The sequence below is a fragment of the Oratosquilla oratoria genome, chromosome 23 (genome assembly GCF_046742065.1).
Source record: "Oratosquilla oratoria isolate Oo_2021 chromosome 23, ASM4674206v1, whole genome shotgun sequence".
In the NCBI taxonomy this organism is placed as follows: domain Eukaryota; kingdom Metazoa; phylum Arthropoda; class Malacostraca; order Stomatopoda; family Squillidae; genus Oratosquilla; species Oratosquilla oratoria.
Genome location: NC_134799.1, coordinates 38,932,201 through 39,004,289, shown reverse-complemented (window position 1 = coordinate 39,004,289; position 72,089 = coordinate 38,932,201). Strand labels below are relative to the sequence as shown.

General features: G+C 40.3%; 2 protein-coding genes across 6 annotated transcripts; both read right to left on the bottom strand.

The window, feature by feature from the left end:
• Window positions 1–45,120: 45,120 nt before the first annotated feature.
• On the bottom strand, window positions 45,121–59,040 carry LOC143038077 (guanine nucleotide-binding protein subunit beta-like protein 1). 5 transcript variants are annotated; one of them, XM_076206995.1, is made up of 5 exons: window positions 58,923–59,040; window positions 58,525–58,556; window positions 51,543–51,664; window positions 51,112–51,276; window positions 45,121–46,467 (listed from the first exon to the last, which is right to left on the bottom strand). In XM_076206995.1, the coding sequence occupies exons 3-5, from the start codon at window positions 51,594–51,596 to the stop codon at window positions 45,640–45,642; spliced, it is 1,047 nt and encodes a 348-aa protein (XP_076063110.1). In that variant the 5' UTR covers window positions 51,597–51,664; window positions 58,525–58,556; window positions 58,923–59,040; the 3' UTR covers window positions 45,121–45,639. The 5 variants fall into 5 exon arrangements, with proteins under 5 accessions (XP_076063110.1, XP_076063112.1, XP_076063111.1 ...); XM_076206997.1 differs by lacking the exons at window positions 58,525–58,556; window positions 58,923–59,040 and adding an exon at window positions 58,242–58,310; XM_076206996.1 differs by lacking the exons at window positions 58,525–58,556; window positions 58,923–59,040 and adding an exon at window positions 57,982–58,119.
• LOC143037767 (uncharacterized) lies at window positions 53,055–53,958 on the bottom strand. Its single transcript, XM_076206320.1, has 2 exons — window positions 53,682–53,958; window positions 53,055–53,407 (listed from the first exon to the last, which is right to left on the bottom strand). The coding sequence occupies exons 1-2, from the start codon at window positions 53,956–53,958 to the stop codon at window positions 53,055–53,057; spliced, it is 630 nt and encodes a 209-aa protein (XP_076062435.1).
• Window positions 59,041–72,089: the final 13,049 nt, after the last annotated feature.

The window sequence follows — 72,089 nt, the reverse complement described above, 5'->3', positions numbered from 1 at the left end:
ACGTGGACCACACGGAAGAGATTTCTGAGGATTATCTCTTCTACAACTCGAAATTTAGGATTCCCCTAACCCCGAGGTCCCGGGCGCACCTGCCCTTCCGCCTTTTGGGAGAGAGCCGACCCGGGCCATGCCCCGCACGCCCACAGCATCAGGGACTTTGTGGCATCGCTGGAGTGGGTGCGGGACCTAGGGACTGGACATCGACGACTCCCTTGGGGACACGGTGTCTCTACCACTCGGTCGCCCCTGTCCCATGTGTCGCCATGGAAACGGCTCCACCCCTCTCATCTCAAAAAAGTGGAGGGGGCAAAGGGCGACCGAGGAGTGGGGAGGGGCCAGGAACCGTTGAACAGGATACAAATTTCGTATAATTTACGCATTGTGTGAACAGTGCAATGTTGTGCATGTCACATTCTTCGGCGTGGGTACTTGACGTTTCTTTCTCCCCTCAAGTGTGATAAAATGAATAAGTCTCCCATAGGAAAAACACACGTAATAACGGTTTGATTCAGGCTTCACCTCTCCTCCCACCTGTCCTCGTCTCATGCATAGCTTCGCTGTGCAGGTTTCTTTCAGCCGATAATATTTCTTTGTCGCGGCTCGTGCCGCTTAAATTCTTCTTATCGGCTTAAGAAACCTGCACAGATTTAGGGTCCCTCCCTCCTCCCACAGGCGAAGCCTTCATTTCTCATTGAAGTGACGCGACGCCCGGCTCGAGCTAGCCGGGTAAGAAGGGAGGGGATAGGGAGGGGGAGGTGGGGTCGACAATGCGCATGCCTGCACAGAGCCGGGAATTTTAAATTTCCGATGATTTTGGCGGAAAATTCAAACCACACTCAACCTTCGGGAAATGGCCATATGACCAGGAGTGTGGTATGGGATTATCGCTATAGCTTCGCTGTGCAGGTTTCTTAAGCCGATAAGAAGAATTCAACCGGCACGAGCCGCGACAAAGAAATAGTCTCGACAAGGCGCCGTCCTTTTAAAGGAGACTGGCGGCTAAGAGAGGTCCCGGGAGAGCTTTCCCGAGTTTCTGATTGGCTGCTGGCTGGGGTTGGTCGAGACGTCTTGCTAACTACAGAAAATATATAGGTCTAGCTCGAGTTGTGTGACGGCCAGTCCGGTTTTGACCAGCGCCGAGTCACCACAACAGAAAACAGCCGGTCACCATAAATGGTGTAAAATCCAAATGGGAGTGTTTCTAATGGGGCCCCCTGGGCTTCTTTTTGGGTCCCTCATTTTTCATTATGTATATAAACGACTTGGACAATGGAATTAATAGGTATGTTAGTAAGTTTGCTGAGAACACTAAAATAGGACACCAATTTAGGTCTGGAGACGACGTCAAGAGTCTGCGAGACGATCTTAACAAATTGTTCACATGGTCGGTGAAATGGCAAATGAACTTCAATATCTCAATTACAATGGTGAGTAATCTGGGTTCCACTCATATATTGGTATGACAACCACAAAACTAACCAGGCACTTGACATGTCATCTTAGCAATGGAGCTATTAAATCACACTTCACCTCCACACACAACAGATCATTAACAAGAAAAGACCTTTATCAGAACACCACCATAATAAACAGAGAATAGGACCCCCGCAGGTTGCTATTACTAGAAGCCCTACATATTCATATAAAACAGCCATTAATTAATATTCAAGTGAAGGTTCTTCAAACATTGCCCTCAGTGAAAAGAATGACCCCAAGAAGATCGATGGACCCCAATGCTTTGATCACCAGGAGAGGTAACTAGAGATAAAATATTCCACACGCTCATAGGCCCGCTTCAGCCAATCGGCAACAGCCTCAGCCCCACTACAACCCCTATGATCCATATGTGTCGTATATAAGCAGAATATACAACAAGACACCACACTTCGCCCTTGAAGATGGAACAAGACAGTTCCGAAACGTCGGCCACAAGTCGAGAATTATTGGACAAACTTACTGAACAAGATAAGTCAACTGTACGTCGTATAGAGAGTATACGGAAGAAACTTATCAAAAATAAATCTTCGATAGCCTTCAACCTCGTCTGCCCACGCATACTGGGTGGTCTAGGAGTTTCTTTCAGTAATCCCACTAATTTCTTGCCTCTGTTTTATTTCATACGTACACTCCTAGCTTCTCTCTTGAATTTTTCCCCTTCCCTTGCCGCGGACCCCATGGGTTTCTTAACATATGTTGTAGTGTCATTTAGGAGCTCTAATATTTTATCGTGGTAGTCAACTTTATACATGATAACGACTCCTCCCCTTTTGTCAGCACTCGTAATAACCAGATTATCATTATTTCCTAAATCTTCTAAGGCAGCTCTGTATCTTCTCGGTAGGGCCTAATTGTTAGAGGTCGCTAGAGCCTGAAAACATGTAATAATGACTTGCTTAAAGCCTTTCTCTATGTCACTGTCCTCCCATCTATAGTTTTAATCATATAATCCGTAAAACTACTTTTACTAACACCGATATCAAACTTAAAACCCAGAGAAAGGGTTAGTTTCTCTGTGTGTGTTAGGACGTGGTCAGACAAATTCATTATGAGATCTTCTCTCCCTATCTTATTCCATTCACTCGAATTACAGAGGATAGTCAGCTTTTTCTCTAACCTATCACTTTGCACCGAATGTTCACGTTCTAATTTACGTAGCAGAAAAGGTGGTAAACTTACATTATTCAAGGTGTTTCTGAGTTCATCTACTGTGTTACGTAATTCTTCACAAGCTTCTGATAAATACAACCTTGCGCACTCACTAAATGGAACTCCTTTCTTCCTGAGTTGTTTGGGTGACTCTTTCAGTAGAACTTGCAGTTTTTCAGGAATCTGTAGCGAAGTATACAGCTGTCAATTCTCCTACGTGTACGAAACTCCATCCAAACAGATTCCGGCTACTCACCACCACTCGACATGTTGAGGTGTGAAGACAGAATGAGTGGTAGGGTGGTGAGTTTAAATGCCAAGAATCCGTTGAAGTTTTATTTCTGACGTTTCGTCCAACTAGGACTTCTTCAGAGTATACACAAATAAGACAACGACAACTTATATAATCGCACAGCTCACCCCGTTCCTCCCCGGTCAATGTTGTTGCCATCTCGCTTTCATCTTGCCTCGTGGATTCACAAGCGGACGATGGAACACAAAAATGACATCAAAGTCCACCGGACATCCAACTCATTAGTAGTACAAAATCGACAACTTTGGCCACATACTGGATTGGGAAAAACAGAGGTGCTTCATAATGGATTTAACAAAAAGGAAAGGAGGACAATTGAGGCAGCGTATATTACCTCACTCCCATGTAGCAATCATCGGGACGGTTTTGTCAAGTTGGCGAGGGCAGCAAGCGGCCTAATTATCCACGAGGCAAGACGAAAGCGAGATGGCAACAACATTGACAGGGGAGGAACGGGGTGAGCTGTGCGATTATATAAGTTGTCGTTGTCTTATTTGTGTATACTCTGAAGAAGTCCTAGTTGGACGAAACGTCAGAAATAAAACTTCAACGGATTCTTGGCGTTTAAACTCACCACCCTACCACTCATTCTGTCTTCACACCTCAACACACACACACACACACACACACACACACACACACACACACACACACACACACACACACACACACACACACACACACACACACACACACACACACATACAACTAGGTAAATACACACACACACACACACACACACACACACACACACACACACACACATATATATATATATATATATATATAAATATATGTATGTATATATATATATATATGTATATATATATAGATAGATAGACAGATATGTTTGTGTGTGTGTGTGTGTGTGTGTGTATACATACACATACATACATACATATATATATATATATACAGTATATATATTTATATATTTATATATATATTTGTATATACATTTTTATAAATATACATATATATACATATGTATATATATATATATATATATATATATATATATATATATATATATATTAAAGACAGATTGAACATTTTTGTGTGTGTGTATTTACCTAGTTGTATTTACCTAGTATTCTACGGGAAGGGGAGCTATGCTCGTAGTGTCCCGTCTTCATATCTCATTTTATCTAAACTGTTTTTAAATTTATGTATTGTTTTTGCACACACCACTTTCTCATCTAACTTGTTCCAAATGTCTATTACTCTGTGGGGAAAGCTGTTCTTTTTCAGATATCTTCTATAATTGTCTTTCTTGATTTTCTTTCCATGTCCTCATGTATTTCTATCATCCCATTTTATTAGATCCTCTCTATCAATAGTTTCTATGCCTTTCATGATTCTATAAATAGTTATCAAGTCTCCTCTCTCTCTTCTTTGCTCTAATGTATGTAACTCAAGTTTTGCTAGTCTCTCTTCATATGATAGTTCTGAGAGTGTTTGTGCCAATTTTGTAATTGCTCTTTGTATTCTTTCAAGTTTTGTTATACATTTTTTGTACTTGGTGACCACTTCGTCGTTGCATATTCCAATCTTGGTCTTCTCAAAGTGACTAGTATTTTCTTCACCATTTCTTCGTCCAGGTATGTAAATACAACTTTGATTGTTCTTATTAAATTATAAGTTTCTCCATTTTCTTTTATATGTTTCTCAGGGAACATATTATTCATAATAATGACTCCCAGGTCCTTCTCATTTTCTTTTTTATGTCTTCTTCTCCCAATTTATATGATCCTGTTATTCTGTTTTTGTTTTTTCCAAATTCCATTATAGTACACTTCTTAATATTGAATTCCATCTCCCACTTCCTACTCCATTCCCATACTTTATTGAGATCATTGACTTCGTGCAAAAGAATTTGGTTAATACCATAACTATAAAGAGGATGATTAAGATTGAGAGGGTTGTGGATGTGTAGGGCAGTTTTTGGCAATGGAGGTCGAAGGTGTCCATGTCAAGAGTAGTCGATTTATTCAGTAGGTGTACCATGTCTATTTTACTTGGAAGGATGGTAGCGGGGACCTTAGGTATGGGTGGGTAGGGGTAGATTTCCGAAGGGGAGAATCTCTTGATCGGGTCTATAGGTATGTTGCTAAGAATAAATTTTTGAAAGATAGTTGATGTTTAAGGTGGGTAATTAATGATGTATTTCATTTTGGAGGATGAAGGTTATGTCTCAGTGAATGAGGATATGTTTATCTGACTCTCGCTAAGGTTATATTGGTCGGAAGGAAGTGGAGAAGTTTCATTAGATATGCGGAAGGGAGTTCTTATTGGAAATGGGCCATTTTAACCTCCACTGATAGATACATGACGTCCTGCATCTTCAGGGGCGAGAGCTAGAGTGCATGTTTAGTTGCGTCGACGCAGAGTCATGGGATGAGACTTGCGTTTGGGTGAGTTATGTGTGGTCGTGGTAGGTGGGTTGTTGATGGGAAGTGGGATTGGGTCGAGGTTGAGTTTGACCTTTCTCAGCTTCTCTCCATGTATGGTCACGGTTGTGTGATCGGAAGGATCCGTTAGTAGAAAAACATTGTTAGGGAGTGAGCTTGTGACTGTGAAGGGACCTAAGAACTTGGGTCTCAGTTTGTTATTCCTGGTTGAGTCTTTGACCATGACAGTGTCACCAAGCGCTATGTCAAGTGGGATTGAGCGTTTGTGTTGTTTTGTCTTTGTCTTTTCCTGGGCTTCTTTCAAGTTTGCTCTAACTTGTTTGTAAATGGTTTGCATACCTCTTTTGATGCAGTGTGTGAGGTTGTCTAGGTTGTATAAGGGGGGGTTGGTTGGTTGAAGATTTGGTAGGGTAGGCGCATTGGTTGGCCGAAAATGATCTCATGTGGGGACATCTTTGTTGCGGAATTGACTGTGCTATTGATACTGGCTTGTACCTGTGGTAGCCAATCTTCCCAACTGTCCATGAGATCGTTGACCAAGGGTCTGAGAACCTCTAGGACCTTGCGATTTGTTCGCTCAGTCAGACCATTTCCCTGTGGGTGGTATGCAGTGGCAAATGTTTGGTCAATGTTGTAGAGGTGTGCTATTTCGCGCATCACCTCATTTTTAAATTCTGATCCATTGTCAGATAACATTGTGTGTGGTATGTTGTATCTACAAAAGATATTGTTAACTAGGGCTTTGGCTACAGTCTCTGCTGTTTTGTCTTGGAGTGGTATTAGGATTGTGTATTTAGAGAAATATTCTACTGCTGTGAGTACATAGTTGGAACCTTGATGACTCGTTGGCATTTTCAGTAGGTCAATGCCAAGTGTTTCCCATGGCTCAGCAGGGAGTGGGATGTCTTTGATATGGACTTGTTTCGGGTCAGGGCCTCTGAATTGGTTACAAGTTACACAAGAATCTATGTGTGTGGTTATATCTCTTTTCATGTTAAGCCAGTAATATGTGTGCCTAGCAGTGTTTAGTGTCTTATCTCTGCCTGAGTGGCCTCCCATTGCACTGTCGTGCAATATGTGTAGGACCTTGGGGACTAAGGGCTCTGGGGATAACAGTAACCTCTCTGGTGTTAGTGGTTCTCCTTATGACTCCGTCGACCAGTTTGAGTTCCTCAATAGGGACAGGTGGTCGGGAGTGTAAGGGGGTTTGTGAAAGGAGATGTTGTTTTATTGGAGACCATATAGGGTCTCTTTCAGTTTCATCTCTGAGTTCTTGCATAGGTATGCATGTGGTTTGGGTTATGGGGGTGATGTGAGTTTGTCTGCTCAAGCAATCTGCCACTACGTTAGCTTTCCCAGCTAAGTATACGATCTTGGGATCGTAATCAAGGAGAGTTGCTTTCCATCTAGCAACTCTCCCATGTAAGTCTTTGGAGTTAAAGAGATAGACTAGGGGTTGGTGATCAGTGAATATTGTTATCTTGTAACCTAGGATAAGAAACTTAAAATGTTTCAGACCCCATATGAGGGCTAAGCCTTCTTTGTGTGTAGTTGAATAGTTACTTTCAGGCTTATTGAGTACTCTACTTGCGTAGGCTATGGGGTGCTCTTTGCCATTTTCATCTTTCTGTTGTAGGACTGCGCCTATTCCTTTAGAGGAGGCGTCTGTGTAAAGAAAGAATTCTTTCTTCATGTCAGGGAAGGCTAGTACAGGGGCTGTGGTCAGAGAGTGTTTCAGTGTGTCGAAACTTTGTTGTTCTGTTTCTGACCATTGAAATGGTTCGCCTTTCCTTGTGAATTTGGTTAGGGGGGAAGCTATGTGTGCAAAATTGTAGATGAAATGTCTGTAGTATGAGGCTAGCCCTATGAAACTTCGCGTTTCATTTGCGTTTCTGGGGGTTGGGAAATTGTTTATTGTATCTATTTTATCTGTGGTGGTATGGATCCCCTTTGCATCCACTTTATGGCCTAGGAAGGTGAGTTCCTTCATGAGGAATCTACATTTCCCTAATTGAATCTTTAACCCCGTATATTTGAGACGTTTGATGACAATCTCTAAAGTGTTAAGGTGGTCTCTTTCTGTGGGGCTATATATAATGAGGTCGTCTAAATAGACGAATAATGAGACTCCTATCATGTCACTGAATATGCGGGTCATCAACCGTTGTTGGGTTGAGGGGGCGTTTTTAAGGCCAAAGGGCATACGTTGAAAATGGAAATGTCCTTTATCAGTGGAGAATGCAGTTACGGGTTTTGATTCTTCAGTGAGTTCTACTTGCCAGAAGGCTGACTTAAGGTCAATGGTGGAAAAAACCGAGTTACCGTTACCTATTGATTGGAGGACGTCCTGCATGGCAGGTAGTGGGTGTGGGTCAGATTGAGTTAGATGATTGACACTCCTAAAATCTACAACAGGGCGTAGGGTTCCGTCTTTCTTAGGAACCAAAAAGAGGGGACTGTTCCATGGGGAGTCTGAATGGGAAATTACGCCTTGGTGTATCATCTCTTGTACACTGCTATTGACTTGGGATTTCCTACTGTGAGGTATGCGGTAAGCGGGGGTGTATGAAGGGGGGGTGTTAGGGGGAATTTGGATGTGATGTTTGATTATATCACATTTGCCTAGTGGTTCACCTTCTAAGGCGACAGCTGATCTATTCCTCTGTAGGAGAGCTAATAGCTCGTTATGAATTTCTCCCTCAGCTGATGTTATGATTTGGTCTGGATGGATAGGGGTGAGGGATTGTGTTGGTCTTACTGGGTTGATGTGTTGTGGGAGTGGTTCCTGGATAGGGGAATTATGGAGGTGGACTGCGCAAATGTTAGTATTCTTCCTGATTTTACGGTGTTGGTCTGAGAGGTTAGTTAACATGGTTAAGGCCGTTCTATTTTCCTGGATTATGTCCCAAGAGTGTTCAATTGAGATGTTGGTAAGTCTAGACGTTTCTGAGTCAATTATGACGTCCTGATGTCCGATTGCTCCGGGTATGAATAGTGGGACAGTCATGGAATGTCTAGGGGGAATGATGACTGTGTTAGACATCAATGCCTTTGAGGTGACATAAGGGGGTGGTCGGAAGGAATAGCTGTTAGTTGGAATTGGAGTATTTGAGGAAGGGAGACATGAGAGAGGTTGTGTGTCTGAGTCGGGTGTCTCAGGGACAGTTGGCTCATCATTCACATCTGAGAAGATGTTATTTTTCTCTAGGTCTATAATAGTTTTCCATGTCCTCAATGATTTTAATCCTATTATACCTTGTTGATCGAGACTCCATTCGTCAGCTATGTGGAAAGGTGTGAAACCTACTTGGAAGTTGTTGACTTCTATGTTTAAGTCTATGGTGTCGTGTAGAGAAATGGTGCTCCCTTCTAGTAGGAGTCCTTCCATATTGGAAAATTGAATTTGGGGTGGGTCATTTAATGCTTCATAGAGAGCTCTTGGGATGATGTTCAGGTTTGTTCCTGTATCAACCATCATGTCAACTGTGAGTTGATCTAGGGTCACTTTTAGGGTGACGTAGTTGTGTTGTGTATGAGATATTCCTATGGTGGTTTGGTGCGTGAGGCTGGTACACGTTCCCCCAATCGGTGTTGAGTTGTGCGTGTTGTGTGGGAGGGAGCTGTTTGTCGAGAGGTGGTGAACGGTTTGTTAGTTCTCTTGTGAGGTTGTGGTTGTGATTTCTGTAGGTAACACTCTTCGTTGGAGTGAGTTGTTGTTTTGTGTAGACTGCAGTATTTGTTTGGATGTGTTGGTGTAGGTAGGAGTGGAGGTTTGGAGGGGGGTGGAGCTTGTATGGTTTGATATTGCACCTTGCATTGCGCATCCGTATGGGAGGTAGTACCATGAACTGAGCAAGGGATGGGGTGGTGTTGTACCTGCGGGTATTGTTGTTGCTGGGTTCGACACTGGGCATCGGTGTGGGAAATGGTTCCATGAACTGAGCAAGGGATGGGGTGGCGTGGTGCCTGTGTTTGCATTTGTTGTTTCTGTATGCAGTCTCTGGTGTTGTGACTGGGTGATGAATGGTAGGAGCAACACTTAGAAGGTTGTACTGGGTTGGTGGGAGGGGGGTGGTGGGACTGGAGGCTATTTAGTCTGGGAAGATAGTGGGGGGTGGATAAAGATACATTGCAAGCATTGGTGATATCTAGGATATAGGTATAAGCTAGAGGGTTTCTAGTGTTTAGTTCCCTTTTGGAGGCTTCCTTTAAACACTTTGGAGGGAGTTGGGAGAGATAGAAACCTATCTCAAAGAATGTTAGTAAGTGTTGTATGGTCATGACCTTTTGACTAAATTGGTCAGTGTGGATCCAAGGAGAGTTATTCTCCAGATCCTCTCTGACTTCTTTAATTCCGTTTGCTACAAAATTCATAATGTTCGTAACGGAATGTGGTTGGACTCTAGTGTTATTGAGGAAAGTGAGAAGGAAAGTGATGTTGTTTGCTTGTTTGTTGTGAAAGACATTAAGAAGGTGGTGTTTATATTCTTGATATGTGATTCCACATGCAACTAAACTGTCTAGCATCCTTGCCTTTGAACGGCAAATGTCAGATGGGTCTATTTTCTGACGGCACAAATTAATTTTATCTGAGTCAGAGTAGTGTTGGTTTTTTGAGAAAAACAGGTCACATGCTGTCAGGAAGTCAGTAATGGATAATCCACTATCTTGGGAAAAGGTTGGGATTTCTGTGAGGGGGGTAATGGTTTGATAGTTGTTAATTATTGTTGGTTGAGGTTGTGGATAAGGATAATATTGTGGGTTTGGAGGAAGGTTAGGTGGTGGTTGGTACTGTGGCTGAATGGGAGAGGGGTATTGTGTGTTGGGATATGGGGGTTGAACTGATTATGGCTTATAGGAGGTGTAGTTTGCATATTTGGCTGGATGGGAGGAATGGGTGGTTGTAGTTGTGAGGGGTGAAAGGGGTCTATTTGAGAGGGTTGGTTCTGTGGCTGAATGTGAGGGGAGGTATTGTGTGTTGGGATATGGGGTTTGAACTGATTATGGCTTATAGGAGGTGTAGTTTGCATATTTGGCTGGATGGGAGGAATGGGTGGTTGTAGTTGTGAGGGGTGAAAGGGGTCTATTTGAGAGGGTTGGTTAAAAAAGGGTAAGATATCATTCTCATAAAGAGGGATTATTGGGGTACCTGCCTTAGGGGCGTCGTGGTCGGAGGTACGTGAGCGGTTATGGTCTAAGGGCTTTGTGGTAATGTCAACCTGTGGATTTAATTGATGAGGATCTGGTTTGTCTTTGTCTTTGTCTAGTTTTGAGTTACGTGATGGGTTTTCTTCTTGAGATTTAGAGAGGATGGTTTCTACCGCTTTTTTTAATTTGCTTCTCGTTCCTGTTGCCATGTTAGTGGTTAACTAGAGATGCATGTATTACTTAATAGTTAGGTGAGATGGGAGGTCTAAGTTGAAATAGTTAAATTAGAAATATTTGGTATACATCACCTAAGGGGTAGTATGTTATGGTTAGATAAGAGAGGGTGACCATTTTCCTCAGTAATCCCTCCCCTTCTCCTTTTTCTTCACCTTCCCACTACACCTATTAATACAACACAGGTACTTCCTCGTCGTTGTGATCCTCGTAATTTTGAAGATTTCACCGGAGTCCAGACTTCGCTGCCACCCCGACCAACGTGTGTGTATTTACCTAGTTGTATTTTACGGGAAGGGGAGCTATGCTCGTGGTTTCCGTCTTCATATCTCATTTTATCTAAACTATTTTTAAATTCATGTATTGTTTTTGCACACACCACTTTCTCATCTAACTTGTTCCAACTGTCTATTACTCTGTGAGGAAAGCTGTTCTTTTTCACATCTCTTCTATAGCTGTCTTTCTTGATTTTCTTTCCGTGCCCTCTTGTATTTCTATCATCCCATTTTATCAGATTCTCTCTATCAATAATTTCTATGCCTTTCATGATTCTGTAAGTAGCTATCAAATCTCCTCTCTCTCTATGTGTATTTACCTAGTTGTATTTACCTAGTTGTATTTTACGGGAAGGGGAGCTATGCTCGTGGAGTCCCGTCTTCATATCTCATTTTATCTCAACTATTTTTAAATTCATGTATTGTTTTTGCACACACCACTTTCTCATCTAACTTGTTCCAACTGTTTATTACTCTGTGAGGAAAGCTGTTCTTTTTCAAGTCTCTTCTATAGCTGTCTTTTTTTATTTTCTTTCCGTGTCCTCTTGTATTTCTGTTATCCCATTTTATCAGATTCTCTCTATCAGTAATTTCTATGCCTTTCATGATTCTGTAAATAGCTATCAAATCTCCTCTCTCTTCTTTGCTCTAGTGTCTGTAGTTCAAGTTTTTCTAGTCTCTCTTCATATGATAGTTTTGAGAGTGTTGGTGCCAGTTTTGTAATTGCTCTTTGTATTCTTTCAAGTTTTTTTATACATTTTTTTGTACTTGGTGACCATATCGTTGCTGCATATTCCAATCTTGGTCTTATCAGGGTGATTAGGATTTTCTTCACCATTTCTTCATCCAGGTATGTAAATACAACTTTGATTGTTCTTATTAAATTATAAGTTTCTCCAAAAATCTTATTTATATGTTTCTCAGGTGACATATTATTCATAACAATGACTCCCAGGTCCTTCTCATTTTCTACTTTTTTTATTCCTTCTTCTCCCAATTTATATGCTCCTGTTATTCTGTTTTTGCTTTTTCCAAATTCCATTATACTACACTTTTTTGTATTGAACTCCATCTCCCACTTCCTACTCCATTCCTGTACTATATTTAGATGTCTCTGTAGTGATTCACAATCTTCTTCAGTTTTCACTCTTTTCAGTAGTTTTGCATCATCTGCAAAGAAGCTCATATAACTTTCTATTCCTTCATCCATATCATTAATATATATAGCAAACATTATTGGGGCCAGAACTGTTCCCTGCGGAACACCGCTTATTACTTCATCCCATTTTGAGTGCTGGTTTCTTATCACTACTCTATTTTTCTTTCTTGCAAAAAGTCTTCCATCCAATTTAGTAGTTTTCCCTGTATTCCTCCTTCAGTTTCTAATTTCTTAAGCAACTTCTTATGTGGTACTTTGTCAAAAGCTTTCTTTAGGTCTAGAAATGCACAGTCCGCCCATCCATCTCTTTCTTGTATTATATCTATTAGCCTTGAATAGAAACATATTAAATTGGTCTGAATCCAAATTGCCTTGGATTTAACATTTTGTTTTTTTCTAAATATTTTACCCATCTACTTTTGATAATTCTTTCACAAATTTTTGCTATTGTACTTGTTAGAGAGACTGGTCTATAGTTTGTAGGTTCTTCTTTATATCCTCCTTTATATATAGGTACGATATTTGCTTTTTTCCAATCTTCTGGAACTTTTCCTTCTTTCAAGGAACTGTTTAGTATGCTATATATTTTGTCTGCCAATTCATTCCTGCATTCTTTCAGAATCCAGTTTGCTATATCATCTGGTCCATGCGATTTTCTGACATCAAGATTACTCAAGTGTGTCAATATTTCATTCTTTGTTACTTCTATTTCTTCCATAGGGGGGACTTTCTCTTTCCATTCAATCTCTTCAGGTTGTATGTTCTCCCTTGTAAACACTGATTTAAAATGTTTGTTCATAATTTCCGCCATTTCTATTTCCTCAGTGTATTCAACTCCCTCTTGTCTTAATTTCTCCAAGTCTTGTTTGTTTTTCAGTTTATTGTTTACAAATCTGTAGAATAGTTTTGGTTGATCTTTACACTTTTCTATGACATCTTTTTCATATTTTCTCTTTTCCTCTCTGCACGTTTGTACATATTCATTTCTATAACCGGTATATATTTTCCATTTTACAGGTCTTCTGTCTTTTTCCCATCTGGTCCAGGCTTTGTCTCTTTTGTCTTTTAACTCCCTACAACTTTTGTTGTACCAGCATTTTACATATTCTTTTTCTTGTTTTTGTCTTGGGACATACTTTTCCACTCCTTTTTTGTAAATTTTTGTCAAAATATTCCATTTCTCTTCCACTGTTGTTTCTTCTTTGTATATTTCTTCCCAGTTTTCTTGTTGAAAGAATTCTCTTATTTTATCAAAGTTTGTTTTTTCATACATCATTCTTCCTTTTCTATATTGCTCATTTCTTTTCATATATTTTTCTTCATTAAGTTCCAGTTCAATCAATATGTGGTCACTTTTACTTATTGGTGTTTTATATTCAATCTTGTCCACTATTCTAGGTTCAGATGTAATTATTAAGTCTAGTCTCGATGGTTCTTCTTCATTTCTATACCTGGTGTTCTGTATCCATTGTGTCATTGTATGGTCAGTAATCATCTCAAGTAGAGCGTTTCCCCATGAGCTGTCTCCACCCTTTACTGTCATTTCTTCCCAGCAGATTTCTTTGCAATTAAAGTCGCCCATTATAACTATTCTTCCTCCATCTTCCATTATTTTATTTAATGTTATCTTTGTGTCCTCTAACATACTTTTATGTTCACTCTCCTCCCATGAGGCTGTTTTCGGAGGCACATAATTTATCACAAATTTTCTGCTCTTCTTATCTCTGTCTTCCACTTCTATCATAATCATCTCTACTGTATTCTTTCCATATATGACACCCTTCACGTTTATATCCTTCTTAGTCAGGAACATAACTCCACCCCCTTGCTTTTTCTCTCTGTTTCTAATCCAATAATTATATGCATCATGTCCTACACTGTTGGGTGGTAGTGGGCCTTTTAATTTTGTTTCTACAATTCCCATTATGTCCGGTTCTTTTTCTTTCAAATAATCATTCAGCTCATTCAATCCTGTTATTAATCCATCTATATTTGTGTAAGACACTCTTAGTTTTCTGTCACTTCCATTGTGTTCTCTGTTTCCCTTTTGTTTTTCTTTTGTATGTCGAACTTCCTTAGTTTCATGTTCACTACTCTCCAATAGAATCTCTCTTTCTCTGACTCCGTTCTGCTCTCGTTGTTTTTTTCTTAGCTTCAAGTCTTTTCTGCTTTTCTTCCTCTCTTTCCTCTTTATTCATTTCCCTTTTTATCCATACCTTTTTATATTGTTCACTTGTTGCTAGTTTCCCTGTTTTGGATAAGATATTCTCTGCCGTCGTTTGTGACCTGAATTTAATCTTAATTGGTCTGGTCTTATCTGTACTATACTTTCCGAGCCTGAATTTTCCCTCAATTTCCTTCATAATTTCTGGTTCATCTTCCTGAACTAATTTTAGTAAACTGCTTACTTTTTCATTTTCCTCATTGGTTCTTGAGGTTCTATCTGGGTTATGTTTCTCTTCTATTCCTAATATAATTATACATTTCTTTTTGTCAGCTAAGTCTCTTACTATATTCTCCTTCTGTCTCATCACTTTAATAACTGAGTCTTCAGTTTGTTCTCTCATTTGCTGTTTAATTATATCAGTAAATGCAACTTTACTGTTTTCTTTTATCGACTTCCATCCCTCTCTGTTTTCTTTACTATTCCTCTTCAATTCCTCATTCTCCACCTTTACTTCTTTTAACTGTCTTTTCAGGTTTTCTATTTCATCAGTTAAGTTTTTGTTCGCCTTCTCTAGTTCTTCCAATTTTTCAACCCTTTGTAGAATGTTGTTAACATGACCGAACCTACGCTCCAAGTCCTCGATCATCTTATCGACCTTCTCTTCTAGTCTTGTCAGTCGGGGGTGGGTCCCCCCCGCCCTCTTTAAATCCCTGGAAAATATTCTCATCACTTTCTACTGTATTGCTCTTATCTATACTTCTAATCTTTACATTTTTATTAGACATTTCATCGTCGCTCAGCTGGTCGGGGGGCCGTTTGTTTACCTTTCGCCTGTCTGCCTGGGCCAAGTCTACTCCTTCCTCATTTCCTTCCATTTCCCCAGCAATCCCTCCCCTTCTCCTCTTTCCCTACTTTCCCACTACCCCACGAGCAATTTTCCCCCACCCTGCAAATACAATAGGCACTTCTCTTTGCTTTGGGATCCACGAAACTTCAATTTTCTTCAGAACGTCTTCTATGCCGTCCGTTCGTTGAAGTGTGTGTGTGTGTGTGTGTATTTACCTAGTTGTATTTACCTAGTTGTATTTTACGGGAAGGGGAGCTATGCTCGTGGGGTCCCGTCTTCATTTCTCATTTTATCTAAACAATTTTTAAATTCATGTATTGTTTTTGCACACACCACTTTCTCATCTAACTTGTTCCAACTGTCTATTACTCTGTGTGGAAAGCTGTTCTTTTTCAAATCTCTTCTATAGCTGTCTTTTTTTATTTTCTTTCCGTGTCCTCTTGTATTTCTGTCATCCCATTTTATCAGATTCTCTCTATCAGTAATTTCTATGCCTTTCATGATTCTGTAAATAGCTATCAAATCTCCTCTCTCTCTTCTTTGCTCTAGTGTCTGTAGTTCAAGTTTTTGTAGTCTCTCTTCATATGATAGTTTTGAGAGTGTTGGTGCCAGTTTTGTAATTGCTCTTTGTATTCTTTCAAGTTTTTTTATACATTTTTTCGTACTTGGTGACCATATTGTTGCTGCATATTCTAATCTTGGTCTTATTAGGGTGATTAGGATTTTCCTCACCATTTCTTCATCCAGGTATGTAAATGCCACTTTGATTGTTCTTATTAAATTATAAGTTTCTCCAAAAATCTTATTTATATGTTTTTCAGGTGACATATTATTCATAACAATGACTCCCAGGTCCTTTTCATTTTCTACTTTTTTTATTCCTTCTACCAATTTATATGATACTACTGTTCTTTTTTTTCTTGCTTTTTCCAAATTCCATTATACTACACTTTTTTGTATTGAACTCCATCTCCCACTTCTTACTCCATTCCTGTACTTTATTTAGATCTCTCTGTAGTGATTCACAATCTTCTTCAGTTTTCACTCTTTTCAGTAGTTTTGCATCGTCTGCAAAGAAGCTCATATAGCTTTCAATTCCTTCATCCATATCATTAATATATATAGCAAACATTATTGGGGCCAGGACTGTTCCCTGCGGGACACCGCTTATTACTTCATTCCATTTTGAGTGTTGGTTTCTTATCACTACTCTCATTTTTCTTTCTTGCAAAAAGTCTTCCATCCAATTTAGTAATTTACCTTGTATTCCTCCTTCAGATTCTAGTTTCTTAAGCAACTTCTTATGTGGTACTTTGTCAAAAGCTTTTTTTAGGTCTAGAAATGCACAATCAGCCCATCCATCTCTTTCTTGTATTATATCTATTAGCCTTGAATAGAAGCATATTAAATTGGTGACGCATGATCGTCCTTGTCTGAATCCAAATTGCCTTGGATTTAGTACGTTGTTTTTTTCCAAGTATTTTACCCATCTATTTTTGATAATTCTTTCACAAATTTTTGCTATTGTACTTGTTAGAGAGACTGGTCTATAGTTGGTAGGTTCCTCTTTATTTCCTCCTTTATATATAGGTACTATATTTGCTTTTTTCCAATCTTCTGGAACTTTTCCTTCTTTCAAGGAACTGCTTATTATGCTATGTATTTTGTCTGCCAGTTCATTCCTGCATTCTTTCAGAATCCAATTTGCTATTTCATCTGGTCCATGGGATTTTCTGACATCAAGATTACTCAATTGTATCAATATTTCATTCTTTGATACTTCTATTTTTTCTATAGGGGGGACTTTCTCTTTCCATTCAATCTCTTCAGGTTGTATGTTCTCCCTTGTAAACACTGATTTAAAATGTTTGTTCATAATTTCCGCCATTTCCATTTCCTCAGTGTATTCAACTCCCCCTTGTCTTAATTTCTCCAAGTCCTGTTTGTTTTTCAGTTTATTGTTTACAAATATGTAGAATAGTTTTGGTTGATCTTTACACTTTTCTATGACGTCTTTTTCATATTTTCTCTTTTCCTCTCTGCATGTTTGTACATATTCATTTCTATAACTGGTATATATTTTCCATTTTTCAGGTTTTCTGTCTTTTTTCCATCTGGTCCAGGCTTTGTCTCTTTTATCTTTTAACTCCCTACAACTTTTGTTGTACCAGCATTTTACATATTCTTTTTCTTGTTTTTGTCTTGGGACATACTTTTCCACTCCTTTTTTGTAAATTTTTGTCAAAATATTCCATTTCTTTTCCACTGTTGTTTCTTCTTTGTATATTTCTTCCCAGTTTTCTTGTTGAAAGAATTCTCTTATTTTATCAAAGTTTGTTTTTTTCATACATCATTCTTCCTTTTCTATATTGTTCATTTCTTTTGATATATTTTTCTTCATTAAGTTCCAGTTCAATCAATATGTGGTCACTTTTACCTATTGGTGTTTTATATTCAATCTTGTCCACTATTCTAGGTTCAGATGTAATTATTAAGTCTAGTCTCGATGGTTCTTCTTCATTTCTATACCTAGTGTTCTCCTGTATCCATTGTGTCATTGTGTGGTCAATAATCATCTCAAGTAGAGCGTTTCCCCATGAGTCATCTCCACCCTTTACTGTCATTTCTTCCCAGCAGATTTCTTTGCAATTAAAGTCGCCCATCATAACTATTCTTCCTCCATCTTCCATTATTTTATTTAATGTTATCTTTGTGTCCTCTAACATACTTTTATGTTCACTCTCCTCCCATGAGGCTGTTTTCGGAGGCACATAATTTATCACAAATTTTCTGCTCTTCTTATCTCTGTCTTCCACTTCTATCATAATCATCTCTACTGTATTCTTTCCATATATGACACCTTTCACGTTTATATCCTTCTTAGTCAGGAACATAACTCCACCCCCTTGCTTTTTCTCTCTGTTTCTAATCCAATAATTGTATGCATCATGTCCTACACTGTTGGGTGGTAGTGGGCCTTTTAATTTTGTTTCTACAATTCCCATTATGTCCGGTTCTTTTTCTTTCAAATAATCATTCAGCTCATTCAATCCTGTTATTAATCCATCTATATTTGTGTAAGACACTCTTAGTTTTCTGCCACTTCCATTGTGTTCTCTGTTTCCCTTATGTTTTTCTTTTGTATGTCGAACTTCCTTAGTTTCATGTTCACTACTCTCCAATAGAATCTCTCTTTCTCTGACTCCGTTCTGTTCTCGTTTTTTGCCTTAGCTTCCAGTCTTTTCTGCTTTTCTTCCTCTCTTTCCTCTTTATTCATTTCCCTTTTTATCCATATCTTTTTGTATTGTTCACTTGTTGCTAGTTTCCCTGTTTTGGATAAGATATTCTCTGCCGTTGTTTGTGACTTGAATTTAATCTTAATTGGTCTGGTCTTGTCTGTGCTATGCTTTTCAAGTCTAAATTTCTCTTCGATTTGTTTCATAATTTCTGGTTCATCTTCCTGAACTGATTCTAGTAATTGGCTTACTTTTTCATTTTCCTCTTTGATTCTTGTGGTTCTATCTGGGTTATGTTTCTCTTCCATTCCTAATATAATTATACATTTCTTTTTGTCTGCTAAGTCTCTTACTATATTCTCCTTCTGTCTCATCACTTTAATAACTGAGTTTTCAGTTTGTTCATTCATTTGCTGTCTGATTATGTCAGTGAATGCAACCTTGCTATTTTCTTGAATTTTTTTCCAACCCTCCTTGTTCTCCATATTATTCTCCTTTAAGACTTTATTCTCATCTTTTACTTCTTTTAACTGTTGTTTTAATTCTTCAATTTCCTTAGTTAAGTTTTTGTTCGCCCTCTCTAGTTCTTCCAATTTTTCAATTCTTCGTATTATACTGTCAACATTACCGAACCTACGTTCCAAGTCCTCGTTCATCTTATCGACCTTCTCTTCTAGTCTTGTCAGTCGGGGGGGGGGGGGGGGTTGTGTCCCCCCCACCCTCTTTAAATCCCTTGAAAATATTCTCATCACTTTCTACTGTATTGCTCCTATCTATACCTCTAATCTTCACATTCCTATTAGACATGTCGTCATCATCCAGCTCGTCTTGCGGTCGTTTGTCCACCTTTCGGCGGCCCGTCAGGGCCAATTCCTCCACCTCCTCATTACCTTCCATTTCCCCAGCAATCCCTCCCCCTCTCCTCTTTCCTTACTTTCCCACTACCCCACGAGCAATTTCCCCCCACCCTGCAAATACAAAAAGGCACTTCTCTTTGCGTTGGGATCCACAATCTGCACTTTTCTTCAGAACGTTCTTCAAGCCGTCCATTCGTTGAAAGTGTGTGTGTGTGTGTGTGTGTGTGTGTGTGTGTGTGTGTGTGTGTGTGTGTGTGTGCATTCACCTCGGATCTGCTGCAGCCTCTTTTCGAGACAGCCAGACACCACCCTACGGCAGTGAGCTCAGAGCTCATTATTAGCAGATCTCTGGGTAGGTCTGAGACCACTCACACTCCACACACCGGGAATGCAAGGTCACAACTCCTTGACTAACGTCCCGTACCTACTCGCTGCTAGGTGGACAGGGGCTACACGTGAAAGGAGACAAACCCAACTTGTCTCCGCCCGGCCAGGGAATCGAACCCCGGTTCTCCGGCTTGTGAGGCCAGTGCCTTACCAATCCGCCACCGGGCGTGTGTGTGTGTGTGTGTGTGTGTGTGTGTGTGTGTGTGTGTGTGTGTGTGTGTGTGTGTGTGTGTGTGTGTGTGTGTGTGTGTGTGTGTGTGTGTGTAAACGAAAAAAAATAAGGTAGATTAATAAGTAAATAAGATTGAGTGTATACATTAAAATTATTTTCATGAAACCTTTAGTCTCTTATCCGTAGACTATAGCTATATCTCGCAATTACTTTATGTACTCGTTAAATCTCATATCGGTAGACTGTTGATACATTTCACAATTATTTTCATTAACTGCAAGTCTCATATCCACAGATAGGCGCGGATACAACGTTCAGTTCTCTGATGGACGCGGAAGTGCACGCGAGTGTGAACATGTTTCCCAACATATCATGCCTTTTGAAAGTTGTGTTAACGCAACCGGTGTCAAATGCTCAAGCTGAGAGGCCTTTTTCGGCACTTCCTCCCCTTCTTTGTCAACTGCGTCTTGCCATTAGGTTTCCGCTGCATATTCCTTCTATGTAACATACGTTAGTCCCTTATAACCAAGCACCTGTACAGATGTAAACATACGGGCGTACATAAATACATTCATGCACGCACAAATGAGCTCGATCAGATTTCTTGTACATACATAAACATATGTGATTACTCTTTTCCTTTTTACTTTGCATGATAATGTTACGTCCCGATAGATTCGCAAGCTAGAAAATTGTTTAGATCCAGTTATCATACTTTATGAGCACACCTCGAAGTCTTCGAGAACGTAATATCCAACCACATCAGGGGCGAAATGAAACGGTTGGCAAAAACAAGAACAATAAAACTAAGTATTTAGCTTACATAAACATACGCACTAAATAATAACATATGGAAAATAAGAACAGACACACGTCTGCTTACTAAGTGATAAGATGGACTTAATCATACCTAGTTCCAGATGAGGACAGTGAGTGGGTGAGTGTCGGTTTCTTTGGGTGGGTGTGTAGGCTATCTGAAATATCTAGATCAGTCGACTAGTGATGCCTTAAACTACCTGCCTCGCGCATGCGCAGATAGAAGACATACACTAGGCATACTTAAAAGTATACCAGGGGATATTTATTTTAGCTTCATCAAACTCTCCTTTTGATTCTTATGATAGGAATTTACAATATATTGCTCTCCCAAGAGATGGAGCAGACCAAAGCGAATAAAAATATCATACTTGGAAAATCCCAATCTCGTAACCCACCCTTCGATTGGTAAGGCATTGCCACACATGCATCATAGAAAATGGGAAGCGGTGAATGCTTTGTGGTGACGTGGCGCTGGTCAAAACCAGACTGGCCGTCAAACAACTGTACTGTACTGTAAAATTCGGGAGTGAAGCTCCCACGGGCTTTGGTGTGAGCCCGTTTGGAGGGTGTTTTGTGCATATGAGTGTGTGTGGACCCAACCACACACACCCATACATTCACAGGATGTGCATGCGCATGTAATGTACGCATGCACATCCCGGTGAATGCACCCTACCTGATGTTATGTGAAAAGCAGTTATTTCACCACCCCTTGTCACCACTGTCACCACCACTGTCGGTCCTCGATCATTACACTTAAATTTGACTTGTAATATCACTCGTCTCGAGGCCCCTTACCTCTCGTTACGTGAGTTTCACTAAATATTCAAGTTCCTCTTAAGCAGTAGGCCCAATGCCTTGTATTTCCTGTAGTCTCACTATTTTCTAGGCCCCGTGCCTAGTTCTCTCGTCCTTTGGGTTAATAAAAGGGTGGTGAATTTTCTTTCTTCTTTCACTGTAATTTCACCTTCTGGTTACACTCAGGATCTCTTTCTCTCGTCTCTACATCGTCTCTCTCGATCGTCTCCCTAGATCGTCTCTCTAGATCGTCTCTTGATCCTCTCTGACGAGATCCCGTATCCTACGCTAAGCTACCTTCGTCTGACGTCACTAATTTTTCTAATCCAATCTCCGGTGACTTTTCAAATAAATGTCACTCCTTATGGGCGTGACTTTGAATTCATGCACCAATAGTTTTTTTTCTCCTTCTCCACCTTGCACCAATCCGGAAAGCCATTACAATGCCACTAGCGATATCGTTTACCTCAGCATTAGTCAAACGAAGCTAACCTGCGCTTACAGAGTTTTGATTACATCATCGATTATAAAACAGTCACCACCGTCGGTGTGTTTACATAGACATAGCGTCACCTCAATGTTATCAAAACAGCAGGCGAGCAGGCAGGCTCATTTCCATTCGTACAACTACCGGCCTCTTAAAAGTTAAGAGGTGAATACTTTTAAATTTGAAAGAAGAAGGAGGGGGGATTCAATGTATGAGTGTGTATGGCCTTGGTCACACACACTCATACATACATTAGATGTGCATACGTATGCAATATACGTATGCACATCGCTGTGAATTCACCCTTCCGGACATGAGTACAAACATATATAAAAATTAAAGGGGGGGCTGACACTCCATCAGCCAACGCAGTTCGAACGGACTAAGTGGCTGCATAGGCGGCGCACAAGACCCTCAGATGTTGCGGCGTTTGAGCTGGCCAGTCCACTTGTGATATTAGACACCCTTGCTCGCAAGGGCGTAAAAGACAAGCTGCTTTCTTGGATTGCTGACTATCTCAGTCACCGGTCTGCGAAAGTACGCTTTCAGGGTCACATATCAGAGGCCAGAATGTTGGAGAATGGCACTCCACAGGGGGGGGGGGGTCCTCAGCCCCACTCTGTTCAATGTGCTCGTCTCCAACATTCTGGAACTACCTCTACCACATGGGTGCAAGGTCATCTGCTATGCAGATGACATTGCGCTCTTAATTACTGGGAAACGGCAGTGCTTCAACAGGGCTCAGCGCTGTTTAAGCACTGTGGCGACGGAATGTAGCAGGTTAGGGTTAAAGATCTCCCCTACAAAGTCGAAAGCTATGGCACTGAGACTCTGGACAGAAGGGAAGTACCTCACCATCCAGGACCTTAGGCTGGACTGGGTTCACCAGTATCAGTACCTGGGGGTCTGGATTGATGAGAGGCTCACCTTTCAGAGGGAACTTACCTATCTCAAGGAGAGACTGAAGGCAAGAACCACAGTTATGAGAGCAATGACGGGGAAGGCACTCGGTGCCACGCATCGGGTCCTTCGCACATTCTATGTGCACGCAGTCCGCAGTCTGGTGGACTACGCTGCCCCAGCTCTCATAAATGTGGCGAATGCCAAGCTTGAAGACCTGGAGCCTTGCCAAAATGCCGCAGCAAGGATTATCCTGGGAGCTCAACCTTGGACTAAGATCGTTAACCTCCGAATGGAGGTTTCATTGCCTTCATTAACATCACGGGTCAGAAGGCTGGAGGTCGACTTTCTTGCCAAGTTGGTCCAGAGCCCCAGGATAACTGAGCTGAGTCAGAGCCTTGTGACAGCTCTGGGACGGGTGGGTACTTTTATCCACTCCGATACCTGGCTGGCACAGGCGGCAGGGATCCTGGACTCCTTCAAGCTCACCAGCACTCTCCTTGAGAAGGGTAGGGACTCTCCACATCCAGAGTTCAAGCCCCCACCACCATGGCTGTCGATACCTGCAACTTTCGTTGTCACAAAGCTTCCCAGTAAGAAGAAGTTATGTGACCAGGAAAGAGTACGAGCACAAGCTCTACAAGGCGTCCGCGCACTGTCGAGACCTGGAACGGCGGTCTATTACACGGATGGCTCCGTAGACCCCAACAGGCCTCGCAGTGCGGGGGCTGCTTTTGTGACGGATGGTTTGACCTACGGCAGGAGAGTATCTGATCATGCGTCCACTCTCCAAGCTGAGGCCATAGCGGTCCAAGGAGCGTTTGAGCATGCTCTAATATCTCGAGCTGGTCCTGTGGTGATCCACACGGACTCACAGTCTTTGCTAGGCAGCTTAGAATCGATACAGCCCAGCGACAATGTACGCCTACTGACCTCCATCCTAGCACTCCTGCTGAAGCTGCATCAGTAAGGCAGGAGTGTTACGCTCAACTGGGTGCCAAGCCACGTAGGTGTCCCAGGTAATGAGTTAGCCGACGCCGCAGCAGAAGCGGCGCGCAAAAGACCTGAAGTCGATGTTCTCGTCCCTCTCAGCAGAAATCAGTTGCGCCTACGCACCAGGGCTCTTAACCAGGTACAACGGTTCCTCAAGCACAGACTGGAGGCAGAGGTGTCAGAGAGGGCGAGGTGGTACAGGGCAGTCACAGACTACGAGCCCCTAGTACTTCCTCGCTCCACACCTAGAAAAGTGGAAACTCTGCTTTTCCGTCTGCGGCTGGAGGACCGTTGTTTCTGGCAAATCAAGACCAACCCCACATCAGAAGAAAGAAGATGCCATCATTGCCGCCACCCTGAAGCGACCCTTGACCACTACCTCAAGCATTGCCCCGCAACTGCTTTTCTGAGGAGAGGGCCTCCGACAACATCTGAGGGTCTTGTGCGCCGCCTATGCAGCCACTTAAGTACGTTTGAACTGCGTCGGCTGGTGGAGAGTCAGCCCCCCCTTTAATTTTTATATATACATGTCTCTGTCCGGAAGGGTGAATTCATGGCGATGTGCATACGTATATTGCATACATATGCACATCTAATGTATGTATGAGTGTGTGTGACCAAGGCCACACACGCTCATACATTGAATCACCCCCCCCTTTAATTTCAATATATATGTTTATTGTCCGGAAGGGTGTATTCATGGTGATGTGCATACGTATATTGCATACGTATGCACATCTAATGTATGTATGAGTGTGTGTGGCCAAGGTCACACACACTCATACATTGGATCACCCCCCCCCTTTCTTTACATTATATACAACAAGATGTCACCACCTACCATCATATAGTTATATTGAGAAGGGTGCATTCACGGAGATGTGCATGCGCATTCATATACGTGTGCACAACTTGTGAATGTATGAGTGTGTGTGGCTGGGCCCACACACACTCATATGTACAATCACCCACCAAACGGGCTCACATCTAAAGCCCGTGGGAGCCTCTCTCCCAAATTTTATAGGCTAGACTAGTCGGAGGCCCTCTCCTCAGAAAAGCAGTTGCGGGGCAATGCTTGAGGTAGTGGTCAAGGGTGGCTTCGGGGTGGCGGCAATGTTGCCATCTTCTTTCTTCTTGCGTGGGGTTGTTCTTGATTTGCCAGAAACAACGGTCCTCCAGCCGCAGACGGAAAAGCAGAGTTTCCACTTTTCTAGGTGTGGAGCGAGGAAGTACTAGGGGCTCGTAGTCTGTGACTGCCCTGTACCACCTCGCCCTCTCTGACACCTCTGCCTCCAGTCTGTGCTCGAGGAACCGTTGTACCTGATTAAGAGCCCTGGTGCGTGTGCGCAACTGATTTCTGCTAAGAGGGACGACAACATCGACTTTGGGTCTTTTGCGCGCCGCTTCTGCTGCGGCGTCGGCTAGCTCGTTACCTGGGACACCTACGTGGCTTGGCACCCAGTTGAGCGTAACACTCCTGCCTTACTGATGCAGCTTCAGCAGGAGTGCTAGGATGGAGGTCAGTAGGCGTACATTGTCGCTGGGCTGTGTCGATTCTAAGCTGCCTAGCAGAGACTGTGAGTCCGTGTGGATCACCACAGGACCAGCTCGAGATATTAGAGCATGCTCTAACGCTCCTTGGACCGCTATGGCCTCAGCTTGGAGAGTGGACGCATGATCAGATACTCTCCTGCCGTAGGTCAAACCATCCGTCACGAAGGCAGCCCTCGCACTGCGAGGCCTGTTGGGGTCTACGGAGCCATCCGTGTAATAAACCGCCATTCCAGGTTCCGACAGTGCGTGAATGCCTTGTAGGGCCTGCGCTCGTACTCTTTCCTGATCACATAACTTCTTCTTACTGGGAAGCTTTGTGACAACGAAGGTTGCAGGTATCGACAGCCATGGTGGTGGGGGCTTGAACTCTGGGTGTGGAGAGTCCCTACCCTTCTCAAGGAGAGTGCTGGTGAGCCTGAAGGAGTCCAGGATTCCAGCCGCTTGTGATAGCCAGGTATCGGAGTGGATAAAAGTATCCACCCGTCCCAGAGCTGTCACAAGGCTCTGACTCAGCTCAGTTATCCTGGGGCTCTGGACCAACTTGGCAAGAAAGTCGACCTCCAGCCTTCTGACCCGTGATGTTAATGAAGGCAATGAAACCTCCATTCGGAGGTTAACGATCTTAGTCCAAGGTTGAGCTCCCAGGATAATCCTTGCTGCGGCATTTTGGCAAGGCTCCAGGTCTTCAAGCTTGGCATTCGCCACATTTATGAGAGCTGGGGCAGCGTAGTCCACTAAACTGCGGACTGCGTGCACACAGAATGTGCGAAGGACCCGATGCGTGGCACCGAGTGCCTTCCCCGTCATTGCTCTCATAACTGTGGTTTTTGCCTTCAGTCTCTCCTTGAGATAGGTAAGTTCCCTCTGAAAGGTGAGCCTCTCATCAATCCAGACCCCCAGGTACTGATACTGGTGAACCCAGTCCAGCCTAAGGTCCTGGATGGTGAGGTGCTTCCCTTCTGTCCAGAGTCTCAATGCCATAGCTTTCGATTTTGTAGGGGAGATCTTTAACCCTAACCTGCTACATTCCGTCGCCACAGTGCTTAAACAGCGCTGAGCCCTGTTGAAGCACTGCCGTTTCCCAGTAATTATGAGCGCAATGTCATCTGCATAGCAGATGACTTTGCACCCATGTGGTAGAGGTAGTTCCAGAATGTTGGAGACGAGCACATTGAACAGAGTGGGGCTGAGGACCCCCCCCCCTGTGGAGTGCCATTCTCCAACATTCTGGCCTCTGATATGTGACCCTGAAAGCGTACTTTCGCAGACCGGTGACTGAGATAGTCAGCAATCCAAGAAAGCAGCTTGCCTTTTACGCCCTTGCGAGCAAGGGTGTCTAATATCACAAGTGGACTGGCCAGCTCAAACGCCTTTTCCAAATCCAAAAAGACCACGATGGACGGTGTTCCACTGACAGCATTGAGGAGTGTTGCTATACTGTTTGCTGTGCCAGTGCCCTTGCAGTAAGCATGGATATGCTCATGCAATGGGCCCAGTTTCCACAGCAGCCTGTTTAGCACCATCCTCTCCGCTGTCTTCCCCATGCAGCTTGTCAGGCTGATGGGGCGGTAAGCACCAGGTTCCTTTGGCTTTGGAATTGGCGTTATGATTGCCGTCTTCCAGGCTGTTGGTAGCTTGCCAGTCCTCCAAGACGCGTTTATCACCCTTAGAAGTGCCTCGTCACCCGCTGGCCCAAGGTGGGCCAGCATGGAATAGGTGACGAGGTCCTCTCCAGGTGCCGTGTCTGAGCTGGTCCTGTGCGTGACCCGTAGCTCCTGAAGCGTAAAGCTAGCGTCAGTATCATCCGACCGACTCATCATGTCCTCAACACCATGGCGCCTCACTCCTTGGAGGTCCTGCAGTGTGTCTTGAACACACTGCGGGAGTGAGGTGCTGCTGGAGCGAGAGACAAACTCCTGCACCAGCCGCTTCGCCTCAGCATCAGGGGCATGATGAGTGCGTCGTGGTTGAGTCCTGCCAGTAGCCCTACGGAGCTTAGACCACAGCTCTGCTAGGGAGGTGTGAGCGTTAAAGCCCTCACACCATTCAAGAAATTTAGCTCTTCTGGCATCTGCAGCTATGACGTGAGCGTCATGAACTGCAGCGCGCAAGTTGGCCAAATTGGTCTGAGTTCGGCGCCGTCGGAAAACACGCCTAAGCATGTTCACCCGATAGTTGGCCTCTCTCACCTCGGGGGTATAATACCAGCTGTTCTTATGCTCTCTGGGGGACTGGCGAGTCTTTGGGATGGTTCTGTTGGCAGCCACCTGAATGGCTGCAGAAAAGTCAGCTTCCAACGTTTCCACGTCCTGTGGTGGGACGTAGGACGCTGCCCATTCTTCAACAGACTTCTCAAACACTGGCCAGTTTGCCAAAGCTGTCTTCCACCTGGGAACAGGTAATACAGCTGGTATGGGTGGTGCATCCCGTATGTGCACAGAGACACCGAAGTGATCGCTAGTGACAATAGGATGCACCTCCCAGGTTACCCTAGGGAGGAGAGTGGCCGTCGCCAAGGTCAGATCAAGTCGTCCACCTCGCACGTGCATCGGATTTCCATCATTCAACAACGCAATGTCAGCGACAATGGGCTCATGGGACGACATCAAAATTTCATGATGGGCGTTGAAGTCCCCTCCTATGATGAGGAGCCTGTCCGCAGCAAGAGCACACACTTCTCCAAGGTAAAGTTCCGCTCTCAGGCCCCTGTATATATTGTAGATGGTGTACGTTTCGTGGGCCCGATGGAGTCGAACCGCAAGAACTTCTACACCATCCCCACATGATACAGGGTCCGTGATCTCACTGCAGGGGATGGATGATTTGACTAAGATCATGCACCCCCTAGCAGTGAGTGAGCGAGGAAGGGAGAAGACGCGATATCCCGGAAATCGCACCTCGTCGCTCACCAATGTCTCTTGGAGAAGCATGGTATCGTAATCATGCTCTTGCGCAAGCGCAAGGAGATACGAGCTTTTGCTGGGGAACCCGTTTACGTTCCACTGTAGCAACCTCAAGTGATTATTGAACAGGGCGATCTCTTCCCTGTCAGTTTCCATGACAGTCTCATCTTGTCCTCCCCGGTTAGACGACAAGATGGGTTGCGACTTTAAAACAGTGGAAGCATTTTCCTCCTCATCAGGAGTCTTCAAGCCTCAATGCAATTTGGCGTTGGGGCCTAGCAGAAGACACTCTCTTAGGCTTTGAAGAAGTGGGTGTAGCTTTCCCAATGGTGAAGGTGGGTATGGCAGGCTTGGGGGAAGTGGAAGGGGAGGAGGAGGAGGTTGAGGAAGAGGAAGAGGTAGTGGAAGAGGTGGGGGAGGAGGCAGGAGAGGAGGAGGTAGAGGGGGAGGGGGTCCTCTCATTTCGCCTAGGGTTCCTCTTCTCTTTCATGAGCTTGATCACATTCTTGACGGCTCTGTTCACCAATTCCAGCATCTTGTCTGTGTCGCTCTCGCCAAAGGTCGTAGCGACTGCAGACACGACGCCAGTCACAATCAGTTCGATATCATCCTCCCTGAGGGGGATGACATCGGACGGATATTGAGGTGGAGGGGACCGTCGGTCCTGTGCTCGTGGGGTTGGTACGGGGGGCGTGGGTTTGGCTTTAGGTTTGGGGGTGGGATTGGAGGCAGGTGTGGATTTGGAGGTGGGCGCAGGTTTAGATGCGGGCACGGGTTTGGAGGTGGGCGCGGCTTTTTTGGGAGCTGGTTGTGTCTTTGTATTAGTCTATGTTGGAGCTGGGTTCAGTGTTGGAAAGTGCGCCTGATTGTTCAGATCAGGAGCACTGTGTGTAGGTGGTGGTGGTGCTGTGGTAGGAGAGTGTTTCCTGCTGCCCCATACAAATGTTCCTGGGGGGGCAGGTATGAAGTCCTGTCGCTTCTCTGTCCTCTCCTTAGTGGCAATGGCCTGTACTTTACGCACTGCGCATGAGGTGTTCCAGGCGTGGTGCTTCTTGCTACAGTTCGGGCATTTGGCAACAGTCTCAGTGCCAGCCTTGAACTTGTTAAGACAAGTCTCAGTGGCATGAGGCATGCTGCAAATGCCGCACTTGGGCTGCTTCGCTGTGCACCTCGCCTGGTGGTGACCATAGCGCTGACACCTGAAGCAACGGAGAGGATCAGGAATGTACGTTCGTACATCATACTTGCCATACCAACCCAGGTCAATTTTACTAAACGGTTCGCCTTTGATCGTAATAAGAACCTGGCGTGTCGGCGTCTTGTCCCACCGACGCATCCTCGTGGCCGTGATTACCTGACTGTGATCCTCGATGGCCTCAGTCAGGTAGGTGGTCGGGTAGTCGTGTACCACGAGGCGATGCTGCCGGTCTTCCGGGTTAAGACGCTCCAGGTTCACCGGCTTACCATCGAGCGACTTTATCCCGTCCAGCTCCTTGACGACGTCGTAAGTGCTTGGTAACAGTAGCACGTTACCATCGCCGAGGGGTCGGAGGGACAAAAGCTTACCGCGGAGAGGGCCCTTTTCAAGCGCTCTCACCACCTCAAAAGCGGTGTCGTACCCCGCCGAGGGTACGACCTTGAAGGTGGGGAGCTTGCCACCCTTTGCACTAGCTGGGGCCATCACGACAGCAGCTTCGTCACTAGATGGAGCCGTTGAACCTGGAGCGCAACGACGCTTCTTCGACACGCTGCTCCAGGAGTCAGTGTCCGCCATGGTGGCACTGATAACGAGAAAAAACCTATCGAATCCTCAACAACTTCGTGAAAAAAAAGGCGGAAATCTAAGGGGGAGGGGGATCGCGGGCGTTAAATAGCGCGTTGGTGCTATGTCTTATCCTGTCTACATAGCAAGCAGTCAACGAAAACGAGGCTCGGGTGCACGAGAGTGTGCGAGACCAAGCAATTCTTCAGGTCGGGGTTCCCCCCTCTCCCGCCGTAAAAGCGATTTTAAAAGAACCACACGGGCTACGCTAATCGTGCAGGGAGAGTTATGTGGGGCATAATCCTGCCAGAGCGAGATTCCACAGAGAAGGGGGAATTGTCTCGGGTACCAGTACTTTTACGAGGTGGTAAGCGTTAGCACGACAAATAGAGCCAGTGACTGGGGTAATTGTGGCTAAATCGGTCGAGATCCACGTGGTGAAGAAACGCAGCGGGGGTGTCCTCTTCATGCGGAATATCTTTTTCTATATGCCGTCACACAACTCGAGCTAGGCCTATATACTCGCCAAAGTTAGCAAGACGTCTCGGCCACCTCCAGCCACAAGCCAATCAGAAACTCAGGAAAGCTCTCCGGGGACCTCGTTGAGCCGCCAGCCTCCTTTAAAAGAACGGCATCTTGCCGAGACAAGCGCTCCTAGAGGTCGGACGTCTCTCCACTCCAGCTCACTCATCAAGCGCCCAGGAATCTTCGCCGGCCGGTGGTGGCGAGGAGATATATCTCCTTTGCTGATGCCGGTCTGGCACGGGCCGACCTCTTCGTTGACGTCGGCAGGCGGGTTTACACCAAAGACAAATACACAATTTCCCAAGTCACGCAATTCTCTGTTTTCAGAGTAGTGCTTGGAAGAAAATAGGCACACGCACACTTGCTCGCTGGCTTAGCAGAGGCCTAACCCAACTCTTAATCAGAACCCTTACCTGGGGCTAAACAGGAACGCGCTCTACACGCGGGAAGTAAACTCTACTCAAATCCCGTAACATACACACACCTCTCACAAACATAGGTACGACCCACGCACAAACATCTACACTTACTTTTTCTTAGGCTAAAATTCGCTTCCTTTCTAACTTTCTCTTTTACTACATCTTTTCATTTCAGTTTACCTCCCACTAAAGATTTTTCCGTTTTTCCACCTTTCTCTACTACTACGCCTCCTACCGTTTTCTGAACTTTTGGTAATTGTAATCCCGGCGTCGGCGCCGCCGTCCGAGTTCCCAGTCCATTTCTCCAGAGCCACGACCGCCAACAGCCCCTGATCGCTCGCTTAATCGCCCGGTGGCAATAGCCCTCTTTTATACACTACTATCTTTTCATTTTCTTACAGACATTCTTCCCCTCCCACAAAAACCGATCCCGCGCAAGCGGGTGGTCTTACCTTGCAAGTCGCAAGTCGCAAGTTCTCTCCAGCAAGTCGCCTTGGGCACGACATCTCCAAGCTTCAAGTGGCCCTTCGCTCCCAGGCTACGACACTCATAGGCTCTCACCCCAGACCTTCTAGTCCTGTATACATTTAACTCATGTATATTTTACATCTTGTGTGCCTTAGTTTCATTTCCCTGGCTTGTCCAACCGAACCTAACCACAACAGCTTCACAGCAAACTAAGGAATTAATGAGGCCAAAGTAGTATATCTTTAACCACTTCACTCCGGGCATTCAAACTGCGCACGGGCCAGCAATACGGGGGCGCGAGGGCTGCGCGCGATAACGAATGTGTTTCAGGGAAAACTTATACGTTTCCGCTTATTATCAGGGTGCTAATTGTTCAATTGAAAATCTGATAATACTGTGAGAATCCTCATAAAATTCTGCTAATAAAAATGCATTTACCTTTGAATGTTGACTCGCAAAGTTGTGAATTATTGACTGATAAAGAGAAGGCAAGTTGAAATTTTCTTTGTAGACAATTTATTCAGCGTTCAAAACTCGATATATATATTGTCGTTTTTCATTATTTTTTTTGTTTGTTATGTTACTACAACTAATAACGAAGCCATTGATATAATATCCATAAGGATGAGTGCAGTCTTCGGTAGTAAAAAAATAATTGATTATGGAAACACTGGAGCGGAAACAATTGAGCTTAGCCAATCACTAACTTCGATAAAGCCTAACCAATGACATCTCGTTTTTATCTGCAATTACAACTTCTGCTGCTAATTCATGTTAGTCATGACAACAAGAGCATACGTAATGAACGTGACACCTTGAGGTGAAAAAAGTAAAGCTCGCCTTCTTCCAGACATGGAGCTGGAGTTTCATTTCTCTGTAAGTATTTACTTCATTACCTAGTTGAAAATAAACAATATGCTGTATAAACAATGTATATATCACTGGGTTTTTATATATAGCTTGGGAATACCATTACGAACGTAAACTTCAACCAAGCTGAGAGTAGAGACTCCACCCCACCACTCCCGGAAGTACTTGGGGGGGGGGGGGGCGGATGGGGCAGGAAGAAACCGAACACCCACACCCCACCACCACCACTACCCCCACCAATTTTGAAAAAAAAAAAACTGATATGTTGTTTTATTTACCTTTCCCATTGATCATGAAAATATGAGAGAGATAGAGAGGGTGTGCGTGTGTGTTTACACACAAGCATATCCTGTTTTCCTGCACGCCTTCTAATCACTCTCCCTCTCCCTCTGACCTTGTATCGGATACAGCAGAAACCGTTGAGCCTTTGACCTGGTAAGTCATGAGCGATGTAGAGTACAGTGATGTTGAATGGGTGCCGCCCCATTCTAGTGACACGGGGAGTGAAGACATCCTTGAGGATGATTTCACTGATGATTTATCAAGCGAGGAAGAGCAAGTGGTTAGTGATGGATGGGAATTGCTCGCTGATCCATTCAGCGATAACCGCCCCGACGAGGTGCCTCCCCTCACTGCCTTATATGAAGGCATAAATGAAGCATTGGAAGGCTATAACTGTAATACACCGTTAGATGCCTTCACATTGTTTCTTAGTGAAGAGGCGATGACAACATTACGCCAGTGGATAAATGAAAAAGCAGAATGCTTTTTCAATGTGCATCCAGAGAAAAAGAGGAAGATATACAATCTTGTATGGAGGGAAGTGACGAAAGGTGACCTGTACACTTTCATAGCCCTTGTGTTAGTAATGGGACTGAATCAAATTCCTCAGATGCACGATTACTGGGCAAGTGACTGGATCACCAGTGTTTTGTTCCGAGGTGATGAGCAGGGATAGATTTTATTAGCATAATGAAGTTCTTGTGCTTTTCATCACCTGTGAAGGTAGTAAAAACTGACCCTCGCACATGTATTGAGCCATTTATGTGCTTGCTTAGAGAAAACTGCCAGATGGTCATGAGACCTGGATGCCATGTGGCAGTTGATGAAGCCCTTATCTTGTGGAAAGGGCGGCCTCACTTAGGCAGTACATAAAAAGTAAGAGGGCAAGATTTGGAGTGAAACTTTACGTGCTATGCCCATCAGACAAGAATTGGAATGGCTATTCGTGGAATATAGATCTGTACTACAGTAAAGATACCTACCAGGTACAAGATGAGTCTGCCTCCCACTTGCCTGTATCAGATAGAATTGTTGTCTCTCCGATGAAAGATCTGCTAGATGAAGGGAGGCATGTCATAACTGACAATTGGTACACTAGCCTGAGATTGGCTAGGTACCTGGAGGAGAGAACGACAATGATTACTGGTGTTGTGAGGTATGGAAGAGGGCCTCCCAAGGAAGTGCAGGACATGGCACTGGAGACTTATCAATCAGCCTTTGCAAGAAATGGCAATGTGCTTATAGTCAAATGGGCTGATAAAAAAAGACATTGTAGTGCTGACTACCAAATACAATGCTGGTATGGTAGAGAAAACCAAAACCTATTTTGGAAATAAAACAATTTTCTATAACAAGCCACTTCATATTGAAAAATATAATGAAAAGATGGGCAGTGTAGATCTAGCAGATCAATTACTTGAACCATACACTCGACACAGAAAAAGCATGGCATGGTTCAAGAAGATAGGGATACATATACTCCTCAGGATGGTGCTGAATGCCCACATAACATACAAAAATTTCAGTGGTGAAAAGACTCCTCTGCTGGAGTTTATCACCTCATTGACCAAAGAAATCCTGCTCGAGCACAACATGGGGGCAGCTGCTTTGGCATCGTTCTTCAGAGAGAAGAAAACAACCCAGGACAGAGAGCCGCCGTCCATCTGAAGAAACACACCGGTTTGTGAAGCGGGACGACACCAAAAAAGAGAAACGGTGTAGAATCTGCTACCCTAAACATAGGGAAACACTGTACATCTGCCCTGGATGTGAAGATCAACCAAGCTTGTGTTCCATGGAACACTTCAATATATGGCACAACAAGCCTGGCAGCAAGCCTGAAGGAAAGAGGAAGAAGCACTGAGACAAGAGACAATGGGTTGTAAGGCATCATAGACAGAGGAAGAGCCCATCCCTGGTAAAAATAAACCCTCTGATCGATGACGATGTCTTACGCAAACCCCCAGGGGTGATGGAGTAATCCAGGCAAAAGCTAAACAAACCTCCTTCTTTCCCTTCACTGGAATCATTTGGTATTCCTACCCTGACCACACACATCCCCCCTCCCTCCCTATCTCTCTCTCCCACTTCCTCCCTTTCTCCCTCTCCGTCTCCTGATAATGCATCACAGAATGTGTGCGTGCATGTGTGTGTGAGAGAGGGGGGGAGGGAGAGAAAGAGATCAGACAAGTTACCAGTCGTATAGAAATAAACCCTCTGGTCGATGACGATGTCTTACGCGAACTCCCAGAGGGTGATGGAGTAATCCAGGCAAAGGCTAAACAAACGTCCTTCTTTCCCTTCACTGGAATCATTTGCTATTCATACTCAGACCACACACATCCCACCTCCCTCCCTAACTCTCTCTCCCTCTCTTCCTCCCTCTCTCTCTCTCCCTCTCCTGATTATGCATCACAGAATATGTGTGTGTGTGTGTAAGAGGGAGAGAGAGAGAGGGGGGGGAAGGGAGAGAGCGGAAGAGATCAGATAAGTTACCAGTCATATGCCCTGCAGTCTATACCTCACTGCTGCTGGTTGCCCAGGGAGGGAGGGAGAGAATGAGTTCAGCGGGGGAAAGCAAGCGCATATCTATCATTGTCACCTCCACCCTTCCCGCTGTCCTACCACCCGAGCGTCCAGCTCTGAGAGAGAGAGAGGTGGGGGGAGGGGGGGAGGGAGGGAGAGAATGAGTTCATTGGGGGAAAGCGAGCGCATATCTATCTTTGTCCCTCCACCCTTCCCGCTGCCCTACCACCCTAGCGTCCAGCTCTGAGAGAGAGAGAGAGGGTGGGGGGGGAGAGGGAGGGAGAGAAGAGGGAGGGAGAGAGAGCTTTACCTAATGAGATTTCTTCATTTTAGATAGAAGGCGGGGCATATTGTAGCTCATTATTGTGATTTGTGGGAACAAGGATGGTGGGAGGAGCAACAGAATCCCAAGTACAGCATACGGAATCTTTACTTACTACCAGTACAATATACGAGATAACGCAACAAGAGCGGAAACAAAATTAAGTCATGACGCCTACGTGTGCGGCACCGTATATGCTGTTGGGCTCTCATGATGCCTACGTATGCGGCACTGTATGGAAGGGGTTAATGAGACCATGACAATATATATACACATACATATCCATGCATGGATGCAGGCACGCACTTCCAACATCAGGGTTTGGGAATGGAGTCAGAAGTGGGAAGTGGGCTCAACATTAAGAAATGTAGCATAATGGAATTTGGAAAAAGTAAAAAAGGATATCAGGACAATATAAAATTGTTGCAAAGTAATTAAAGTGGAATCTGAAAAAAGACTTGGGAGTAATCATCACAAAGGATATGTCCCCTGACAACCAGATAAACAAAATTGTTAGTGAAACCCATAACTTGCTAAGATCAATAAAAGTGGCTTTTACTTACCTGGATGAAAAAATGGTAAAGAAAATACTAGTCACACTGATAAGGCCAAAATTGGAGTACGCAGTGACACTATGGTCACCCAGTACTAAAAAGAATATAAGGAAAATCGAGAGAATCCAGAGAGCAACCACAAAGATGGTCCCAATACTATCAAAATTGTCATATGAAGACATTGTCAAAACCAGAATTACCAACTCAGGAACAAAGAAGAGAAAGAGATGACTTGTTGACCATCTACAGAATTATGAGAGGTATAGAAATCTTGGATAGAGATGACTTACTAAATTGGGATAAGAGAAACACAAAAGGAACACACTTGACAAAACAATAGTGTGTGCAAAAACAATACATGAATTGAAGGACAAATTAGACATGGGAAGATACAGAGACAGGACACCACATAATTCATCACATCTTGTATATAGAGATGTTGGAGAATTAAAATAAGTATTGAGTGTCCATACTCAGTTCCATAATGTAATAATTTGTAAGTAGACATATGGCATATGTATATGATTGTAAGGAGTATTATAGTGTTGGTAACTGCCACACATCCTCTTTGTCACTGGCTTTAGTGGAAAGCACCAGTAACTGAGGCAACGTAATAAAGAGAAGGACCCAAACAGAGTTTCTCTCCAATGCCTCCAACCAATGTAGATCCAAACACTTGTCTACAACTGACTACTCCCTTACAATGGGAAAGGGTATATAGACAGATAGTAAGTGATTATTCAACTGATTATCGTGCTCATGAACATGAAAAAGCACTGGAGAATTAACTACAGAATTAGATCTAGAGCCCATTTTTAGAAAATAATAAGCAGAAAAAAAGAGAATGTTGAGTGCATTGGCAAGGTTCCAAATGCTGATTACTCAAGAAAAAATATCTAAAAACCATGTGTTCATTGTAATAATCAACAAAGCTATTCTTTATCACAAAGTTTTGAACAGTTACTAAGTTTCAGTTACACATGGGAATTAAAAACGATATATATATATATATATATATATATATATATATATATATATATATTGCCAGATACAAATAAACTCAAAGTTGCTTGTCATGGTTTGGAGAACAAGTTAAAGGTACCAAGAAAATACTGAAATTATGGCATGTGATCTCTTGACCAAACTGGACCTTGCAAAAGAATTATATAGAAAAACTCAAATAAGCCAAATCTGTACGTTGCATTAAAAAAAATTAATACTACCAATTACTTGTACTGTGGCCACTGGAGCTTCAGTGCACTAAAACTTATAAAGACATACAGTTGCCCATGACTCAAGACAGACTAAATTCCTTGGTATTTTTGTAGAAGATATAGAAAGTGCCATGAAAATATTTCCACATCTAAAGGCTAGAAAAAATGTTTTAGGTATAATAATAAATGTTTTTCAGCATCTGTTCATTTGTTCATACTTTTTAATTGGAGAAAATTCACTACAGCTAGTTCTTATTATTGTGAACTTATGGAATATAGTATATTTTTCAGTTTGTTCAGATTCTGTACAGATTGAATGCCTTGCTTTTGCATGTGTCTGTAATTGTGTTCAACTTATTCTTACAACTGGTAAATTATTTATTTCTTTTCTTTTCTTTTGTACCATGAATGCATTATGATAATTTGTCAGCATTTGCTACCTGTCCCATTGAGACTCATTACAGCTTTATTTGCAAGTCATATATAAACATAAACCATGTAATTTGTTGAAGACAGTCCAAATACTGTTAAAAAATGTATTATTGTTCAATGTTTATTAAAAACAGTAACTTATTGACATTAAGGAAAAGTTTATGAAAGCTAGATCCCATAAGGGTCAAGAGAAACTCTCTATCATTTAGTTCCTAATCTGTACTAATTTGAATACTTTTTTTTACCCACTCACATGGTTCTCAGACCTGTAGACCAAATACTGCCTTTACCAAGCCTTGCCAAAGACTGCAGTCTTCTGGTGTTACCTGTCAGTTGTCAATGTTAGGAGTTATTTCCTGGACATCTTTTCACACATTCTCAGTCCATCAATCTTGATCTACCAACTGGCTGAGTTCCTTGTACTGCACCATTTATGACTATCCTGTATTTACCTAGTTGCCTAGTTGTATTTACCTAGTTGTATTATACAGGAAGGGAGCTATGCTCGTGGTGACCCGTCTTTGTATCTTTCAGCATCTTGTTTTTTCTTAAAATCTTGAATAGTATTTGCACACACTGTTTCTTTATCTAAGACGGAATAGCAAACTGGATACTGAAAGAATGCATGGAAGAATTAACTGACAAAATATATGATATAATTAAATCATCACTTAAAGAAGGAAAAGTACCATTGGACTAGAAAAAAGCAAACATTGTACCAATTTATAAGGGAGGTGATAAGGAAGATCCATCTAACTACAGACCGGTCTCACTAACAAGCACAATAGCAAAAATTTGTGAAAGAGTGATCAAAAACAGATGGGTTAAGTACCTGGAAGAAAAATCTATACTGAACCTAAATCAATTTGGATTTAGACAAGGGAGATCCTGTACAACAAATCTGATTTGCTTTTACTCAAGATTAGTAGACATAATAGAAGAAAGAGATGGATGGGCAGACTGTGCTTTTCTGGACCTGCAAAAGGCATTCGATAAGGTACCTCATAGGAAACTAATAAATATGATAGAGTCAAAAGGTGGCATCAGAGGAAAATTATTGGAATGGATGAAAGACGATTGGGAGGAAAATGAGAGTTGTAATTAGAGAAAAATTCTCCAACTGGGAAGAAGTAAAAAGCGGGGTCCCGCAAGGATCAGTACTGGCCCCGATCATGTTCGCTGTATACATTAATGACATGAATGAAGGCGTGGAGTGCTATATAAATTTTTTTGCAGATGATGCAAAATTACTTAAGAAGGTAAAAACGGAAGAGGAGCAACTCATTGCAACAAGATCTGGACACAATATGGAATTGGACTCAAAAGTGGGAAGTAAAATTCAATATTAAGAAATGCAGCATAATGGAATTTGGAGAGAGTAAAAATAGAATATCAAAAGATTACAGAATTGGGGAGGAAAAAATAAATAAAACAAACTATGAAAAAGATCTTGGAGTGATGATTGGAAAGGACATGAAACCAGATATGCATATAAACAAGATGTTCGGAGAAACCTACAACTTATTGAGCGCAATCAAAGTGGCATTTACCTATATGGACGAAGAAATGATAAGGAAAATACTTACTACACTAATAAGACCAAAACTCGAGTACGCAGCATCACTTTGGACACCCAGTACCAAAAAGAATATTAAGAAACTAGAAAGATTACAAAGAGCGACAACAAAACTAGCACCGACACTCGCCGAACTAACATATGAGCAAAGACTATCCAAATTGAACCTACCAACTCTGGAACAAAGAAGAGAAAGAGGAGATTTGCTAACTATCTACAGAATAATGAAAGGAATGGAAATTTTAGACAGGAACGACCTATTAATGTGGGACAACGGTAAAACAAGAGGACACGGAAAAAAATTGAAAAAGGATAGTTATAGAAAAAACTTGAAAAGGAACAGTTTCCCACACAGAGCGATAAATACATGGAACAAATTAGACAACAAAACAGTATGTGCTAACATTATACAAGATTTTAAGATAAAACTTGATGCGGAGAGATACAAAGACGGGTCACCACGAGCATAGCTCCCCTCCCGTATATTACAACTAGGTAAATACTAGGTAAGTTATTCCAGGTATCCGGCACTCTGTGTGGGAAGCTATTCTTTTTCCGATCTCTTCTATAGTTATCCTTTTTGAGTTTCTTCTCATGACCTCTTGTTTTTCCAATCATTTTTTACTAAGACAAACCTATCAAGGATTTCCATTCCTTTCATGATTCTAAATATAGTCAGATCACCTCTTTCCCTTCTCTGCTCCAGTGTTGGTAGTTCCAATTTCGATAATCTTTGTTCGTATGTTAATTTGGAACTTTTGTCAACTTTGTCATTGCTCTCTGTATTCTTTCTAATTTCCATATATTCTTTTTACTACTGGGTGACCATAGTGTTGCTGTGTATTCCAGTTTTGTATTTGTATTTTGTATTCCAGTTTCAATGTAACTAATATTTTTTTTATTATTTCTTCATCCAAGTAATCAAATGCCAGTCATTGACCTTAATAGGTTGAAGGTTTCTCCAACTATTTTGTTTATATTTTATCCGGTGTCATGTCTTTGCTGATTATTACTCCAAGGTCCCTTTCCGAGTGCACTTTCTTGATTTCTTCTTCACCAAATTTATAATTTTTTGAAATTCTGTGTAGTAGCTCATCTGCCATTCTGGAGCAGTGTCCAGCCCATCATGACTTTATGACATTTTGTATGAAGGGTTGATGCTATACATGCCACTGTATAAGTCAATCCAGGATATAAGTTGATCCCTAAAATTCTGAGGTGTAATTCAAGTTTAAGCCTATATTTGCTAGTAAAACAACTAAAAATAAGGCAACACCACTTTCCCAGCCCTATTGTGTGGAAATAAAAAAAAATACATTACCTTATAAATATATGGTAGTTTAACAGTTATTTACTGCACATTTACATGTTTGTATGTAAGTATATCACCATTTATTATGGTAGTTATTGTATCTTTAAAAACATCTGATGAAAGAGACAATCTACATGATAGTTCCCCACTGCTGATGGTGGTAGTAAGATAGCACTTGTGTAGTAAGATAGCACCCTTAGTTCAATAGCTGTTTCTACTAGTGAAAGTGAATTTTAACTCACAGAGTAAACAAGTTTAACCTACCTTTATGGGCCTAACCTACCCCATGAGGTATTGTTATGATTCTATGTTTTATAATTTCACCAAATATGATTTGCAATAAGAAATAATTGTGGTGTGTAATGAGTGTTAGGCAAGCAATTTCACTTGTTTACCCCAGTTGTAAAGGCTAACATTTTATATTGGGCATACAAGTCAACCCCTGGCTTTGGAGATGATTTTTAGACTTCAAATGTCAACTTATACACCAGCATATATGGCACGTTATTGGTCAGATATCAGTGTTGTATCTTCTTTCCCACCAATTATTTTCAGGATTATATACTGATCCAGTATTCTCCTCAAAATATTAATTCAAATTTTTTTAAGTTTTCTTATTCTCGATTTAATTAGGATCCAGGTTTCACACCTATACAATACTATTGGTGTAAGCATCGCCATCTATTGTAGAACAGGTACAAGGGGAGAAGTGAATTAGCCCAAGGCATGGAGGAGTAAGTTAGCTCAGGGCTTGCCAGACAGTAGACATGTAGCCCTGTACCACTTCAATAAACATTATCACAAACATTTTCTGTATTTCTCATGTAACCCTCATACAATTGGTCATATGATGACTTTATATATTCTCACTTTATTTTTTATTTTTATTACATTATTGCAGCCAAAGGCATGCATGCTTCCAGCACCTATCCTCTCAAATATCTCCTTGTTAAAGTTGTTGTCACTAATGATAGTTGATCCAAGGTATTTCAAGTGATCAATACTCTCCATTTTTAGGTCTCCAGCATTCACATCTCCCCTTCATAGCAACATCATTTATGTCTTTCCAATCTTTCATTCCAGGCCTACCCTTTTCCCTGTTTCTGATAGAATTACTACATCATCAGTGTACACTAAGATCAATGTCACTGCAAGGGTGTATGCTCTTCTCTAGCACAAGGTTGAACAAGACTGGTGATAACATGCAACTATGTCTCAGTCAAGTATGCAGTACCAATTTCATAGGTGCCAGAGCTCTGGGGGATGGTATTAAGCCATATACAAGATTTTTTTCCTTCTTCCTCTTTTTTCTTTCATTTTTTTTTTTTTTTTTTATCAGATCTTGAAATCTTATGGGATAGGAGGAAAGCTGTTAAGAGCAGTCAAAAGTTTTTATGATAGTAGTAGAGCTTGTGTTAGAATCAGAAATGGAGAGAGTGCGTGGTTTGAGGTAAAGGTGGGACTTTATCAGGGATGTGTTATGTCGCCCTGGCTGTTCAATTTATACATGGATGGGGTGGTGCAAGAGGTAAATGCAGGGTAGTGGGTCAGGGATTGGAGATGGTTAAAGAAAATGGAGAAAAGTGGGAAATAAGCCTGTTGTTGTCTGCTGATGACACTGCGCTTGTAGCAGGATCAGAGGAGGGATTGAGGAAGTTAGTGACAGAGTTTGGATGGTGTGTGAAAGAAGGAAGTTGAAGATAAATGAGGGTAAAAGTAAAGTGATGAGATGTATAAGGGGTGAAAGTAGCAGCAGACTGGAAGTGAGTATTAAGGGAGAGAGACTGGAGGAAGTGGATGGTTTTAGATACCTGAGTGTGAATGTGGCAGGAAACGGAGTTGTGGAGGTAGAGGTAGAATGCAGATTGAGAGAAGCAAAAAAATGCCTTGGGGGATTAAAAAGTGTATTGAGAAATAGACATTTGGGAATGGATGCTAAAAGGAGATTGTATGAAGGAGTGATTGTGCTGACAGCACTGTATGGGGGCAGAAACATGGAACATACTTGGGAGACAGGGTTGATGAGAGTATTGGGATCGTTTGGACACATGGAAAGAATGAGTGAATAAAGATTAGTACAAGAGGTGTGGAAGGCAGAGGTGGAAGGAGTGAACATGAGGGGGCAACCAAGGATGAGATGGACGAATGGGGTAAAAGGGGCATTGGGAAAGAGTGGAATGTCTGTTGAAGAGGGATGGGAGAGGACAGAATATAGGGGTGAATGGAGAATGGTTGTGTATGGATGATATTGTGATGGCTGGGGGGGGAGTGGGTGGGGGATGGGGGGTAGAGGAGTATGTGTGAAAAATAAGTTGATGTAGAACAAAGGGATTTCTCCCCATCTCCTTTTCTGCATGTGAGGACAGAGAGGGGGGGGGGAGGGTTCACCAATTTAATGAAGCGGCCTTGCTGTGGATGTGCTGTGTCTTGCTACACTGTTTCTGACCCAGGGCAGTGAGCAAGATACAGGGATGACCTGTCATCCAGGAGGAGCCAAGATAGGAGGGAGGGAAGGGGGTGGATGAGTGTGTAATATGTGGGGATGGAATGGGTGGGATTTGGTTTTTATGCCTTTGGCTACCTCCCTTGTAAGGGAGGAAAAGCCTTTGGTATATGTATTTAAAAAGAAGAAGAAAAAAAAAAAAAAAACTCGCAGAGGTGCCTGAGCAGCGCTCCAGTGACCCCTGGCAGCAGTTTTTGGTCTAAGTTGACTCTCAACTTCAAAATGGTTTTTCTTTTGACTGTTTTTACACCCCATTTGCTGTTGTTACAATATACTTATATCAAATCAATCAAATTCTTGGGAATAAGTATGTGCCACAGTAAAGCCCTATTTACCTAGTTGTATTTTGCAGGAAGGGGAGCTACGCTTGTGGTGTCCCGCCTTTGTATCTCGCAGTGTCTAGTTTGCTTTTAAACTCATGAATGGTTTTTGCGCACACTATTTCCTTGTCCAGTTTGTTCCAAGTGTCTACCACTCTATGTGGAAAACTATGTATACTGTCATAAGCCTGTCTGTAGTCTACACAGAGTTGGTAAATTTTTCTTTTTTATTATACTCCTAATATTTTTCTAAGGTTGTTTTCATAGTAAAGATATGGTCTGTGGTGGCTCTATTAGTTCAAAAGCTTACTTGCTATTCACTTAATATATCTTTGGCTAGTGGTTGGAGTCATATTAGTAATATTTTGGTAAGCAGGTTGTATAATGTATTTAATAAGCTTTTTCTTCTGTGGTTGGAGCATTCTATTTTTTTCTTTTTTGTGAATAGTGACAATGTCTGCCAGTTTCTGTTTACTAGGCATTCATTCCTGTTTCCAAATCAAAGATATAAATTTATGAACTTCTTTGGAGAGAGTTCCCATCACATTTCAGAAGCTCAGCTGGTATTCTGTCACAAGTTGGTTTTACCTTATTACACTATTAATTTATTTGCTTTTCTTTTGTACCATGAATACAGTGTGCTAACTTTGTTAGCATTCATTGCCTGTCAAAGAAGGGAAAGAGGAGACTTACTATCTATAGAATTATGAAGGAAATGGAAATCTTAGATAAGAATGACTTATTGAAATGGGAAAATGGAAAAACAAGAGGACACGAAAAAAATACATACACACATATACCAAGGCTTTTTCCCCCTTACTAGGGAGGTAGCCAAAAAGGAAAAGGTGTAAAATCATTCCCACCCATTCCATTCCTGAAAACACTCCACACCCCTCCACCCTCCCTCCCTCGAAAAAAAATAAAAAAAAGATAATAACAGAAGAGATCTGGAAAAAAAAAAAAAAAAAAAATAGCTTCCCACACAGAGTGATAAGCTACTTGGAACAAATTGGACAATGAAATAGTGTGTGCAAACACTATTCAAGATTTTAAGAAAAAACTTGATGGTGAGAGATACAAAAATGGATCACCCATATAATACAACTAGGTAAATAAAACTTGGTAAATACAATAAGTTAGAATGGAATAACTTAACTTTATTTATATGTCACTAGCTGAGGTGCAACTTAAGGCTCAAGTGCAACGCCCTCTGTAGCTCACTGTTCTGCAGAGGCCATAGTACAGATATCTAAAAGATCAATAGCACCCTTTGGACTTTCACTCACTCAACCATCCTCCGCTCAGTGTTCTTTTGAAACAATATGTGAGTATTGCCAGTAATGTACATACGGTCATAAAGGTCTCTCTCTCCTAGTTACATTAATGAAATGATAGAAAATCTTGATGCTGTGTTTAGACTGTTTTCTTTAGCTTAAACACTGTAATAAATTCTTTATTCTACATTTTCAGCTTTTCTTCTTGTGAAAATTAAAAATATATATATACAGAAGTTCAGCTTGCCAGGGGTGCCAGCAACCCTAGGGCTGGACCTGGGTGGATGGAGTTAACTTAAGGGGATGACCAAAAATAAGTGGATGGGATGAAAGGAGCTTTGAGAAAGAGGGGAATGTCTGTTGAGCAGGAAAGGAAGAAGCCATGGGATAGCCTTGAGTGGAGAATGGTTGTGTATGGATATTCTGACACGGCCCAAAGGGATTTCTCCCCATCTTTTCTATTTTCCACATGAGGGGACAGGGAGGGAGGGTCACTGTGTAAATGAAGCACTCCTGCTGTGGATATACTATGCCTTGCTGCATTGCTTCTGTGGGCAGGAGACAGGGATGGCCCTTCATCCAAAAGGAGCTGAAATGAGAGGGAAACAATGGGTGGTGGACAGAAGTGGAATGGGTAGGAGTGGGTGAATACCTTGGCTGGCTACCTCCCTTATACTGGGGAAGAGGCCTTTGGTACAGTACTACCTCTCATTAACAGACGTTAATTAGCTGTGTTTGTGGTATTTTCGCTGTGTTTTCGGTGTTTTTGGTGCTGTTGTTTAGTGCTGTGCAATCACTATGCCACCAAAAAAAACACTCCAAATCAACGGATTATTCACATCAACAGACACCGTTACCCCCCTTTTAGTCCATTAATGAGAGGTAGTACTGTATTTAGATGGATAGATATACATGTGCTGAGCTATTTGTAATGTTCTGGGAGCATGAGAAAAAAAATACTCTTTGCGTCCATCTCAATTATTAAAGATATTCCATAGTGAAACACTTTTATCTACTCCCCCTGCTGCCAGTAACCATCCAGGACCACATCTCTGTACTTCCCCTTTAGAGTATGCTATGCACTGTACTGTTCCCTTATGATACTGCAGTACAGCAAGTGGTTTCAACTTCTTCCATGAAAATAAACGAATCCTGTGATCCCACCCTCCTGTAACAAAGAGTCTGTTATCTGGACGAGTCAAACATGCAGCTATACCAGGATTGATAATTGTTATTTCTTTGAGGATCTCTAGTTTCACTGATGGCTGAAGGCTAAATACATATATTTTCTCTGATGTTGACCCACAAACCCCTTTTTGTAATTCATCATCAAACTCTAAACATATTGGATTGTCACATATCTTTGTGTCTGTACAAATGCTACCATCGACCCAGTTCCAGACAATAATGTGACCATTTTCATACGCAGCCAAAATAAAGGATTGGTTTTCTTGCTTGGCCCATTTTGCTTGCATAATAGTACCATATTTTGCACTATCTTTTGGTTGGACAGAGCAAATTTTGAGTTCTGCATCAGCATCCCACACACTGACATTTGTCTGTCCTGGCCCAGGGCATAGCAGAATGCTCTTCTGTGAGTCAATCAAAATATCACATAGGCAGAACCCAAGATAGTCTTTTACTGGAATTCTGATGATGGGTGTTGGGGCTGGTATGTTCAAGTCCCACAGAGTAGCATGGTCACAACGGCCTTGAGTCCATAGGTGGCTTGGTGAATGACTATGCAACCATAGAATGGAAGTATTGTCTGATGCCTTCCAATCCAGAGTCACAGCCTTAGTCTGCAATTACAAGAATATATAAGTTAAAGGTGTATGACTATATATGAGGAAACAAGATTTTTGAAAATCGTCCCCATAAAATTTTTAATTTTGATACAAATGCTCTTTTGTCTTTTTTACCCTTTGAAAGCAAGAAGGATTTCCCTCCAATAAATAAAATTGTCAAACAACAGCCAGAGTGACCATGGCAATATTCACACTCTATTGTCACACTCTGGCATGTTTTTGATTAACTGTATCAAGTCTGGCCACAACTTGAACAAATCCTACCAATCCACAGCCAGAGTGCTATTTTCCCTTTATATCAATTTCTTCTTCTCTTGGGCAAATAAAAGATGATGTACAACCACTCCTCGTTTAACGACGACAATTGGGACCAGCGCGCCGTCGTTAACCGAATTGGTCGTTAAGCGAAAGTGTATACATATACGCACATGTACTGTATGTACAATGTCCAGCAATACATGTATCTTTATTTTCGTGTATTTTCCCTCTTTTATACAGTACATTAAAGCTTTATTTACTGTTTATTTACGGTGGTTAGGTTTCTGAAATTACCATATATGACCAAATCCGCGTATGCTGACATTCCATATTGAATACCAGGGTATTTTTTTTAGTTTCGACCATGGGCGCGATATAGCAATAGAAAATTAATTATTAATTTTGTAAATTAAAATGTATCAACGTAATATGCAATTTTGTGGGCGGAAATGAAAGTAAAAAATACCATGCTACAAGAAAATATGCTAATGAACGAAATCGGTAGCATAGGATCGGGACGCCATCTTGTCGTCTGCCAACGTCTCTCACGACGACGACAACGAGGACGAGCCGGATGACATTTAATTTGCAGGTAATGATTTATCAAACACAGGTTAGGTTAGTTTAGTGTAGGTTAGACGAATTTATCATCCTTTCATTTATTCGACATCGGCATCTATCATAACAAACATGGTGTACCATTCGTCCGACATGACTTCGTTACTTACGAAATTTGTTTTAGCACCTTTTCTTTTATTTCCGCTCACAAAATTGCATATTACGTTGATACATTATAATTTACAAAATTAATAATTAATTTTCTATTGCTATATTGCGCCCTTGGTCGAAACTAAAAATTTACCACTACGGGTATATATTGTACCCCAGGTAGTTTTTGCAGCTTGCAGGATGGTAATGTAGACCTAAGCTTCAGAACACTTTACCTCACAGCTAATATCCACCGTACAAGTTCATTTATAACATCATACAAATTTGCCTCAGCCAACTTAATTATCGTACACGACGTCGTAACTTCGGGAGATTTGCGTTAAACGAATATTGGTCTGTCATAAAGCCCGTCGTTACTCCGAGTTGTCGTTAACCGAGTAGGCCATTAAACGAGGAGTGGGTGTACAAAAAAATACTAAAATTTACATGCATAATCAGACTTACATGATAATATTACAGGGGTAAGAATGAGGGCCCACAAGAGAAAACTAGCATGCAACCCTCTTTATGTGTGTGTCACTTGCATGTGCCATAGGCATAGATGCCAAGAATCCTAAATCTATAATCCTTGTCTATTTTCCTATTTACCTGCCTCCACACATTTGTCACATATCTTTATTATATGTGAGGAAAGTTGACAAATAATCATTAGTTATCTAAATTCTGCATGATACTGCACTCGTATTTGCTGATGTGCTACTTCTCTGTGCCATCTTCATCTGTGACTTTTGACCCCTGGATCACATCATGGTCCCTTCTTGTGTTCCTCCACCTCATTTGTGGATCATTTTCTCCTTGAGAGGTCTGTGACTAAATTTTTATATTTTAGTTCTTCTATAGTCCTACATCTTATATTTGTTATATCTTAAACTAACTGTGATCAATTCCATGTGAAGTATATCATGGCCCACTAGACATCAAACGAAGGCATTTATAAATATTATATAACTCTCTTGTGGATATGTGGATGAGCATTACCCAACACATCTTATACAAGTTACTGCATGACACTACTGCATGCTTTATATAGCCTAATATGTGACACCACTACATGACACATCATGATTACATGACACTATCTATATACCAAGGGCCTCTTTCTCCTTATAAGTGTGGTAGGAGAAGACAGAAGATAGGGGTGAGTAGAGAATGGTTGTATATGGATGATGCTGTGATGCATGGAAGGGAGCAGGCGGGAGTGGGTTATGTGTGAATGATATTTTGATGCAGCCCAAAGGGATTTCTCCCCGTCTTCTCTTTTTCTGCATGATGGGAGGATGTGCTGTCTTACTGCATTGCTTCTGACCCAGGGCAATGAGGAAGATGCAGTGATGACCCATCATCCAGGAAGAACCAAGAAAATAGGGAGGGAGGGAGGGAGGGGTGATGAGTGGGAGTGGAGTTGGTGGGGATGAATTGGGTGGGTGTGGAATTATGCCTTTTGATTTTGTCTATCTTCCTTGAAAGGGGGGGGGAAAAGCCCTTTGTATATGTATGTCATGTACATTCTAGATGTCGCAGGAGCATTTTTTATTGCACAATACATTTAACATGATCCATCTGGTACTGTTCCTTCAACTTTTATAAGTTATTCCATTCTATATATATATATGTTGTGTCAAAACAATCAACAGGCCACAAAAAGAACAACAACACTCCTGTGCTATGCAGCAAGTTTCTTTCCATGAAGAAAGAAGACAATAGAAGACACTACTGCAGTGAAATTGTGCCTTGCTTCTACCATTCTTACTGATGTATTAGCCTTAATGAATCCTCAAAAGAAGAAACCCAGGCAATATTGAGCTAAGCCATATGAATGGCTAGAAAATCAAAAGTATGTATTTAACAACTTGTTGAAAGAAATGAATCTAGAAGATGAGCAAGGCTTCTATGATTATCACCAAATGTGCTGGAAGAACTTTGCTGAATTGCTGGCATTAGTGTCACCATTCATTAAAAAACAAGAAACCAAGGCGAGGGAAGCAAGAGTAGCATGAATATTTCTGTTTTTCACTCCATTACAGGGAAAAACAATTTAGTACATAGCAAGCTAAATGAATCTTTACACTACAGAGGCAGTCCAATGAATGATTATTACCACTAAAAAAAAAAAAAAAAAAAAAAAATATATATATATATATATATATATATATATATATATATATATATATATATATATATATATATATATATATATATGGCAAGGGAAGCATGAGTAGCATGAATATTTCTGTTTTTCACTCCATTGTGGGGAAAAGCAATTTAGCACATAGCAAGCTAAATAAATCTTACATTACAGAGGCAGTCAAATGACTGATAATTACAAAAAAAATATATATATATATATATATATATATAATTCAAAATAATTTCATAGTATTAAATAATTCATCTCTTATTACCGAATAAGTAGTATATATATTTTTTCAAATGTGTTGTAAATATGAACAATGTTAACATAGATCTTCAGGTTTTTTTCCCTTGGATCTCGCCCAAGAGAACGACTCTAACAGTACTGGGATGGGCATCTTTCCTCCAACCTTACATTTAGACTCCAAGCCAAATTCTTCAACCTTGGACAAAATCCAAATGAGTCGCTGAAATCCACCTATTCCGTTAACTAGTGTAACTGTAACTTAAATCAAATAGGAGGTACTTTATAAAAAAACTTCTCTAGGTCAAGGCTTTTGGATTGGAAAGTGTCATAAGAAACAGGTATCTGGGAATGTATGCAAACAGAAGATTATGTGAAGGGAGGATTGTGTCTATGACAATGTATGGGGCAGAGAGCTGGAATTTAAGAGAGGCAGACAGGAGAAGCTTAAATATGTTTGAGATGAAGTGCCTGGGAAGTATTGTATGAGTTACAAGGTTTGATGGAGTAAGAAATGAGGAGGTGAGGAAGATAGTGGGGATGGAAAAGGAGCTGGTAGATAAGGCTGATGAAAGATTATTAGGATGGTTTGGACACATGGAAAGACTGAATGAAGAAAGATTAATAAAAGAGGTGTGTAGAGCACAGGTGGATGGAGTGAACTTGAGGGGACAACTGAGAATAAAATGGATGGATGGAGTGAAAGGGGCTTTGAGGAGGGGAATGTCTGTTGAGCAGGGAAGGGAGAAGGCAAGCAATAGGGGTAATCTAATCAGATTACCCCTATAGTGTATGGATGCTATTTTGATACAGCCCAAAGGGATTTCTTTCCTTCATCTCTATTTTCTGCATGAGGGTATGAGATGAAGGGTTGCCATTTAAATGAAATGATCCTGGTGTGGAAATATTGTGTCTTGCTGCATTGCTTCTGACCCAGGCTGTGGGCAGGAGACTGGGATGACCCTTCATCCACAGGGAGCTAAGACAAGAAACAAGGGTGGTGGATGGAAGTGGGTCAGTGCCTTGACTGGCTACCTCCCTTATAAAAAGGAAGAAGCCCTTGGTATATATATAAGTAGTAAAAAAAAATTGAAGTTGTGCTGAGCAATTGCACATCCTTTATAGCTGTTTTATAACTGTGCATATTTCTTGAATATTAATAACTATGCTGTGTTGAAATCTGATGCTTGGCACACCCAATACCATTAACCATCCTCTAACTCTGGAAGTCTTCTTCATGGTGAAAGACACTAATTACTTGGTCAACCAAAACTTACCTTAATATCCCATATCAATACATCTCCATCTTGAGTACCAGCTGCTATGTATTGAGTTAACTGATCTTCAGGAGGTTTCAAGAATGTCAGTGAGGTAACTCCACTCTGCGTTCCTCTCAACACAAACACAGGATCTGGGGGTGGTGCACTCATGTCTGCAGTCTTCTGTACAAGGTCTTCCTCTCAGTTTTCCTAATTATTTTTTTCTATCTTGCAGGTATTCTTCACATTCATATACAGTAATTCTTTAAAGCTCTCTTATTATTTTAACGCATCATATACATGCTATGGACAGTACCTAAAGTACATAGTAAATTTATCTTGCTCACGTGACTAACTTTAAATGGCTTAATAAATTATTTCTATTGACACTGGTTTCTCTTTTCTTTTACACAAAATTATAATGTCATTGTGGTTAAAAGAAAACCTACTTTTTTGTCATTCTGAATGTCTTCAAACAATTGTTTCTGTTTTTTCCAGCCCATGCACTATTTACATCCACCTGGTAGTTCAAATCTGCAAAGCCTCTTGTTGCAAACATTAAGTACAGGTTCTGAAAACAAGAAATTAGTGTCAACTCACTTGGTAGCTTTAAACATTTGAAGATATTCACTGTTCTCCAAACAAGACTTTACTAAGACATTACAAAAAACCCATATGTATCTATACATATCAAGCATTCCAAGCCATCTTCCTTATAGCACAAAACAACTTGTTGCCCTCCAACCCCAACTTACAACAAAAAGGCATACATACATACATACATATACCAAGGGCTTTTTTCCCCCTTACAAGAGAAGTAGCCAAAGTCAAAAGGTATAAATCCACTCCCATCCATTCCACCCCCATTCATCACCCCTCGCTCTTTTCATGGCTCCTGAAGAATGGATCATCCCTGCATCTTGCAAATCACTCTGGGTCTGAAGCAATGCAGTAAGACACAGCACATCCACAGCAAGGCTATTTCATTAAATCGGTGAACCTCCCTCTCCATCCTCTCATGCAGTAACACTAATGATTGACACCGGTACGAGATGAACCTCTCTTGTGGCATAGCATTGGTGGCCGTGCAGATTAGAGATCTAATTGAATGAAGAGCATCAGGCAGCACTGCTTCCCATTGACATTCTCAAAGGTTCTTGGATGCCAGGGCAAGGGTTATGTGCTTCCAGATTATAGCATTATACCTCTCACACTGCCCATTTCCTCCAGGATTAGAGGGTGTCATTCAACTAGTGATGATACATAGATTGTGCAAGAATTCATATAGATCCTTGCCCATAAATGAGGATCCATGATCAGAATGTAAGTAGGAAGGCATACCAACTATTGCAAAAATTTGAATTTGACAATGGATTGTAGTACCGGTAGTCATGTTCTGACAGGCAAATGCAAACGGAAAATGAGAATACTCACCCACCACTGTGAGCATGTAGTGGTTTCTGGAGTTTGAGGGTACAGCCCCCTGATATCCAAACTAAGACATTCAAAGGGCTGCATAGCCTTGATAAGGGGAGTTTGATGTGGTATGTAGAACTGAGGCTTCAATCGGGCACACTAAGGGCATTCAGAACATACCCTCCTCACATCTTCTATGGAATAAGGAAGATTTCTCACTGATAAAATGAGCAAGTCTTGTTGCACCAGGATGGCAAAATAGGGCATGGAGTTCAGATAGCTTCTCATTATTGATGGTAGCTCCACAGTGAGCATGTGAGTATCTGCAGGAATGTTGTATTTACCAGGATGGTACATGATGTCATAGTTGTAGCTCCCCAACTAGATCCTCCATCATTGAATTTCATCATTCTTGATTTTTCCAAGTCGATTCATACGGAACATAAAGCTGACAGCTTGTTGGTCTGTAACTAAGTAAAAACATTGTCCTGTCAAGTAGTGAGACCACCTCTTTACAGATTCCACAACTGCACATCCCTCCTTTTCTACTGCAGAGTGCATTCAGTAGGTGTGAGGGTGCAAGAGAAAGAGGCAACTGGATGAGCTGCCTGATTCAGAGTAACAGCAATGACTGTATGAGATGCTTCAGTTTCAACTACCAAAGGAATAGTTTCATCAATTGAGTGTACAACAGCCTTCGGCTCTTCTTTGAGATCATTAATGGCTTTCAGGGCCTCTGGACTCCGTGAAAAAATGTCAGTGGTAATAAAAGGTCTGATCTTATCAGAGAATCGGGAAACCCACTGTGAATAATAGGAAAACATACCAATAACACAGCGTAAGGAGGTACAGTCTTTAGGGATCAGTAATTCCTTTAATGGATGTAAACATTCAGGATCTGGTTTGAGAGAACCATGGATTAGTGTATAACCAAGAAAATCTATAGATTTTGTGGAAATGATAGATTTAGTCTTGTTAAAGGTAAGGTTGTGGAACCAGGCAGCTTCTTGAAACTTTGCCAAGTTTTAATCATGTTCCAGCTGGATCTTCCCTACCACAACAATATTGTCCACATAAGCTTAAGTTCCATGCAGATTGTGTTGCTTGATGATGGGAGCAAGCTACACCGTTTGTAACTCTGAGTGGCACTCTACAGAACTGATATAGTTTACTATTCGCTTCAAAGGCAGAATATGGCTTGTCCTCTTCCCATATAGGTATCTGGTGATAAGCACTTTTCAGGTCCAGTGAACTATAGTACTTGTAATGAGACAGTTCTGTGACAAGGTCAACTATTCTTGGAAGAGGGTACACATCCAAATGAGTGAATTTATTAATGGTTTGTCCATAGTCAACAACCAATCTCTTTCCGTGGCATTCATTCAACACAACAAGGACTTGCACCCTCCATGGAGATGTACTCTCCTCAATAACACCATCATGTAGCATCTTGTTAATTTCAGACCTTATGAACTTCTTATCATCATCCCCAAACCTCCAAGATTTTGTTGCAATGGGTTTGCAATGAGGAGCAAGACTTGAAAAGAGGTGTATCCACCAAAGCAGACAGTACACTGCAAGTGGCAGGGTTGGAGATATTTAGATCTTTCTTGGAACTGACCCTAAGACACAGTATTACAGTGCACTAACTTGATGAACCAAGGTACAACTTGCAACTTGGTCTTAGATCCTTTGAAAAATGTGCCAGCCCATGTCAAGATTGCCACAAATGTTGAGATCTTCAGAAAAAGATTAAAGACACACTTAGTCAACATGTGATATGATTTGGATGATTTGACAATAACACAGAATTACATCTGTTGAGTGAATGACGGACTAATGGAGGCAGTGACAGGTGTCAATCATTCAACGGAACATGACCTGGAAATGACTCTACAATAACAGTATCCTGGACCTGTCCTAATGATTTATGGAATATAACTTCAGGTGATGATGTGGGTGTTGAACTTTGGAGATAAAACAGTGGGGAGATCATCCTGATGACTGCCTCAAAGAACCAATATATGAAGGTTTCCATTATTGATCTCTGTCTGATTTGTAATAATATTTGGGACTAAAAACACAGTATACAGGAGTCAACAGCCAACAAGGGTACACAATGGATAATTTGTACTGTATCATAGAAAAACTTTTATAAGCCATCTATGCCAACATTCATGGTAATTTCCATATTAGCCCAATAAAATGAAGTCTGCATGCTACTTGCATACTTCAGTAAATGTAATCTGTCAATTCAAGTTTTTTTGAGAACCCCATATGAAATTAGCAACTATTGTATCTTCTTTCACCTTGTTTTGTAACAAAATTCAACTTGTAAAAGAGGAACAAAACCTCATGTCATCCAATTCTTCAAGACCATTGATAGGTTCTGTAAGATTAAAATAGCATGAGATTAAAACAGCACAAGATATTATGTACTACCAGTTGAGACATTCCCATTTTACCCTGTCTGGGGTATTGGCTGCATGTTATTGTGGCTAAGTAGCATGTAGCTGATACTTTAAGGTCTATATGGGGTGCCCCTATAGACCAGAGCCACACATCATTTTGTCTGTGATAGAGGAAAGCTCTGTTTACAGAGAAATGATGATACTTTATTATACTGTGGATGTCCCTCCATTATGCTGTCCCCCCACCCCTTGTTACTGTCCTGTATCATTTCTCTGAATATTCATTTCTTTTTTTCGCCTAACCCTGTGATGGAATATATATATATATATATATATATATGCTAATAAGAACACGGGTATACTTTGCATATATATATATATATACATATATATATATATATATATATATATATATATATATATATATATATATATATACATACATACATATACCAAGGCTTTTTCCCCCTTACAAGGGGGGTAGCCAAAAAGAAAAAGGCATAAAATCATTCCCACCCATTCCATCCCTGAAATACACTCCACACCCCTCCACCCTCCCTCTTATCTTAGCACCTCCTGAATGACGGGTCATCCCTGCACCTTGTCCACTGCCCTGGGTCAGAAGCAGTGTCGCAAGACACAGCACATCCACAGCAAGGCTGCTTCATTAAATCGACGACCCCCCCTCTCCGTCCCCCCATTGCATAAAATGAGAGGACGGGGAGAAATCCCTTCGGGCTGCATCAAATTTTATATATATATATATATATATATATATATGTATATATATGTATATATATGTATATATATATATATTTATATATATATAAATGTATATATATATATATGTATATATATATATTATATCTATATATATCTATATATATATACACATATACACATACATTTACCACCCCATCCATGTACAATTCAAAACAATTCAAACAGCCATGACAACTTCACACAGCCCTGATGCAGCCCCACCTTTAACTCATATAATTTGCTTTCTCCATTTCCAATCCTAATCCAAGCTCCACTAATCCCATAGAAATTCATGACTGCTCTTAATGGCTTTCCCCCAATCCCATATATTTGAAATACCTCCTATAGTACTTTCATGTCTACCCTGTCATAAGCCTTTTCCAAATCCATAAAGGCCCAAAAAAACATTCTTACTTTTTGCCAAAACTTTCTCACACACAAAATTTTTATCCGTACAACCTCCACCTTTCCTAAACCCACACTGCTCCTCACCAATCATTCCCTGTCTTTCTACTAATCCTTTCAATTGAAACCCTCCCATAAACCTTTCCAATTACATTCAACACTGATCCTTCTGAAACTACTACATTCACATTTGTCCCCCTTTTCTTTTGTAAAACAGAACTATATAGGCACTCTTCCAGTCCTCCAGCACTCTCCCATCCTTAAGACACATTAAACAACCTCATTAGCCAGTCTAGTATAACTGTGCCTCCCTTTTTTAGACACTCTGCATGACACCCATCTAACCCAGGTGCCTTACCAGCTCTCATAATATTCAAAGCTCCTAGTACTTCATCTCTTCATATATCTCTTCTATTTTCCTCTCCCATTAGCTATTTCCTTTGCACCCCCACTACCACAATCAATCCCATTCTATCCTCCTCCACATTCAAAAACTCTCTAAAATACTCTGCCCATCTTCCCCTTGCCATCTTCACTTCCATTAACATCTGTCCATCTGCACCTTTTACATCCTCTCTGCCTGACTCACCCCCTTACTTTCTTATTTTCCTAATAAAAAATTGTATTAATTTTTTTTATGCTCCTACCCCATCTGCTCTCCTATCTGCCTCCTTTATCTTACATTTTGTTTCTCTTCTCTTTTCCTTGTACCTTTCATATGCTTCTCACATCCTACTTTGAAACCCATTTATATAGGCTTGTTTCTTCTCTTCTACTATCACCTTCACCTCATCATCCCACCACTCACTATCCTTCCCTCTATTCCCTCCCATCCTCTTTGTTCCACAAAAAAAAAAAAAAAAAAAAAAAAAAAAAAATTGCACACTTTGTCACTTCCTCCTTGAAACAAACCCATTACCTCATCTACTCCAACCTCTACTTTATCTTTCACCACCTCCCACGCTTCTCCTGGTAGTCCTTTAAATTGCTTACTCTAAGCACCTCTCTACCTTCTGACCTTTTCCTTTCTCCACCTATCCTCCACTCTCAACTTCCCACTAAAAATTTATCTCACATTCCCCCACTCTCTCCTCTAAAAACATGGACATCCAGAACTCTTCCTATCCTTTTGGATACCATTATATAGACCATTAATGCCTTATCAACCACTTTACTATACACCACCCTTTCCCATGTATACTTATTATACTATGCTGGACCTTATTAAACATTGTGTTTACTATCATCAATTCTATTTCTAAACAAATCTACACCATCATCTCTCCACCATGATTTTTATCCGGCACTCCAAACTTCCCTTACACTCCATCTATTGGTTCATCCCCTAATTTAGCATTGAGATATCCCAAACCTACTATAATCTATATTGACATTCCTTCCAAAAATATAAACACTCATTTAAATATATCCAAAAGCCTCCCTTTCTTCTACACACGTCTCACTAGGCGATATAGCAATAAAAATTAATTATTGATGTTGTAAATTATAATACATCAATGTAATATGCGATTTTCTTGGTGGAAATCAATTACAAAAAAGTTGCTAAAACCAATTTACTAACGAACGAAGTCGCGGCCGTTGAATAATACGGCATGTTTGTTATGATAGATGCCGAGGTCGAAGAAATGAAAGGATGATAAATTCGTCTATTCTAACCTAACCTACCTACCTTACTTTAGCTAACCTAACCTATATTTAGTAATTCGGTACCTCGAATTGTAAAGATCATTCGGGTCGTCGTTGTCGTCACGAATGCTGATGGCCTGATTATTATTGTACCTCGGGCAGTTAACAGACGACGGCAGAACCCCGTGTTCTCTCATAAAGTCCAAGGAAGCCCTATTGTCTTCGTAACAGCGCTTATTAACGTCACCTGGAGTTGGAGAATACCAAGACAGTGACTGGGCTGGACAGACGAGAGCATGGCGTCCGTTCCGTATCCTAGCGGCTTCGTTCGTTAGTAGATGTGCTTGTAGCAAGGTTTTTTTGTTATTTGTTTCCGCCAAGAAAAGCGCATACTACGTTCATGTATTTTAATTTACAAAACTATTTAATTTTCTAATGCTATAACACGTAGGTGTGCACAACTAAAATAATACCCACACAACTGACTAAGCACTAAATAAGTCTTACAAATTAGAAGATTTAAAAGTTGGTAATGCCAGACTGGCGTACCTATCGTTGCGGCCTGCCCTTTCACTTATGATGGGCAGCCAGCCAGTTAAGTATAATTGTATACGAGGTGAGTACAGGTTAGGTTATATTACACTAAAGTTAAGATTTTTCAACTGGTAATTTATTGCAGATAGAGTAATTTGCACTGGTTATTTGCATATATGAAATGATACTAAAATATGTATAACATATATGGTGAAAATAAACCATCCAAAATGAAAGGCGTTTTCCAAATTCTTACCAGAGGATACTGTAACTTTAGGACACACGACTCTGTAACAAAGCATGGAAATGGAAAGGTTAGAATTTAATTTTCACTCAGTATCACTGTTGGTAAAATATAAAACATGAGCAAGTTAATATTATGATTAGGAAATATTTCCTCATCTTTATGTAACTTTTACTTTGCTAACAAATTCTTTAAAATGCGCGGACATGCTAAAAAATATTTTCAATACTACTTTTTTCCCATCCACTTGCCAGGAACGTTTTGACATGTGGGCGTTAGGGAATTCGCTAGTTTCGAAATATAAAATAATGAGTGTCATAAAATATAATACTTCATTCACTCAGTTAAGCTGTAAAATAGGTATAGATATACAAATTAACTAAAAAAAAAAAAAAATACTAGAATACTACTTTTCAGATCTGAGTCGGGTAAGGTCTAACGATGGACATCACAGCTGACATCCGACCATTCAATGTTATAATTGTTCACTACGACTGCAAAGACCCCCCCCCCCCTCCATCACCTCCGTCTTATTACGGATAGATACTACATCGAGGTAAAAATATTTAATTTTTGTATACTGTCAGAAATTGTATCAGCAAATATTAAAGTCTATGTTCATATATATATATATATATATATATATATATATATATATATATATATATATATATATATATATATATATATATATATATATATATATGTATGTATGTATGTATTTACCTAGTTGTATTTTACGGGAAGGGGAGCTTGTACTGGGGTGGCAAATGAATACGCAAAAAAAAATTAAAGTTACAAAATTATATTTAAATACACACACAAAAAATGGCAGACACAAAATGCGTGCAACTGTTTTCAAGGCTGCTTGGAAACTAAAGCCACGCTCACTCATTTCGCGCCAAAAACAAACGGCGCACATCGCATCTGCGATATCTTACAATATAACATAACACATTGTAATGCATAAAATAAATACATAACAGCATAATATAAATAATAACAAAACAACAAAATACAATTCTCCTCCACACCAACACATCGCTCGGTCCGCGCCACTTGGTGCCCTCACCGAGCAAACAAGAAAAAACTGACCGAGGCAAAGAGAATATAAATGATACAAAGATAAGCCACACACAAACCACACACACAACAGTGGCAGACAGAAGTGTGGGACAAATGGAATTAAAAGCACACCCAAATACATTAAACAAACACATACAGAAATGAGTACACAAAGACAACATATACAAACACAAAAAGGAACATAAGACTGGCGCCAGTTAACAAAAGACAAATAGAGCAATTGCCGGACGTCCGGGACATGATACTTAACATCTAAACACGACAAAATACAATACAAGACAACACAAATGGGAAACATCACAAGAGTACATAACACTACACAATGAAAATTCAGGTAATGAGATCCTTGTATGTTACACTGAGGGATCTGGTCTACCAAAATTCGTTGGTAATGACAATTGTTCATAACAGACATATTCCTAACCAGAGAGTTCATGCGAAGCCTCTCGGAACACAAAAGAGATCATGCTTTCTCTTAGATTGTCTACAGTAAGGATATAATTGATTATAAAATTCACTATGAACATTAACTTTAGAATTTGAATGGTTTATCATCTTTTCAATAACAATTAATTTGCAAAACACACTAATCTAGTTTGAGTGTCTCTTCTTGTTCAATATTCATTTTTTCTTCAACACACTTCATTTTCAAAGACAGTCTTATTACTTTAAAATGGTCACAATACTCATGTGTGTACTCAGATGAGAGGTCCTTAAGTCCTTAAGATTCCAAGTCTGACCACAGCAGATCCTAGGTTTTAGGTTTCCATGTATCTGCTTGACACCAAGTTCCAGTTGTTTAGGTCTCCCATCCCAAATACATACAAATGGTCAATACTATCTGTAAAATACATCAAGATTAATGTTCAACTCTTGAAAAATATCATTATAATATTCTCCATATTCTCCAGGGTTATTAATATTTATGCACAAAGTATTACTATAATCATCTTCATAGATCTGCAAGCTAATTTTCCTTATGTCATCTAAATGTCCTATCAATTCTTCTCTTGATTCTAAATGTTTAAGTTTAAACTTGTTTCCACCTGCAGAATCAATTACCCTATATGGACCAGTGTACCTTGGTGAAAGTTTATTATTGGGTGAGGTTATTTTGACCATTACCAATTCCCCAATTTTCAATTCTAGTTTATGAACTATTTTGTGTTGTTGTTCCTTCATCTTTTGTAAATACACCTGCATATGTTTCCTAACTCTTTGGTGAATACTTTGAAGAGTATTTATCCTATTGGATATATAATCATCCATATTATATATGGGTTTTTGCTCTGCAGTCAACATTTCATATGGCAGAGTTTTGTCCTCCCCAAAAATTATAAAATGAGGTGTATCCCCAGTTGCTACATTAATTTGATTGTTCAGGGTACACTTAACACAAGGAATCCAAGTATCCCAAGTTACACTATGAGGACTTATTAGGGTTCTAAGACATATAATTATCTTTTTGTTTAACCTTTCTACTACTCCATTACTTTGGGGATGGTTAACGAGTATATTGACTTTCTTGATGTGGAACACATTACATAGATTTTCCAAGATTTTGTTATTAAATTCAGTCCCATTATCTGAAACTAGGATGTTAGGTGTAGTAAAATTACAGATTATCTGATCATAGATTACGGAAGCAATAGTTTCAGCTTTCTTATTGATTATGGGTTGTAATATACAAAATCTTGAAAAATAATCAATAGCAACAAATAGGTATTTAAAGCCGTTCTCGGACATTGGTAATTCCAATGTATCCATGTGAACTCTTTCCCAAGGTTTCTGTGGAATGGGATAGGTGAGTATAGGAGCAGGTTTTGGTGTATTTCCCTTCACCTTTACACATTTTACACACTTTTCTATATAATCATAGATAGTTTTCTTCATTCCTGGCCAAAAGTATTTAAGTTGTGCTTGTCTATAAGTTTTATCCTTTCCAGGATGTGAACTACAATCACTATCATGAAGTAACTTCAATATCTCATTTACCAGAGTTTGTGGTATAACCAACTGATTTACTTGACCTCTAGAAATATCTTTCCCATTCACAAATGTTTTCCTATACAATATTCCATTAATCAAATGAAATTCCTCTATCTTATACCCCTTTGGTAGCTTTGGAGGATCTCCTCTTGGGTTCATCAAATGCTTGATTATTGAATCACATGTCTCATCATCTCTCTGTTCTCTTATTAGCATTTCTTCATCTAAAGTTACTAATTCTTCTATACTACAAACAAAATTAATCAACCCAGTCCCAGTCATTGGTTGACTAATGTTTCTAGAAAGTGGATCTGCTACATTCCTTCTACCCGGAATATATTCAAATTGAACTTCATAGCACTGAAGTATCGCAAACCATCTAGCAAGTCTGCCTCTAAGATTCTTATGCTTAAATAAGTTCTGAATAGCTGTGTGATCAGTCCAGACTCTGATGGGATACCCTAGTATCATATCCCTAAAACTTTCTAAAGAATAAATTACTGCTAAAGTTTCTCTTTCAGTTATAGAATAGTTTCTCTCCGCACTATTACAAAGTCTGGATGTGTAAGCTATGGGTTTCAAAATTCCATTTCTCTCTTGCATGAGTATGCCTCCTAATCCTATGTCAGACGCATCAGTACAAAGAATAAATTCTTTTTCATAGTCGGGAAAAATTAAAATAGGTGAACTCGTGAGTTTATCTTTCAACTTGTCAAAAGCTTGCTGTTGCGCCGGTCCCCATATGAACTTTGAGTCCTTTCTCAACAAAGAACTTAGTGGATTAGCAATGTCAGCATAACTTTGAATGAATTTTCTATAATATCCTGTTAATCCCAAAAAGCTCCTAACCTTGTCTACATTGGTCGGAACTGGAAAATTCTTGACAGCGTCAACCTTTGAATTTACTGTACTCAGCCCGTGTCTGTCTATCTTATGTCCTAAGTAAATGACACTGTCTTGCAAGAACTTACATTTTTCAAGTTTTACTTTTAACCCAGCTTCTCCTAGTCTTGAGAATATCAAATCTAATTTCTTAAAGTGCTCCACTGCAGTCTGAGAAACTATTAAAATGTCATCTAGAAATACACTGGCAGTGTTTCCTAACAATCCATCTAGAATAGTATTCATTAATCTCATGTAAGTTAATGGACTATTACATAACCCAAATGGCATTCTCTTGAACTCATAATGTCCTGTTGTAGTAGAAAATGCTGTGAACTCTCTTGAATCTTCATGCAATTCTATTTGCCAAAAAGCTGATTTGATATCTATAGTACTAAAATATCTATTCTCAGTTCCCAAACTTCTCAAAATGTCACCGATAATGGGTAATGGTAACCTGTCACGAATGGTGTGCTTATTCAATTCCCTGTAATCAATAACTGGTCGCATAGTCCCATCAGACTTTGGTGCTAAGATCAACGGAAAATTCCACTCACTTTTACTATGTTCAATAATATCCTGTGATAACATTTCAGTGATGAGTTTATCTACTACAGCTAATTTAGAGTGAGGAACTCTGTAGGCTGGTATGTAGATAGGTTGTGTTCCTGGTTTTAACTTAATGTGATGTTTTAAAACAGTTGTTTTGCCTAAGGCGTCCCCCGGCAAAGCAATTGCTTTTTTATGTTTCATAAGCAAAGCAAATAAAGCTTCATCCAACTCAGGGCAATTAGTTGATTGTAATAATTCTTTATATCTATTTCTTAAGTCTATGCCTTCTTGTACTGAACAAATTGATGAAGTTGGTAATTCTATCTCCTCACTATTCTCATTTAAAATCTTAATAGGTTTAGTACACACCTGAATACATCCTATTTGTGTACCTTTCTTTAAAACTATCTCTTTATTCTTAGTATTAATTACTAATACTTCTACTCTGTTCTTATTTGTCTTATAAATCCCTGAGTCCCACTTCAATCCTTTAAGTTTAACTGATTCTGGGACTGTAATTACTTCAGAGTCTACATTGATTCCTTTCAAACACACTTCAACCTTATTAATTGACATGGGATGTAACAATGTCGACCTTGTTAATCCGCAATCTGCAATTCTCAAGGCATCTGTGGTTGATAATTTAGTAATCTCTGGGATTTCCTGAACTTCTGAGTTGGGTTCACAAATTGTTTTACTTTCTGTAGGATTGGACCGCTCGGCCTCGCTACCTAGGATAGAAATGTTATCTAAGGATTCATTGATTCCTGTCACTGGTCTTAAGTCTGGTTGATTTAAGAATGGGATTAACTGTGACTTCACTAAAATTCCTAAGTCAGCAGGACAAATTACCATGTTTTCTTTTCTCATAGTTGCAAATCCTATCAATAAATCTCCTGGAAAAACAGACTCTTCTACCACTATCACTGGGATGTACAATTGTTCATTTGTATATAAGGCAACTTCTAGCTCAATCTTACCTAATGTTTTTAACTGATTTCCAGTTACACCTTGCAATGTGTAACGGATTGGTTCCAACATTTTCACTCCTGGGTTCAACTGGTTTAAAACTTTACTAGTAATTACATTAACTACAGACCCTGTATCAATAAAAATTTGAATAGGCTTATTGAACACTTTACCCGCAATGAGAGGTCCTACAGAAGTTTTACCAACAGTAATTATCAGTTTGTCAGTTTCTTTCATCTCTCTTGCATTCCCATATTTAACACAATACCGCCTATCGGTATATATATGGGGAGGTCTGAAATGGTTTATTCTGTGTCTGGGGGTTTTCCTCTTAGCCCTGGGGGTACCCGAAAATTCCGGCACTCATGAGTTCTGTGTCCGATTTTATTATGGTAAATACAGAATGGAGGGTTCCTACATTGATACTCATTGTGACCTTCGTATTTGCAATTTCTGCAAATAATCCCATAAAAACATTCTTGTGCTTTGTGTCCCCATGCATTACAATTAAAACATAGGATTCTGGTATCTCTATCCCTAGATGGACTTCTAGCATGTCGCCTATGTCCTACTTCTGTTTTCTTAAACTCTCTAGAGTTCCTATATTGGCTTTGTTGATTTATAGGCATTACATATGGGTTTATTGTTCTGGTCTCACTGTATCCTTGAAGAAGATAATCTACTTCTCCTAAACTGATATTTGATTTTAGATCTTTGTACAGCCTTTCTGCTGTTAAGTCATCAGAATTCTTTGCTAATAAGCTAAATGTAATCAATTTGATTACCTGTGAGATTTTCATCTTCTCACTAGATCTTTCTATCCAGTCTGAATCTTTCAAGATAGAATTCATGTCTTTTGACCATCTATCTAATCTAGCTAAGTACTCTGTGTCAGTTTCACTTGTCCTAACTTCCTTAATAATTTTTACCAATGATCTAATAGGATCCTGATCACATTTGGACATGAAATGTTTAAGAAAGGCTTTCTTGTAATTATCATATTGATTAATTTCTTCCATTTGCTGGAAGTTAATGACAAACCTCGCCCTTCCATGCTCTGGATCTATATTCTCCTTGAGAATCTCAATCTTACGATTCTCATTGGTAATGTTTTTACTAACTATAAGAGTGTCAATGAGGTTCAGGAACTTGTTTACACCATATGTGTTAGACTCTCCTGTGAATTTTGGAATATTTGTATTTGATGTGTGAATTTCGTGTCTCAACACGTTAGAATTCTGAGGGGTACTCATACTTATTACTAATACCTTGCTTTAGCCTGGCTGCTTGCGATGTCGCTTCGTGATGTCAATGTCTGGTTTGACGTCCTTCTACGGTCTTGTCATTCGTCAACGACGTTGTTCCTCCTCCATCACACACTCTGCCTTGAAGACTGCCTTGTAAATGATGATCACCTTGAAGAATCTTGAAGAATGCTTATTCCCATCGTAGCAGTTACTTGAAGTTGTAGATTTCTCTCGTAGTCGTCTTGGTTGTCTTGTTCCCGTAGACTTCTTGCGCCACTTCTCTTCGGAGGTGTTTAACACTCAGTTCGTTCATCCCACCGCTGCCACCACTTTCACCTCCCCTTGTCACCACTGTCACCACCACTGTCGGTTCTCGATGTTTACACTTAAATTTGACTTGTAATATCACTCGTCTCAAGGCCCCTTGCCTTCGTTAAGTGAGTTTCCCTAAATATTCAAGTTCCTCTTAAGCAGTAGTCTCACTATTTTCTAGGCCCCGTGCCTATTCCTCTCGTCCTTTGGGTTAATAAAAGGGTGGTGAATTTTCTTTCTTCTTTCACTGTAATTTCACCTACTGGTTACACTCGGGATCTCTTTCTCTCGTCTCTACATCGTCTCTCCCTAGATCGTCTCTCTAGATCGTCTCTTGATCCTCTCTCCCTCTCTCTGACGAGATCCCGTATCCTACGCTAAGCTACCTTCGTCTGACGTCACTAATTTTTCTAATCCAATCTCCAGTGACTTTTCAAATAAATGTCACTCCTTATGGGCGTGACTTTGAATTCATGCACCAATAGTTTTTTTCTCCTTCTCCACCTTGCACCAATCCGGAAAGCCATTCCAATGCCACTAGCAAAATTGTTTACCTCAGCATTAGTCAAACGAAGCTAACCTGCGCTTACAGAGTTTTGATTACATCATCGATTATAAAACAGTCACCACCGTCGGTGTGTTTACATAGACATAGCGTCACCTCAATGTTTTCAAAACAACAGGCGAGCAGGCAGGCTCATTTCCATTCGTACAACTACCGGCCTCTTACAACATACATAACACTACACAATGAAAATTCAGGTAATTACAGGAATACATAACACTACACAATGAAAGTTCAGGTAATTACAGGAATACATAACACTACACAATGAAAGTTCAGGTAATTACAGGACCCCTTGACCTAAGGTCATAACAATGAGGGGTAGCTAAACAAGGCAAAGTTCTTGCTGGGGGCCCAGGAGGTGGCCGGGTAAAGGTTGGGATAGGCACTTGAGTCTTCTTGAGCCTATCAGCGTGTGCAATCTCGCTAAGGCCTGTAGAGGGGTCAAAAATCCTGAACTTGTTAGGATGTAGGCGTTCAGTCACCAAAAGGGGGCCCACAAATTTACAATTTAATTTTGACTGGCGATCAGGCATGCTTTTGAAAACATGATCACCCACACTGATGGTCACAGGTGTTGCACGAGCATGTTGTTGTTTCAACATGTCGGCCTTTGAAACAACCAGTTTATCTCTAACAGAAGTATAAATGTCATGCAGCACATGACTCTGTAGTTTACTATAGTCATCTACATTGTAGAGGGGACGAGCAGGGCTGTCAAGCACATCATATGGGAGCCGTTTCTCAACTCCAAAGATAACATAATGAGGCGTTTTGCCCGTGGAAACATTAATGGTGCTCTCCTCCACACCAACACAAGCTATGCTCGTGGTGTCCCGTCTTCATATCTCATTTTATCTAAACTATTTTTAAATTCATGTATTGTTTTTGCACACACCACTTTCTCATCTAACTTGTTCCAACTGTCTATTACTCTGTGAGGAAAGCTGTTCTTTTTCAGATCTCTTCTATAGCTGTCTTTCTTGATTTTCTTTCCGTGCCCTATTGTATTTCTGTCATCCCATTTTATCAGATTCTCTCTATCAGTAATTTCTATGCCTTTCATGATTCTGTAAATAGCTATCAAATCTCCTCTCTCTCTTCTTTGCTCTAGTGTCTGTAGCTCAAGTTTTGCCAGTCTCTCTTCATATGATAGTTTTGAGAGTGTTGGTGCCAATTTTGTAATTGCTCTTTGTATTCTTTCATTTTTTTTTTTTTTTTTATACATTTTTTGTACTTGGTGACCACATCGTTGCTGCATATTCCAATCTTGGTCTTATCAAAGTGATTAGAATTTTCTTCACCATTTCTTCATCCAGGTATGTAAATGCCACTTTAATTGTTCTTATTAAATTATAAGCTTCTCCAAAAATCTTATTTATGTGTTTCTCAGGTGACATATTATTCATAACAATGACTCCCAGGTCCTTCTCATTTTCTATCTTTTTTATTATTCCTTCTCCCAATTTATATGATCCTGTTATTCTGTTTTTGCTTTTTCCAAATTCCATTATACTACACTTTTTAGTGTTGAACTCCATCTCCCACTTCCTACTCCATTCCCAGACTTTATTTAGATCACTCTGTAGTGACTCACAATCTTCTTCCGTATTCACTTTTTTAAATAGTTTTGCATCATCTGCAAAGAAGCTCATATAACTTTCAATTTCTTCATTCATATCATTAATATATATAGCAAACATTATTGGGTTCAGAACTGTTCCTTGTGGAACACCGCTTATTACGTCATCCCATTTTGAGTGTTTGTGTCTTATCACTACTCTCATTTTTCTTTCTTGCAAAAAGTCTTCCATCCATTTAAGCAGTTTCCCCTGTATTCCTCCTTCAGTTTCTAATTTCTTAAGCAACTTTCTATGTGGTGCTTTGTCAAAAGCTTTTTTTAGGTCTAGAAATACACAATCAGCCCATCCATCTCCTTCTTGTATTATATCTATTAGCCTTGAATAGAAACATATTAAATTGGTGACGCATGATCGTCCTTGTCTGAATCCAAATTGCCTTGGATTTAGCACGTTTTTTTTCTAAATATTTTACCCATCTACTTTTGATAATTCTTTCAAAAAAAATTGCTATTGTACTTGTTAGAGAGACTGGTCTATAGTTGGTAGGGTCTTCTTTATTTCCCCCTTTATATATAGGTACTATATTTGTTTTTTTCCAATCTTCTGGAACTTTTCCTTCTTTCAAGGAACTGTTTATCATGCTATGTATTTTGTCTGCAAGTTCATTCCTGCATTCTTTCAAAATCCAGTTTGCTATTTCATCTGGTCCATGCGATTTTCTGACATCAAGATTACTCAAGTGTTTCATTATTTCGTTCTTTGTTACTTCTATTTCTTTCATAGGGGGGACTTTCTCTTTCCATTCGATCTCTTCAGGTTGTATGTTCTCCCTTGTAAACACTGGTTTAAAATGCTTGTTCATAATTTCCGCCATTTAAATTTCCTCTGTGTATTCAACTCCTTGTCTTAATTTCTCCAAGTCATGTTTGTTTTTCAGTTTGTTGTTTACAAATCTGTAGAATAGTTTTGGTTGATCTTTACATTTTTCTATGACATCTTTTTCATATTTTCTCTTTTCCTCTGTGCACACTTGTACATATTCATTTCTATAACAAGTATATATTTTCCATTTTTTAGGTCTTTTGTCTTTCTTCCATTCGGTCCAAGCTTTGTCTCTTTTGTCTTTTAACTCCCTACAACTTTTGTTGTACCAGCACTTTACATATTCTTTTTCTTGTTTTTGTCTTGGGACATACTTTTCCACTCTTTTTTTTTTTTATTTTTTTTTATTTTTTTTTTTTTTTTTGTCAAAATATTCCATTTCTCTTCCACTGTTGTTTCTTCTTTGTATATTCCTTCCCAGTTTTTTTTTTTTTTTTTTTTTAAGTATTCTCTTATTTTATCAAAGTTTGTTTTTTCATACATCATTCCTCCTTTTCTATATTGTTCATTTATTTTCATGGATTTTTCCTAATTTAGTTCCAGTTCAATCAATATGTGGTCACTTTTACTTATTGGTGTTTTATATTCAATCTTTTCCACTATTCTAGGTTCAGATGTGATTATTAAGTCTAGTCTCGATGGTTCTTCTTCATTTCTATACCTAGTGTTCTCCTGTATCCACTGTGTCATTGTATGGTCAATAATCTCGAGTAGAACATTTCCCCATGAGCCGTCTCCACCCTTTACTGTCATCTCTTCCCAGCAGACTTCTTTGCAATTAAAGTCGCCCATCATAACTATTCTTCCTCCATCTTCCATTATCTTATTTAATGTTATCCTTGTGTCATCTAACATACTTTTATGTTCACTCTCTTCCCACGAGGCTGTTTTTGGAGGCACATAATTTATCACAAACTTTCTGCTCTTCTTATCTCTGTCTTCCACTTCGATCATAATCATCTCTACTGTATTCTTTCCATATGTGACACACCTCACGTTTATATCCTTCTTAGTCAGGAACATAACTCCACCCCCTTGCTTTGTCTCTCTGTTTCTAATCCAATAATTATATGCATCATGTCCTACACTGTTGGGTGGTAGTGGACCTTTTAATTTTGTTTCTACAATTCCCATTATGTCCGGTTCTTTTTCCTTCAGATAATCATTCAGCTCATTCAATCCTGTTATTAATCCATCTATATTTGTGTAAGACACTCTTAGTTTTCTGCCACTTCCATTGTGTTCTCTGTTTCCCTTTTGTTTTTCTCTAGTATGTCGTATTTCCTTACTTTCATATTCACTACTCTCCAATAGAATTTCTCTTTTTCTGATTCTGTTCTCTTCTCATTTTTTCTCCTTAGCTTCATGTCTTTTCATTTTTTCCTCCTCTCTTTCCTCTTTATTCAATTCTCTTTTTATCCATACCTTTTTATATTGTTCACTTGCTGCTAGTTTCCCTAGTTAAGATATTCTCTGCCGTCGTTTGTGACCTGAATTTAATCCTAATTGGTCTGGTCTTATCTGTACTATATTTTCCGAGCCTAAACATCTCTTCAATTTGTTTCATGATTTCAGGTTCATCTTCCTGAACTAATTCTAGTAAACTGATTATTTTGTCTTTTTCCTCATTGATTCTTGTGGTTCTATCTAGGCTATGTTTCTCTTCTATTCCTAATATAATTATACATTTCTTTTTATCTGCTAAGTCTCTTACTATATTCTCCTTCTGTCTCATCACTTTAATAACTGGGTCTTCAGTTTGTTCTTTCATTTGCTGTTTAATTATGTCAGTAAATGCAACTTTACTGTTTTCTTGGATTTTTTTCCAACCCTGTGCTTCTTTTGCTATGGCCTCTTTGTTGTCTTTATTATTCCTCTTTAATTCTTCATTCTCCTCTTTTACTTCTTGTAACTGTCTTTTTAATTCTTCTATTTCATTAGTTAAGTTTTTGTTCGTCTTCTCTAGTTCTTCCAATTTTTCAACTCTGCGCAATCTTTGCTATATTACCGAACGTAATCTCCCAACGTTCGGTCATTTGTTCATGTTTTTCCTCTAGTCTTACTAATCGGGGGAGGTTGGTATCCGCCCCCCCCCCTCATTAAATCCCTGGAAATTATTATCCTCACCTTCCATTGTGCTGCTCTTATCTATATTTCTAATCTTTACATTTTTGTTAATCCCTTCACCAAAATCATCGGTCCTTCGTTTGTTTACAAGACGCCTGGCCTCCTGGACCAAGTGCTCCCCTTCCTCATTTCCTTCCATTTCCCTCAGTAATCCCTCCCCTTCTCCTTTTTCCTCACTTTCCCACGACACTACGAACTATCCCCTTCCCTGTAAATACAATAGGTACTTCCTTTGCGTTGAGGTCCACGAAAATTTCACTTTTTCTTCAGAACTCTAATCCTCGCCGTCCATCCGACGAAAGTGCGTGTGTGTGTGTGTATTTACCTAGTTGTATTTTACGGGAAGGGGAGCTATGCTCGTGGTGTCCCGTCTTCATATCTCATTTTATCTAAACTATTTTTAAATTCATGTATTGTTTTTGCACACACCACTTTCTCATCTAACTTGTTCCAACTGTCTATTACTCTGTGAGGAAAGCTGTTCTTTTTCACATCTCTTCTATAGCTGTCTTTTTTTTTATTTTCTTTCCGTGTCCTCTTGTATTTCTCTCATCCCATTTTATCAGATTCTCTCTCAGTAATTTCTATGCCTTTCATGATTCTGTAAATAGCTATCAAATCTCCTCTCTCTCTTCTTTGCTCTAGTGTCTGTAGTTCAAGTTTTTCTAGTCTCTCTTCATATGATAGTTTTGAGAGTGTTGGTGCCAATTTTGTAATTGCTCTTTGTATTCTTTCAAGTTTTTTTTTTTATACATTTTTTTGTACTTGGTGACCATATCGTTGCTGCATATTCCAATCTTGGTCTTATCAGGGTGATTAGGATTTTCTTCACCATTTCTTCATCCAGGTATGTAAATGCCACTTTGATTGTTCTTATTAAATTATAAGTTTCTCCAAAAATCTTATTTATATGTTTCTCAGGTGACATATTATTCATAACAATGACTCCCAGGTCCTTCTCATTTTCTACTTTTTTTATTCCTTCTTCTCCCAATTTATATGCTCCTGTTATTCTGTTTTTGCTTTTTCCAAATTCCATTATACTACACTTTTTTGTATTGAACTCCATCTCCCACTTCCTACTCCATTCCTGTACTTTATTTAGATCTCTTTGTAGTGATTCACAATCTTCTTCAGTTTTCACTCTTTTCAGTAATTTTGCATCATCTGCAAAGAAGCTCATATAGCTTTCAATTCCTTCATCCATATCATTAATATATATAGCAAACATTATTGGGGCCAGAACTGTTCCCTGCGGAACACCGCTTATTACTTCATCCCATTTTGAGTGCTGGTTTCTTATCACTACTCTCATTTTTCTTTCTTGCAAAAAGTCTTCCATCCAATTTAGTAGTTTGCCCTGTATTCCTCCTTCAGTTTCTA

Coding starts and splice junctions, on each gene's coding strand:
- LOC143038077 (XM_076206995.1), bottom strand. CDS start 51,596: ATGGGCTGGAAAAAACAGAAACAATTGTTTGAAGACATTCAGAATGAC. Junction 51,277..51,542: donor ACATTCAGAATGACAAAAAA/GTAGGTTTTCTT, acceptor GACCTTGTACAG/AAGACTGCAGACATGAGTGC. Junction 46,468..51,111: donor TATTGATATGGGATATTAAG/GTAAGTTTTGGT, acceptor TTGTAATTGCAG/ACTAAGGCTGTGACTCTGGA.
- LOC143037767 (XM_076206320.1), bottom strand. CDS start 53,958: ATGCTACATGATGGTGTTATTGAGGAGAGTACATCTCCATGGAGGGTG. Junction 53,408..53,681: donor TTCTGCCTTTGAAGCGAATA/GTAAACTATATC, acceptor CTCTCAAACCAG/ATCCTGAATGTTTACATCCA.